Here is a 72,089-nt window from a genome sequence, read left to right on the forward strand (position 1 = left end):
GCTCCGCCGGACCGAGCTTCTTCGAAAAGAAAGCGCAGGGGCGGAGCTTCGGTGGCATGCCCGAGCCCTTTGATAGCACAGCTCCAACCCCAGCCTCGGACGCGTCCACCTCCACTATGAACGCCAAAGAGGGGTCCGGATGAGCCAGCACGGGAGCGTCGGTAAAAAGCGCATTCAGACGACTAAAAGCTCTGTCTGCCTCTGCTGACCACCGTAAACGCGCCGGCCCGCCCTTCAGCGGTGAGGCAATGGGAGCCGATATATCATTGATATACACCACCACACCTGCCCGTGCAGGTCCCTGAGAATCTTGTCTACGAAGGATTGAAAGAGGGCTGGAGCATTCTTCAACCCATACGGCATGACGAGGTACTCATAATGGCCAGATGTGGTACTAAACACGGTTTTCCACTCATCTCCCTCCCGGATACACATCAAATTATACGTGCTCCTGAGGTCCAGTTTTGTGAAAACGCATGCTCTGTGAAATGATCCTACCACCCTAGCGATGAGAGGGAGCGGGTAACTAAACCCCACTCTCATGGAATTTAGACCACTATAATCAATGCACGGACGCAGACCTCCCTCCTTCTTTTTCACAAAAAAAGAAACTCGAGGAGACGGGTGACATGGAGGGCCGAATGTAACCCTGTCCCAGAGATTCAGTCTCCATAGCCACTGTCTCCTCCTGTGACAACGTGTACACGTGACTCCTGGGAAGTGCTGTGTTTACCTGGAGATTTATCGCGCAATCCCCTCGTCGATGAGGTGGTAATTGGGTCACCTTCTTAAAGAAGGCGATAGCCAAATTGACATATTCTGAGGGAATGCGCACAGTGGAAACCTGGTCTGGACTCTCCACCGTCGTGGCACTGATGGAAACTCCTCTACACCTACCTGAACACTCCTCTGACCACCCCTGGAGAGCCCCCTGTTTCCATGAAATCCTAGTAGGAAGGAAGAGACTAATCCGCTCCCCATGATCCCCCTGCGTTACCATGTCCAGTGGAACCGTGGCCTCCCTGACCAGCCCTGACCCTAACGGTCGGCTATCTAGGGAGTGCACTGGGAAGGGTTGATCTATCGGCACCAGCGGAATCCCTAACCTAAGAGCGAGTCCGCGATCCATAAAGATCCCAGCTGCGCCTGAATTGACTAGTGCCTTATGCTGGAGAGAGGGAGAAAACTCAGGGAAAGAGATAGGTAAAAACATGTGACCAACAGGGAGCTCTGAGTGAGTCTGGTGCTGACTCACCTGGGGTGACAGGGAAGTGCCCTGCCTGCCCTCTCGACTCGCAGACGAGCTCCTCCAGCACCGGTCGGCAGTGTGTCCTCTCCGACCACAGCTGGTGCAGGAGGAGCCTCCTCCTCCGGTTCCCCTCGATACGGCCCCCCCTAACTTCATAGGTATTGGAGCGGGAGGGCCAGGAGGTGGGATTAACAGGGCCCGTTCTGGACGCCCACGGGCAGCTTGTCCAGTCGGATCGACATGTCTATGAGCTCGTCGAGGGAGAGCGTAGCGTCCCGACAAGCTAGCTCCCTGCGAACGTCCTCCCGGAGGCTACACCGGTAGCGGTCCATCAGGGCTCTGTCGTTCCACCCCTCTCCAGCGACCAAGGTCCGAAACTCCAGCGCAAAGTCCTGTGCGCTCCTCGTCTCCTGCCTAAAGTGGAACAGCTGTTCACCCGTTGCTCAGCTCTCTGGTGGGTGGGTGAACTCTGGGTAGTGGTCCCTTGCGGAGTCTGGACTATTCCACACCACGTTGGCCCACTCCAGGGCTCTGTCAGACAGGAGACGAGGATGCTCATGCTCTCCTCACCAGAGGGAGTCGGGCGAACTGTAGCCAGGTATAGCTCAAGCTGGAGCAAGAATCCCTTGCGCCCAGACGCCGCTCCATCGTACTCCCTTGGGGGCGCGAGACGAAGAGCGCTGGACCGGACACCGCCGGAGGAGTAGGTTGAGCAGACGGAGGAGGAGCTGGAGGCGAGGTAGGGAGACCACTCCTCTCCCATCGGTCCATTCTCTCCATCATCTGGTCCATCGCTGACCCGATTCTATGGAGGATGGCCGTGTGATGGAGGACACGCTCCTCCATAGATGGGAGAGGGGGTGCAGCTGCTCCTACTGACTCCATGCTAATGGTGCGGGCTTCTGTCACGCTGTCACCGTGCTAAGAGTGGTGGGTGCGGAGTCAGGCGCCGAGAGCAGAGGTTTAGAGAAAACCGTATTTATTCTGGTAAGACAGGTCACGCCTAAAATAACAGGCGAAATAATGACCGACCACACAGGACACCAAACAGTCCGAAAAAATAACAAACACAACCATCCACAAACAGAACAGAGAAACAAGCCCGCACAAAAGCAGGCGGGCATAGAAGGCTTAAATAGCCCTGAACCAAACCCCAAACGAGAAACAGGTGAAACCAATACAGAGAAACAGGTGAAACCAATACAGCTAGTAGGCCGGTGACAATGACCGGAGCGCCGCCTGAACAGGAAGAGGAGCCGGGAAGTGTGACAAGACATGGCAAGGATTGTAATAAAAAAAATATGTAGAAAAGCAATAAAATAAGATTGTTAAAGAAATAAACTACAACTACACTAAAACATTCTAGATGGGGAATGTTGGAAAATAATTAGTTTTAGACTTTCAATTCATAGTATTTCGTAAATTGATAAGACAGCATTAGAAGAAAGGATAATTAGCAAAATAATACATCTTAAAATATAAGGAACTGGAGCACAAAATTATTCAATCAACATGGTAAAACACAGAGGACATAGAAGGCACAGTATGTGGGTGTGTGCGCATGTATTGTGATGGAAGGTGGGGTGTGTGTTTTTGTGTTTGGAAAAGTATGGAGTTAAGTGAGTGAAAAAGGATACAGGTTGCAAATCCAGGAGCTCATGTGTGTTTGTGAGAAGGGGTTATGAGAGAAAGCTTTCAATTTTGTGCAGATATGGGAAATACAGTTTTAAATAAATTATTAATATGTATTTATTTACTGTCCTATCATGATAGAATTGTCCCCAACCCTATACCCACCTGAGAGATCCATACACTAAAGAGAAGTCCTTATCTGTTTTATAGGCTTACTGTAAGTAGCCTATACACAGCCAAATCAGAAAGGTGAATGTGGTCAGAGACCTACTAAAGCAGCACCGCTCCCTCAAGATTCTGAGCCTGCCTGGCAGGGTTGGTCCTACAAAGCCAAAGCCTCTTGATGGGAGAGCATAATATACAAGGAAATTATCAAAGCTGCTAATGAGAATCTTGACGACCTTGTACCCAGCTGGTGGGGATTCTGGTGGGATGCCCTCACCCTGGCAGTGGCAGTGCTGGCAACACTAGCAGCAGTAACCCACGGGGAAGGGGTCACACTCGGACATTCAGAGAGGGGGAATATTATTGTGGCCCTGGTTGCACAAAATCATCAAAGGTCTGACTGCACAGAGATGCTTGGGAATAGGATCACAATGTGTGGGTGTTTCAGGGGAAGGAAGTACACTTATGTTGGAGTCATTATAACTTGTTTTTCAACCACTCCACAACTTTATTGTTAACAAACTATAGTTTTGGCAAGTCGGTTAGGACATCTACTTTGTGCATGACACAAGTAATTTTTCCAACAATTGTTACAGACAGATTATTTAACTTATAAGTCACTGCATCACAATTTCAGTGGGTCAGAAGTTTACATACACTAATAAAAAGAGGAGGAAGGGAAGCGCTACTAAGGTACACAATAGTACATTTTGGTAGATAGAAGGTGCTCTTTGGTAAAAGGGGTAAATTGGTCATCAAAAGGAAAGGAGGACCAAGGCACTCTTCATATAATTAATTTAAATGCCTTTATTAGTATGGCATGTTCAATAGAAACAAAGTTTTTTTTTAAACCGACGCGTTTCGGCTGCATGGCCTTCGTCAGGGAGTACAAAAAAATACATATATATATATAATGTCCTCTTTTGAACAGCTTTTCCAATTAGCCCTAATTGGAAGAGGGAGTGGTTACAAAATTGATTGGACACACCTAGTAAGCAATACTATACATATTAAAGGGTGAAATACTGTAGCTAAGTTATCATAAAAATACAACTCCAAGCTAGAAGTATCAGAAGACTAAAAGGTAGTTCTAACCTTAAATATGACTGGGAGAAGTATCAAAAATAAGAAAGTAATATATTCCACAGTACACTAGAACACAGCAAAACATGAACAACAACAGTCTAACCATAGCTGAGGGCAATTGAGCAACATGTCCACTGGATGACAGCAAATGGACCCATCACAACCCTACAGGAAGGGTGAGAAATCCATATCTTCATTTAAACCAGGGTATTTAGTGGCCTGTAATTTGTAAATCCATATCTTCATTTAAACCAGGGTATTTAGTGGCCTGTAGTTTGTAAGTCCATATCTTCATTTAAACCAGGGTATTTAGTGGCCTGTAGTTTGTTAATCCCAAAACTTTCCCTTTGGTTTAACTGTTAAAGACGGCCCCCTTTTCTAATAGAGGCCTGAATATGATCAATACCCATAGCTTGTAGGGAGGCAGGGTTGCCATGGTGTAGGGACTTGTAGTGCCTTGCCATGGGGTAGTCTTCATTGCCTACCTGTATGGCGTACTTGTGTTCCGCTAAGCGGTCTTGAAGGTGTCTCTTTGTCCGTCCAATGTAGAACACCTTTCACTGTGGACATTCCAATCTATAGATGCCATGAGTGGTTTTACAATTAATTAAATGCTTGACGTAATACTCTATTTTGGAAGCTGTGTCAACAAAATACTACTTCTGTGCAATATCTTTGCAATAATCAGGGAGTCAGGGTAGCCTAGTGGTTAGAGCATTGGACTAGTAACTGGAAGGTTGCAAGTTCAAATCCCTGAGCTGTCGTTCTGCACCTGAACAGGCAGTTAACCCTAGGCCATCATTGAACCTAGGCCATCATTGAAAATAAGAATTTGTTCTTAACTGACTTGCCTAGTTAAAAATATATATATATTACTGCAATGGTTACATTTAAAGGAGCCCTTGGGTTTTTGTCCCCACCATATAATCCATCAAAGAAATGGTTATTTGAAGGATCCAAAATGAAGTTGTTTACCCAAGTACAAACCAGCATAGGAAGGGTTGTAGCTCCCATGGCACACCCTTTGACCTGTTTAAAAATACAGTCCTGAAAGATAAAGATGTTATGATTAAGAATCCATTCAGTCAGTGAGACAATGAATTCTGTAGGAGGCATCTCAGTCTCAGGCTGGGTAGTCAAGACATGGCACATAGCTGCCAAACCTTGTTCATGCTCAGTGGTGGTGTGTATAGACTCCACACCCATGAGGACTAAAAAGGAAGCTGTACTTATATTGTTCTATTCCTTAATTTTGTTCTTGTATCTTGAAGATAGGCTGGGAGTGATGTCAGAAATAAAGTAATCAATGTACTTAGAGATGGCAGACCAGTCATTAGTGGTAATGAAAGTCATTAGTGGTAATGAAAGTCTGACAGAACCCATCTCTAAGTACATTGATTACTTTATTAAGCCTTTTCTGACGCACACACCCTTGTGGGGCCCCAGTGTTGAGGATCAGCGAAGTGGAGATGTTGTTTCCTACATTCGCCACCTAGAGGCGGCCCGTCAGGAAGTCCAGGACCCAATCGCACAGGGCAGGGTTGAGACCCAGGGCCTCAAGTTTAATGATGAGCTTTGAGGGTTCTATGGTGTTGAAAGCTGAGCTGTAGTCAATGAACAGCATTCTTACATAGGTTTTCCTCTTGTCCAGATGGGACAGGGCAGTGTGCAGTGTGATGGCGATTGCATCATCTGTGGACCTATTGGGGCAGTATGCAAATTTCAGTGGGTCTAGGGTGACAGGTAAGGTGGAGGTGATATGATCCTTGACTAGTCTCTTAAAGCACTTCATGATGACAGAAGTGAGTGCTACCGGTCGATAGTCATTCAGTTCAGTTACTTTTGCCTTCTTTGGTACAGGAACAATGGTGGCCATCTTGAAGCATGTGGGGACATCAGGCTGGGATAGGGAGAGATTGAATATGTCTGTAAATACACGAGCCGGCTGGTCTGCGCATGCTCTGATGACGCGGCTAGGAATGTCATCTGGGCCGGCAGCCTTGCAAGGGTTAACTCGTTTAAAAATGTTCTACTCATTTTGGCCACGGAGAAGGAGAGGGAGGGCCCATCAAGCGCTATGATGAAACTGGCTCTCATGAGGACCGCCACAGGAAAGGAAGACCCAGAGTTACCTCTGCTGCAGAGGATACATTCATTACAGTTACCAGCCTCAGAGTAACAGACACATCTGTAACAGACACATCTCAACATCAACTGTTCAGAGGAGACTGTGTGAATCAGGCCTTCATGGTCGAATTGCTGCAAAGAAGCCACTACTAAAGGACACTAATAATAAGAAGAGACTTGCTTGGGCCAAGAAACACAAGTAATGGACATTCGACCGGAAATCTGTCTTTTAAATGTTTGGTTCCAACCGCTGTCTCTTTGTGAGACGCAGAGTAGGTGAACGGATGATCTCTGGAACGTATGACGTGTGGTTCCCACCGTGAAGCATGGAGGAGGAGGTGTGATGGTGAGAGGGTGCTTTGCTGGTGACACTGTTGGTGATTTATTTAGAATTCAATGTACACTTAACCAGCATGGCTACCACAGCGTTTTGCAGCAATACATCCAATCTGGTTTGCGCTTAGTGGGACTATCATTTGTTTTTCAACAGGACAATGACCCAACACACCTCCAGGCTGTCTAAGGGCTATTTGACCAAAAGGGGGAGTGATAGTAAAAATAGTAAAAAATAAAGAAACAACCTTGAATGAAAAGGTATGTATAAACTTTTGACTGGTACTCTAAATATTTTATTTTTTATTATTTATTGCCTGTTTTGCATGTTATGTTGGCATTAATACGTGTCACATATAATTTTGCAAACAATGTAAAAAAAAAAGGTACAAAAATAATTGATTTGATAAAGCCGCATACAAACTTGGTCTCTTTTTCGCTTTCTTGAGTAATGCAGCTCCAAAATGCAGGTGTTTCAGCCTAGCTCAGGACTATCTGTGGTGTTGGGGCAGCCATCGTAAAATGTTGAGCATAGGGGTTGGTAATGTTCTCTAGTTGCGCCGTGATTGCCTCAGTGTTCTGCCACTCATGGGGACACTATGTTACCGCAAAATCTACAGGAGGAGCTTGAAAAATTCAAGAAGGCTCAAGGTTATTGGCCACAGAACAAAATATATTAAATCAGGTTGTATCTACAGTAGCTTTGATTGGACTGGTCATGTCAACATCATAAGATTCAAAATCTTAGCTAGCAAGATAGCAGTCATCATCATTAATAAAGTCGACAATCTACTAGCAAATCTACTGGCATTAAATAGTATCCACAAAAATCAGTCTCAACGTCAACAGTGAAGAGGAGAATCCAGGATGCTGGCCTTCTAGGCAGAGATCCTCTTTCCAGTGTCTGTGTTCTTTTCCCATCTTAATATTTTATTTTTATTGGCCAGTCTGAGATATGGCTTTGTCTTTGCAACTCTGCCTAGAAGGTCAGCTTCCCGGAGTCGCCTCTTCAGTGTTGACGTTGAAACTGGTGTTTTGTGTGTACTATTTAATGTAGTTGCCAGTTGAGGACTTGTGAGGTTTCTCAAACTAGACACTCTAATGTACTTGTCCTCTTGCTCAGTTGTGCACTGGGGCCTCCCACTTCTCTTTCTATTCTGGTTAGAGCCAGTTTGCGCTGTTCTGTGAAGGGAGTAGTACACAGCGTTGTACGAGATCTTTAGCTTCTTGGCAATTTCTTGCATGGAATAGCCTTCATTTCTCAGAACAACAATAGACTAAAGTTCTTCATTTTGAGCCTGGAATCGAACCCAAAAATGCTGATGCTCCAGACACTCAACTAGTCAAAAGAAGGCCAGTTTTAATGCTTATTTAATCAGAACAACAGTTTTCAGCTGTGCTAACATAATTGTGAATGGGTTTTCTAATGATCGATTAGGCTTTTAAAATTATAAACTTGGATTAGCTAACACACAACGTGCCATTGGAACACAGGAGTAATGGTTTCTGATAATGGGCCTCTGTACGCCTATGTAGCTATTCCATTAAAAATCAGCCATTTCCAGCTACAATATTGATTTACAACATTAACAACGTCTGCAATATATTTCTGATCAATTTGATGTTATTTTAATGGACACATTTTTTAAATTTTCTTTCAAAAACCAGGACATTTCTAAGTGACCCCAAACTTTTGAATGGTAGTGTATATTGACTACGTCTGTCCTAGCTCACTCATTAATATCTTAAGCGAAATTACGGATTGCCTCTTATCTGCTCGTCGTCCCTTTATGCTATAGTTTGTACATCTCATTTGTCAGTTGAAACCACATTGGTTAAGGCAAGTCAGCCATATCATCTATGTTTTTTTAAAGGCAGTAAATGAGTGAATTAACTGTTTTGCTGCTAGACAAGGCTCTGCTGAAAGCCAGGTGTAGCAGTATTAAGGTGTAGGGACTGCAGTAGGCCCTAATCTTTTGTGGGCACCGTTTGTCACCATTATAGTGCAATTTAATGTAATGTTTAGTGTTGTGTTGTGAAGTGGCTTTGCTGGCATGCATCCCCAAATAATGTGTGGAGTTTGTCCCACCAAGATTTACATGCTAAAATCGCCACTGCACACACATACACACACATAAGCACACAGGGAACTACAGTGAAAGAAAAGTACAAAGTCTTGGAGATAATCAGAAGTGTGAGGAGGGGGTCTGGAGGGGGGATAACTCCATGGCTGGGAGGGATTGCATGAGATTGTCCTATAATTAGTGTATAATCCGGAAACATTGTTGAGTCATCATCACCCAAGTCTACAAGTCTTGCACCCTAGTGATAACACTGCACTATCATAAAGTTGGCCCTAAACATACTCTATTCTCCCCAATCAGCAGAATGTTCAGAGTATGATGCCATATTGTCTCTGAGTGGATCTCACTGGATCATCTCAGTGAGTGAATGGGTTGGATTTGGAGTCACTGCTTTAGAACAAAAGGTGCAAGTCTTTCTCCATGTTAAACATACACTGGAAACACATAGTGACATTTTGGTCAACCATAACCTTTATTGGAATTATAATTGTTGGAATTGGAAAGGGATCTGTGTATTCTGTATTGTACGGTAGAGGTCTAATCAAAAAGTCAAGTTCAATCTCGAACCAATTGCCTGCTCATTTATGCAATGATACATTTATCAGTCCCATGGGATGGCAGGCCTCTAAGCACTGATCCTAACACACAATTCAGTGAGGTTTAGTTGGCTTTGGCGGATACAGAGACAAATTGACCTTCACGTTGGATTGAGCTAAATCTTTTCCCCAGTGATCTGGGTGGGTGTGTTCTATGTACAGACAGTGCATGGGGCCACAGAGGACCTCAGTACTTCTCCGTGGAGCTCAGAGACAGAAACAATATGTAGTTTTGTTTAGCCATCCAGAGAAGCAGTCAATACTCAGCCTCCTTCCACTGCATCTCAGTAATGGTTAATTAATTCCTTACAGAGTTCGAAGAAGACCTAAACTACCGTTCAAACATTTTAGAACACTTACTCATTCAAGGGTTTTTGTTTATTTTTACTATTTTCTACATTGTAGAATAATAGTGAAGACATCAAAACTATGAAATAACACATGGAATCATGCATTAACCAAAAAAGTGTTAAACAAATATACTTTATATTTGAGATTCTTCAAATAGACAACCTTTGTATTGTTGACAGCTTTGCACACTCTTGGCATTAGTTATACTTCTTGTTTGTTTCACAATAAAAATATTTTGCATCTTCAAAGTGTTGTTGTTGTGTAAATCAAATTATACAATTTTAATTCCAGGTCGTAAAGCAACAAAATAGGAAATACTTTCGCAAGACACTGTATATAGGGCAGCAGCCTCTAAGGTGCAGGGTTGAGTAACCGGGTAGTTGCCGGCTAGTGATGGCTATTTAACAGTCTGATGGCCTTGAGATATAAGCTGTTTTTCAGTCTCTCGGTTCCAGCTTTGATATACCTGTACTGACCTCGACTTCTGGATGATAGTGGGATGAACAGGCTGTGGCTCGGGTGGTTAATGTCCTTGATGATCTTTTTGGCCTTCCTGTGACATCGAGTGCTGTAGATGTCTTGGAGGGCAGCCAGTGTGCCCCCCGTGATGGGTTGGCTGTCTCATCATTGTTGATAATCAGACCTATTACTGTTGTGTCATCTGCAAACTTGATGATTTTAGTTGGAGGCGTGTGTGGCAACGCAGTCATGGGTGAACAAGTACAGGAGGGGGCTGAGCAAGCACCAGGGCAGTATGCAGTGCGATGGCAATTGCGTCATCTGTGGATCTATTGGTACGGTAAGAAAATGAAAGTGGGTCTAGGGTGTCAGGTAAGGTAGAGGTGATATGATCCTTAACTAGCCTCTCAAGCACTTCATGATGACAGAAGTGAGTGCTATGGGGCGATAGTCATTTAGTTCAGTTACCTTTGCTTTCTTGGATACAGGGATAATGGTGGACATCTTGAAGCAAGTGGGACAGCAGACTGGGATATGAAGAGATTGAAAATGTCCATAAACACTCCAGCAAGCTTATCTGTGCATGCTCTGAGTACGCGGATAGGGATTTCGTCTGGGGCGGCAGCCTTGCGAGGGTTAACACGCTTAAATGTCTTACTCATGTCGGCCACGGAGAATGAGAGCCCACAGTCCTTAGGAGCGGGCCGCGTCAGTGACACTGTGTTATCCTCAAAGTGGGTGAAGATGGTGTTTAGCTTGCCTGGGAGCAAGACGTCGTTGTCCACAAAGTGGCTGGTTTTCCCTTTGTAATCTGTGATTGTCTGTAGACCCTGCCACATATTGTACATCTTGTGTCTGAGTCGTTGAATTGTGACTCCACTTTGTCTATGTACTGATATGTTGCTTGTTTGATTGCCTTAAGGAGGGAATAACTACACTGTTTGTATTCAACCATATTCCCAGTCACCTTGCTATGGTTAAATGCAGTTTGCACTTTCAGTTTTGCGCGGATGCTGCCATCTATCCATGGTTTCTGGTGTGGGTAGTTTTTAAATAGTCACCGTGAGACAACATTCCCTATACACTTATTGATGAACTCAATCACCGTGTCCGTGTAAACGTCAATGTTATTCTCAGATCTCCCAGTCTGCGTGATCAAAACAATCTTGAAGCATGGATTCTGACTGGTCAGACCAGCGTTGAATGGCACGGGTACTTCCTGTTTGAGTTTCTGTCTATAGTAAGGGAGGAGCAAAATGGAGTTGTGATCTGATTTGCCGAAGGGAGGGCGGGGGAGGGGATTTGTAGGCATCTCGAAAAGGCAAGTAGCAGTGGTCTAGTGTTTTTTCTAAGCAAGTACTAGAGTCAATGTGTTGATACAACTTTGGTAGCGTTTTCCTTAAATTTGTTTTGTTCAAATCCCAAGCTACAATAAATGCGGCCTTAGGATATGTGGTTTCCAGTTTGCATAAAATCCAGTGTCGTTCCTTGTGGGCCATCGTGGTATCAGCTTGAGGGGGAATATACACGGCTGTGACTATAACCGAAGAGAATTCTCTTGGGAGATAATACGGTCGGCATTTGATTGTGAGCTATTCTAGGTTGGGTGAACAAAAGAACTTGAGTTTCTGTATGTTATTGCACCATGAGTAGTTAATCATGAAACATACACCCCTGCATTTCTTCTTCCCGGATAGTTATTTATTCCTGTCTGATGAGAACCCAGCTGGCTGTATGGATGGGAACAGTATATGCCGAGAGAGCCATGATTTTGTGAAACAGAGTATGTTACAGTCCCTGATGTCTCTCTGGAAGGAGATCCTCTCCCTGAGCTCGTCTACTTTATTGTCCAGAGACTGAACATTAATAAGTAATATACTTGGAAACGGTGGATGGTGTGCCCGCCTCCTGAGTCAGACTAGATGTCCACTCAGAATACCTCTTCTCCCCCGGTGGCGTCTCGGAGTTCAATTGCCCTGGGTGGTACGAACAAATTATTCAATTCGGGAAATTCGTATTCCTGGTCGTAATGCTGGTGAGTTACCGCCACTCTGATATCCAAAGTTATTTCCAGCTGTATGTAATAACACAAAAACCATTCTGGGCTAATAGAGGAAACAGCAGCGGGTCCTGTTGGGCCTGTGTGTGTGGGGCTACAGATGTACTTCCTTTTCTCATTTAGCCTGCCCTAGTTACTGCCATGCCTGAAGGCTTCAGGGTAATGAGAGCCAATGATGCTGTCATAACTCTCCTGTGACGATCTGAAGGATCAGGTTACAGTGGGTCCACTCTACAGCCGTGCTCTCTCTCATAGAGGGGGAGAGCGGGAAGTCGGCTGTTTTATGGTCAGTCATAAAATACGCTGCCCCTATGCTCTGTAGTGTTCACGATTGGAATGTACATCAAAAGTTTGGACATCAAAAGTTTGAATAATTAAACAATATTTATATTTTTGAGAATGTGGGAGTGGTCCGTGAACACTTAAGGACCGTCATGACAAGTGTGTTTCATTTGGTGATCTCATGAAGGACAGGAAACACATAACTGTATCTCTTAATGTGTACATTTCCCAGCTGTGAGGTTCACATCTACAGTGGGGCAAAAAGGTATTTAGTCAGCCACCAATTGTGCAAGTTCTCCCACTTAAAAAGATATGAGAGGCCTGTAATTTTCATCATAGGTACACTTCAACTATGACAGACAAAATGAGAAAAAAAATCCAGAAAATCACATTGTAGGATTTTTAATTTATTTATTTGCAAATTATGGTGGAAAATAAGTATTTGGTCAATAACAAAAGTTTATCTCAATATTTTGTTATATACCCTTTGTTGGCAATGACAGAGGTCAAACGTTTTCTGTAAGTCTTCACAAGGTGTTCACACACTGTTGCTGGTATTTTGGCCCATTCCTCCATGCAGATCTCCCCAACTCCCTCCAAAGATCTGGAGACTGGCTAGGCCACTCCAGGACCTTGAAATGCTTCTTACGAAGCCACTCCTTCGTTGCCCGGGCGGTGTGTTTGGGATCATTGTCATGCTGAAAGACCCAGCCACGTTTCATCTTCAATGCCCTTGCTGATGGAAGGAGGTTTTCACTCAAAATCTCACGATACATGGATCAGTCGTCCTGGTCCCTTTGCAGAAAAACAGCCCCAAAGCATGATGTTTCCACCCCCATGTTTCACAGTAGGTATGGTGTTCTTTGGATGCAACTCAGCATTCTTTGTCCTCCAAACACGACGAGTTGAGTTTTTACCAAAAAGTTATATTTTGGTTTCATCTGACCATATGGCATTCTCCCTGTCTTCTTCTGGATCATCCAAATGCTCTCTAGCAAACTTCAGACGGGCCTGGACATGTACTGGCTTAAGCAGGATTTGAGTCCCTGGCGGCGTAGTGTATTACTGATGGTAGGCTTTGTTACTTTGGTCCCAGCTCTCTGCAGGTCATTCACTAGGTCCCCCCGTGTAGTTCTGGGATTTTTGCTCACCGTTCTTGTGATCATTTTGACCCCACAGGGTGAGATCTTGCGTGGAGCCCCAGATCGAGGGAGTGGTCTTGTGTGTGTTCCATTTCCTAATAATTGCTCCCACAGTTGATTTCTTCAAACCAAGCTGCTTACCTATTGCAGATTCAGTCTTCTCAGCCTGGTGCAGGTCTACAATTTTGTTTCTGGTGTCCTTTGACAGCTCTTTGGTCTTGGCCATAGTGGAGTTTGGAGTGTGACTGTTTGAGCTTGTGGACAGGTGTCTTTTATACTGATAACAAGTTCCAACAGGTGCCATTAACGAGTGGAGGACATAGAAGCCTCTTAAAGAAGAAGTTACAGGTCTGTGAGAGCCAGAAATCTTGCTTGTTTGTAGGTGACCAAATACTTATTTTCCACCATAATTTGCAAATAAATTCATTAAAAATCCTACAATGTGATTTTCTGGATTTTTTTCTCTCATTTTGTCTGTCATAGTTGAAGTGTACCTATGATGAAAATTACAGGCCTCTCTCATCTTTTTAAGTGGGAGAACTTGCACAATTGGTGGCTGACTAAATACTTTTTTTGCCCCACGGTAAATATTGTGAAACGCATGTGATTAAACATGAAACTATTTGTGAAAATATGTAATGTGATGTTAACTTTCTAAATGAGAAAATATGGGTTTTCATATAAAGTTAACCAAATCAATGGCCACGCCCACTTGAGCATAGACATTATGTCGGTGTCATGGACCGCCCTTTTCTCAGAAGTGTATAAAACCCACTCCTGACGAAATGTACATGAGACCAGAAAATATGAAGCTGATGCTACACGTTGAAATGGTTAAGAACTACAACTCTATAGGCCACGGAGACCATAGAGCTGTATTTTTGGCTACAAGGCTGGAAATGGTTAAACTCTGAGACTATCGATCACTACAGAATAAGAGTAAATCCTAGACGTATAATTACTAGTCTGCAGCTGGAAATGACGTAAGTCTAGTACAAGAATACTGACAACCGCGGAAGCATCTATTCTATGCAACTGTCACGAACGTCGTCACGGACCAAGCTGCAGCGTGGTGAGCGTTTTGAATGTCGCCAACAAAAACAAGCTGACTAGGGCTATACAGGCCACAAACACAGACAACGACCCAAAACTTAGGTGGAAAAACAGGCTGCCTAAGTATGATTCCCAATCAGAGACAACGATAGACAGCTGTCCCTGATTGAGAACCATACCCGGCCAAAACATAGAAACAGAAAACATAGAAATAAAGAAACTAGAATGCCCACCCTAGTCACACCATGGCCTAACCAAAATAGAGAATAATTGATGACAAGTTTGGAGGGTACTGTGGTGTTAAATGCTAAGCTGAGGTCGATGAACAGCATTCTCACATAGGTATTTCTCTTGTCCAGATGGGTTAGGGCAGTGTGCAGTGTGGTTGAGATTGCATCGTCTGTGGACCTATTTGGGCGGTAAGCAAATTGGAGTGGGTCTAGGGTGTCAGGTAGGGTGGAGGTGATATGGTCCTTGACTGGTCTCTCAAAGCACTTCATGATGACGGAGGTGAGTGCTACGGGGCGGTAGTCGTTTAGCTCAGTTACCTTAGCTTTCTTGGGAACAGGAACAATGATGGCCCTCTTGAAGCATGTGGGAACAGCAGACTGGGATAGGGATCGATTGAATATGTCCGTAAACACACCAGCCAGCTGGTCTGCACATGCTCCGAGGCCGCGCCCGGGGATGCCGTCTGGGCCTGCAGCCTTGCGAGGGTAAACACATTTAAATGTTTTACTCACCTCAGCTGCAGTGAAGGAGAGTCCGCATGTTTTGGTTGCGGGCCGTGTCAGTGACACTGTATTGTCCTCAAAGCAGGCAAAAAAGTTATTTAGTCTGCCTGGGAGCAAGGCATCCTGGTCCGTGACTGGGCTGGTTTTCTTTTTGTAATCCGCGATTGACTGTAGACCCTGCCACATACCTCTTGTGTCTGAGCCGTTGAATTGTGATTCTACTTTGTCTCTATACTGACGCTTAGCTTGTTTGATTGCCTTGCGGAGGGAATAGCTACACTGTTTTGTATTCGGTCATGTTTCCGGTCACCTTGCCCTGATTAAAAGCAGTGGTTCGCGCTTTCAGTTTCACGCGAATGCTGCCATCAATCCACGGTTTCTGGTTTGGGAATGTTTTAATCGTTGCTGTGGGTATAACATCGTCAATGCACGTTCTATAGAACTCGCTCACCGAATCAGCGTATTCGTCAATGTTGTTGTCTGACGCAATACGAAACATATCCCAGTCCACGTGATGGAAGCAGTCTTGGAGCGTGGAATCAGATTGGTCGGACCAGCGTTGAACAGACCTCAGCGTGGGAGCTTCTTGTTTTAGCTTCTGTCTGTAGGCAGGGAGCAACAAAATGGAGTCGTGGTCAGCTTTTCCAAAAGGAGGGCGGGGGAGGGCCTTATATGCATCGCGGAAGTTAGAATAGCAATGATCCAAGGTTTTACCAGCCCTGGTTGCGCAATCGATATGCTGATACAATTTAGGGAGTCTTGTTTTCAGATTAGCCTTGTTAAAAACCCAGCTACAATGAATGCAGCCTCAGGATATATGGATTCCAGTTTGCAAAGAGTCAAATAAAGTTTGTTCAGAGCCATCAATGTGTCTGCTTGGGAGGAATATATACGGCTGTGATTATAATCGAAGAGAATTCCCTTGGTAGATAATGCGGTCGACATTTGATTGTGAGGAATTCTAAATCAGGTGAACAGAAGGACTTGAGTTCCTGTATGTTGTTGTGACCACACCACGTCTCGTTAACCATAAAGCATACGCCCCCCCTCTTCTTACCAGAAAGATGTTTGTTTCTGTCGGCGCGATGCGTGGAGAAACCAGCTGGCTGCACCGACTCCGATAGCGTCTCTCTCGAGTGAGCCATGTTTCCGTGAAGCAAAGAACGTTACAGTCCCTGATGTCCCTCTGGAATGCTACCCTTGCTCGGATTTCATCAACCTTGTTGTCAAGAGACTGGACATTGGCGAGCAGTATGCTAGGGAGTGGCGCGCGATGTGCCCGTCTCCGGAGCTTGACCAGAAGACCGCTTTGTTTGCCTCTTTTACGACGTCGTTGTTTGGGGTCGCAGGCTGGGATCCATTCCGTTGTCCTGGGTGAAAGGCAGAACACAGGATTCGCTCTGGGAAAGTCATATTCTTGGTCGTACTGATGGTGAGTTGACGCTGCTCTTATATTCATTAGTTCTTCTCGACTGTATGTAATGAAACCTAAGATGACCTGGGGTACCAATGTAATGAATAACACGTAAAAAAACAAAAAACTGCATAGTTTCCTAGGAACACGAAGCGAGGCGGCCATCTCTGTCGGCGCCGGTGCAGGTAGTTCTGTCACGAACGTCGTCAGGGAAATGACCGGACCTAGGTGCAGCGTCGTGAGTGTACATTTCTTTTTCTTTTGAATGTCGCCAACAAAAACAAGAAACAAAAAAAAAATGACCGTGAAGCTGACTAGGGCTATACCGGCCACTAACACAGATAACTACCCACAACTAAGGTGGAAAAACAGGCTGCCTAAGTATGATTCCCAATCAGAGACAACGATAGACAGCTGTCCCTGATTGAGAACCATACCCGGCCAAAACAGAAACAGAAAACATAGAAATAAAGAAACTAGAATGCCCACCCTAGTCACACCCTGGCCTAACCAAAATAGAGAATAAAAGCCTCTCTATGACCAGGGCGTGACAGCAACGACCATCTTTAGACCTGACGTATCCATTACAACAGACACTATCTAGAGCCGCGGAGAAAGCTACAACCACAAAGGACATTGTGACTTCTGTGGAAGTTAACCAGAGACTCTCTGATGAACTGACTCTCAAGCAGATGGACCGGCAATTCCAACAGAGAAGACAACAACGGCATATGGGCGTAAATATATACATTGCAATTATTCTCGAATGAGCAGCTGTTCATGTGCAAAGAATTAGCATTTCAATGAATACAATTCTCAGTTGTGTCATTTAGTCTTTCCCGCTCTTTCTCAGGCCCCACCCCTTTCCTTTGTTGACCAAACTGTCATATTGGCTTCATCCGCTGGGGACTTTTCCTTTGTGTCATGTAGTAACACAAATATCTACGGTTTGTTTGTTATATATTTCTGTGCTTTAGTTAGCTAGTAAATAAATAATTAATCCGATATGCATATCGCAGATTCATCATTTAGGCTAGCGTTCGTGCAGATATCCAAGGGTTTGCAACGTTCAGTAATGAGAACTGATGAGGTAATAATACTTCATTAATAAGCGACTGTTTTGATAAGATATGAAAATATCTGAAGAGTCGATTCGGGAAATAGAAACTCTAAATATTTTCCCGTGGTGCCCCGACTTCCTAGTTAATTCAATTTGACATGATTCGGTTAATCACGTAATAATAATTACACATTGAGAATGGACTTGATAAACGACACAACAATGCTCTTAGAAGTCTGTTCCCATGCAGCAGTATGGAGTAGCCTGAGTATTAGAGAGGAAAGATTCACTACATGACCAAAAGTATGCGGACACCTGCTCGTCGAACTTCTCATTCCAAAATCCTGGGCATTAATATGGAGTTGGTCTCCCCTTTGCTGCTATAATAGCCTCCACTCTTCTGGGAAGGCTTTCCGCTAGATGTTGAAACATTGCTGCAGGGACTTGCTTCCATTCAGCCACAAAAACATTAGTGAGGTTGTGCACTGATGTCGGGTGATTAGGCCTGGCTCGCAGTCGGCGTTACAATTCATCCCAAAGGTATTCGATGGGGTTGAGGTCAGGGCTATGTGCAGGCCAGTCAAGTTCTTCCACAACCGATTTCGACAAACCATTTCTGTAGGGACCTCGCTTTGTGCATGGGGGCATTGTCATGTTGAAACAGGAAAGGGGCTTCCCCAAACTGTTGTCACAAAGTTGGAAGCACAGAATCGTCTAGAATGTCATTGTATGCTGTAGCGTTAAGATCTCTTTTCACTGGAACTAAGGGGTATAACCCGAACCATGAAAAACAGCCCCAGACCATTATTCCTCCTCCACCAAACTTTACAGTTGTCACTATGCATTGGGGCAGGTACCGTTCTCCTGGCATCCGCCAAACCCAGTTTGGCGAGCTTTATACCACTCCAGCCGATGCTTGGCATCGCACATGGTGATCTCAGGCTTGTGTAATGCTGCTCAGCCGTGGAAACCCATTTTATGAAGCTCCCGACGAACAGTTGTTGTGCTGACTTTGCTTCCAGAGGCAGTTTTGAACTCGGTAGTGAGTGTTGCAACCGAGGACAGACAATTTTTACGCGCTACGTGCTTCAGCACAAGAAGCCGTTGTTATCAGACATTTCCACTTCACAGTAACATCACTTACAGTTGACCTGCTCTAGCAGGGCAGAAACTTGGCGACCTGATTTGTTGGAAAGGTGGCATCCTTTGACAGTGCCACGTTTAACGTCACTGAGCTCTTCAGTAAGGCCATTCTACTGGAAATGTTTGTCTATGGAGATTCATGGCCGTGTGCTCGATTTTATTCATCTGTCAGCAACGGGTGTGGCTGAAATAGCAGAATCCACTAATTTGAATGGGTGTCCACGTATTAAACTGCAGCATTGAGGACAACAGATTGGATATTTACTGTGGTTGTAGGGGTGGAAACTTTCAAATGTGTGTGGGGTGTTTTAGAATGTGTGTGTGTGTTTGGGGTGGGGGGTCTAGGACATTCAAACAGTGGGAACAAGAGCTAGATGTTGCATCCAGGCAACTTTTATAGTGTCTCTGCAATACAAATCCCATGAATCAATCCCACAGCTCTGTGCACTGCAAATAAATAAATAATGACATCTCTAAAAGGTTTCCACAGGGACAGATACGCCATTCTCCCTTCCTCCAGGAAATACATGTAATTGCCTGTGTAATCCTGATGATGGTGGATAGGCCCATAACTGCAGTGTTGCACTTGATAATTGCTGCCACTGCACAAGTGGTCGTTAATGCAACATTGGCTGCCATCTTTCCCTCTCTCTCTCTTAGTGGTGGTGGAGTGAAAGTAATTATGGTGAATATTTATCCGAGAGCTCCTGCTCCTCTCTCTGTTTCTGTGAGAGAAGGCAGGCAAGGCAACCAAACCGACTGCGAACGCCGCACATTAGAAGAGTAGCAGACGTATTGTTGTGGGCTTTAACAAAAAGGAGAACAACGCCAGATCAGGTTCTGCTTCGTCTCTTCTCTCTCAAGAGCGCTGGGATTCTTTTAATGCCTCTCCTGGAAGACATACAGTACCAGTCAAAGGTTTGGACACACCTGCTCATTCAAGGATTTTTCTTTATTTTTTACTATTTTCTGCATTGCAGAATAATTGTGAAGACATCAAAACTATGAAATAACACATACGGAATCATGTAGTAACCAAAAAAGTGTTATAGAAATCAAAATATATTTTCAATTTTAGATTCTTCAATGTCGCCACCCCTTTGCCTTGATACCAGCTTTTCATTTTCTCAACCAGCTTCATGAGGTAGTCACCTGGAATGCTTTTCCAACAGTTTTGAAGGAGTTCCCAAATATGCTGAGCACTTGTTGGCTGCTTTTCCTTCACTCTGCGGTCCAACTCATCCCAAACCATCTCAATTGTGTTGAGGTCGGGTGATTGTGGAGGCCAGGTCATCTGATGCAGCACTCCATCACTCTCCTTCTTGGTCAAATAGCCCTTACACAGCCTGGAGGTTTGTTTTTGGTCATTGTTCTGTTGAAAAACAAATGATAGTACCACTAACCGCAAACCAGATGGGATGGCATATCGCTGCAGAATGCTGTGGTAGCCATGCTGGTTAAGTGTGCCTTGAATTCTAAATAAATCACCAACAGTGTCACCAGCAAAGCACCTCCACACCATATCACCTCCTCCTCCATGCTTCATGGTGGGAACCACAAATGCGGAGATCATCCGTTCACCTACTCTGCGTCTCACAAAGACACAAACCAAAAATTTCAAATTTGGACTCATCAGACCAAAGGACAGATTTCCACCGATCTAATGTCAATTGCTTATGTTTCTTAGCCCAAGCAAGTCTCTTCTTATTGTTGGTGTCCTTTGGTAGTGGTTTCTTTGCATCAATTCAACCATGAAGGCCTGATTCACCCAGTCTCCTCTGAACAGTTGATGATGAGATGTGTCTGTTATATGAACTCTGTGAGGTGCAATATGATGTGCAGTTAATTGCCCATTTCTCTGAGGCTGGTAACTCCAATGAACTTATCCTCTGCAGCAGAGGTAACTCTGGATATTCCTTTCCTGCGGCAGTCCTCTTGAGCCAGTTTCATCATAGCGCTTGATAGTTTTTGCGACTGCATTTGAAGAAACTTTCAAATTTCTTGAAATGTTCCGGATTGACTGACCTTCATGACTTAAAGTAATGATGGACTGTCATTTCTCTTTGCTTATTTGAGCTGTTCTTGCCATAATATGGACTTGGTCTTTTACCAAATTGAAATGCATTCCAGGCGACTACCTGATTATGCTGGTTGAGGGAATGCCAAGAGTGTTCAACGCTGGCAACAATGCAAAGGGTGGCTACTTTGAAGAATCTCAAATATAAAATATATTTTGATTTGTTCAACACTTTTTTGGTTACTATTTGATTTCTTGCGCTATTTCAAAGTTTTGATAACGTCAATTTTATTCTACAATGTAGAAAATAAAAAATAAAGAAAACCCTGGTGTAGTTGTCTAAACTTTTGACTGGTACTGTATGTTTAAAAGCATAGAAGTTTGAGATTCATGTTGACCAGACAGGCAGGCTGTTGCAACTGCATATTCTGATTCTCCCCCTCCACTGGCTGGCAAATTAACTATTGAGGGGGATAAGGTGGGGAAAATGACAAGAATTTAGACAGAATATTTCACGCTATTGTAGACTGGTGTTGCCAACTGTAGGCTACTTTTTTTTTACCTTTATTTAACCAGGCAAGTCAGTTAAGAACAAATTCTTATTTTCAATGATGGCCTAGGAACAGTGGGTTAACTGCCTGTTCAGGGGCAGAACGACAGATTTGTACCTTGTCAGCTCAGGCGTTTGAACTTACAACCTTCCGGTTACTAGTCCAACGCTCTAACCACTAGGCTACCCTGCCACCCCTTTGCTGGGTCTGATATCTCCTTTTCAGCACAGGACCAGCTAGTTGCTGGAACTGTCCTGAAAATAGAGCCAGCAAAGCAGACTGCAGTTGGCAATAGTAGTCTACGATCGTGAATGCATTTCCGGGTACAGCTTGGCTCGGGTCAGCTTGGCTTAGAAGTGTGAAAAGGGTATTGAAATAGCATACTACTACCAGATAGTATAAGATGAGCTCATTGGAATTATCCATTAGTTGCAAGAATTTAGATGCTGATGACAATGGCCTACACCTGTCTATGAAAACAATGTGGTACAGTACTCTATGAAACAATGTCAATAAAGAGCTTTTATAGATTGACCACAGGGTGGCACACAAACAATATGATATGGCATGGCACTCAGTAGACTCAGCTCAACTTCAGTAGGCCTAGAGCTGATATTATACATTAATACTATTAGGCACCCAAAATCCCCATTACACATCCACATAGAATTGCCTTCCCAGATGTATTTCTTCAGTTGTGTAAACTATTTATTGGAGAATGTAAAATAATTCACTGTACAAAAGCACAGAGGGTGTATTCATGCTGTGCTAACACGTCCTGGTCACCTGTGTACTTATATGTACAAACGTGACCAGTGACCACACCCCATGTGAGAGTGCCCCTAGTTTACAAATGCCGAAGTTAAAACAGCCCTAGACAGACAATATATTCACAACACTTGATTAAATGAGCACATAAGCCATCGACATAAGCAGACGGAAATGGCCTCTACAACATGCACAGTAGGGGACTCTCTTTTCATGCCGAGACCGGAGGCAGATGGTTGGAGTCTTACAATGTTTATTACTCCAAAGGGGTTGGCAAGAGAATGGTTTTGTACAGTCAAAATTCAAAACCAGATCAAAGTCCATGGGTACAGAGTGGCAGACAGGCTCGTGGTCAAGGCAGGCAGAATCGTCAGGCAGGCAGAATCATCAGGCAGGCGGGTACAAAGTCCAGAAACAGGCAAGGGTCAAAACCGGGAGGACTAGAAAAAGGAGAATGAGAAAAAATGCAGGTTGACTTGGAAACATACAAGACAAACTGGCACAGAGAGACAGAAAACACCTGGAGGGGGTGAAGACAATAACAAGGACAGGTGAAACTGATCAGGGTGTGAGACAGTACCCCCCCTCCCTCTAGGTACGCCACCTGGCGTCCTACCTAGGCACATACCTGGTTGACCAGGGTGTCGGCGGTGGAAGTCAGTGGTGAGGGCTGGATCCAGGATGTCTCTTGCGGGAACCCAGCACCTCTCCCCCGGGCTGTAATCCTCCCAGTCAACCAGGTACTGGAAACCCCTGCACCGTGGTCGAACACCCAAGAGACGTTTTACTGTGTACGAGGAACCGGTGGTGGCTGCAGGAGGCCAGTGGGGGCTTGCCGTGGAGTCTTGTTTTGAGCACACACAGTGCATGTGGTGACGAAGGCAGAGATGTCAGGGAACATTGTGGGCCACCAGAAACATTGTCGAAGGAAGTCTAGTGTACGACGGGACCCTGCATGACAGGTCAGCCTGGAGGAATGAGCCCATTCCAGGACCGGACTGGATTAGGTATAAACAGCCGGTTAGCCGGGCCCCCTTCAGGTCCAGGCTGGGAGCATTGTGCCTCGTGGACGAGGTTCTCAATACCCCAATCCACAGCGGCAGCAAGGCATGAGGTAGGGAGAATGGTTTCAGAGGTCAAGGGTGTGGCAGAGGAACTGTATAAGCGGGAGAGGGCGTGAGACTTCACATTCTTTGACCCTGGGCAGCAGGAGATGGTGAAGTTAAATCTGGGCCTGCCTGGAGTTGAGGTCGCTTGGCTGTAAATAGATATTCAAGGTTTTTATGGTCGGTCCAGACCAGGAATGGCTGTTCTGCTCCTTCCAGCCAGTGCCTCCTCTCTTCCAACGCCATCTTCACCGCCAGGAGTTCTCGGTTGCCATCATCGTAGTTCCTTTCAGCAGGAATGAGACTATGGGACAGGAAGGCACAGGGATGAAGCTTCTGGTCCTGGGCAGATCGCTGGGACAGCCCCCACTCCAACATCCAAAGCATCAACTTCCACAACAAATTGATGTGAGGGGTCTGGATGGGTGCTGTTGTGAACCGATGCTTCAGGTCCACAAAGGCTTTGTCGACAGCTGGAGACCATTTGAACGATGCCTTGGGAGAGGTGAGTGCCGAGAGGGGGACCGCCAGGGGGCTGTAATCCCGAATGAAACAGCGGTAGAAGTTTGCAAACCCAAGAAATCGTTGCAACTGCACCCTGGACGTTGGTTGAGGCCAATCAACCACTGCTTTCACCTTTCCAGGATCAATCTGAACATTGCCCTCAGCAATGACTTATCCCAGAAAGGTGATAGTAGAGAGGTGGACCTCACACTTCTCGGCTTTCACATACAGTTGGTTCTCCAGGAGGCGCTGAAGGACCTGTCTGACATAAAGGACATGTTCTTTGCAGATCGGGAAAAAAACAGGATGTCGTCAAGGTACACAAACAGGTTTAGCATGTCCAGAAGCACATCATTGACCAAAGCCTGGAAAACAGCAGGGGCATTGGTGATACCAAAGGGCATGACCTGGTACTCATAATGTCCACTGGCTGTGTTGAAGGCTGTCTTCCACTCATCCCCCTCGCGTATCCAAACCAGGTGGTAGGCATTTCGAAGGTCCAACTTGGAAAATATGGCCCCCTGGAGCGGTTCAAACGCCGAGGAGAGGTAGTGGGGGTAACAATTCTTGACAGTAATGTCATTAAGTACCCGGTAGTCAATGTACGGATGCAGGGTCTTGTACTTCTTCTCCACAAAGAAAAACCCTGTGCCGGCAGGAGATGCAGATGGACGGACGGCCCCAGCGACCAGAGACTCCTCTATAGCTTTGGTCTCTGGTCCGGACAGAGAATACAATCGACCCGAGGTGGTTTAGTGCCTGGGAGAATATCAATGGCACAATCATAAGGATGGTGCGGGGGAAGGGAAGTAGCACGTGCCTTACTGAACACTTCCAGGAGGTCATGATATTCTGTGGGGATAGCAGAGACATCCACAGTCTGGTTAACATCCAGAGGAAAACAACTTGAGAAAGGCTGTGCTGCTTGAAGGCAGTGGGAATGGCGAAATGGGCTCCAACCCAGGATGGAGCTTGTGGTCCAATCAATCATCGGATTGTGTTTTTGAAGCCAGGAAAATCCCAAAACCACTGGAACATGGGGAGAGTTAATGAGGAGGAACTGTATTGTCTCACTGTGGAAACCCGTAATTGAGCGGGCACAGTACTATGGGTGACTATCCCTATAGAGCGGCCGTCCAGTGCCCTAGCATCCATGGGCACAGAGAGAGGTTGAGTGGGAATACCAAGCACCGAAGCAACCATAAGATTTTCATCAGCCCCAGAGTCTCTCTCAGAGAGAGAGCGCACAAGAGCAAAAAGGGGTGTGCGGGTGATGGGAATTAGGGAACTCCCAGTCTGACTCACCATAGTACTGGTACCCACTAGAGACAAGGGTTTCCTAATAGGGCAGGTAGCTATAAAATGTCCTGCCCCTCCACAGTACAGACAACAGTTATTATTCATCCTCCGTAAGCGCTCCCAAACTGATAGCCTAGTTCTTCCCAACTACATAGGCTCAGGAGATTCCAACTCACCCGTTGTAGATTCACGAGAGAGCTCGGGTGGCTTTGACTCCTCTCAGAAGAGCTGACTTCAGAAACTTCCGGATTCCATAGGTGAATGCGCCATATCGGGTGCATGAGTGTGCCTGAGACCATAACTCCTCTGACTCTTGCGTTCCCTTAGGCGTCCATCAATTCTCATGGTTAAGGCGATAAGTAAGTTGAGGTCCCCCGGCAGTTCCTGAGCAGCTAGCTCATCCTTAACCTCCTCAGATAATCTGTGCAGAAAAGTATCAAAAAGAGACTCCGGATTTCAAGTCAGTCTCAGCAGCCAACGTGCGAAAGCCCACCACGTAGTCTGCCACACTAAGGGAGTTTTGACGTAAGTCAAGCAGTTGGCTGGCTGCCTTTCTCCTGGATACCGGAGACTCAAACTTCTCACCTCTGCCATGAATTCCTCCAGATTGCAGATTGTTGTTCCCAAACTGCTGTAGCCCAGAAGAGCACCCTTCCCGACATTAGCATAATTATATACGAATATCGCTCTGTAGGTGGTAAGCAGGGATCACAGGGAGTCGGGATAGGCTGTACCAACTCACCACAGATAGGGACATGTATGCTCTCGTTGGCTGGCCCTCACTTCATATTTGTCGCCAAGCCCACTGGCTACAGGTCCTCTATAAGTCTTTTCTTGGTAAAGCCCCGCCTTATCTCAGCTCACTGGTCACCATAGCAGCACCCACCCGTAGCACACGCTCCAGCAGGTATATTTCACTGGTCATCTTCAAAGCCAACTCCTCCGTTGACCGCCTTTCCTTTCAGTTCTCTGCTGCCAATGACTGGAACGAATTGCAAAAATCACTGGAGCTGGAGTCTTTTCTAAGCATCAGCTGTCAGAGCAGCTTACCGATCATTGCACCTGTACACACACAGCCTATCTGTAAATAGCCCACCCAACTACCTCATCCCTATATTGTTTTGTTTTTTTGCTCCTTTGCACCCCAGGATCTCTACTTGCACACTTATCTTCTGCACATCTATCACTCCAGTGTTTAATTGCTAAATTGTAATTATTTCACCACTATGGCCTATTTATTGCCTTACCTCATTAATCTTACTACATTTGTACACACAGTAAATAGATTTTTCTATTGCGTTATTGACTGTACGTTTGTTTATCCCTTGTGTAACTCTGTGTTGTTTGTGTCGCACTGTTCTGCTTTATCTTGGCTAGGTCGCAGTTGTAAATGAGAACTTGTTCTCAACTGGCCTACCTGGTTAAATAAAGGTGAAATAAAAATAATTTAAAAAAAAGTTATCTTATGAAGATTATTACATTTCTTATCCGGCAGGGGGCAACATTTCTTATCTGTGCATCTATCTTGACGTGTTCTCCAAAACACAAAACACAAATTATATTAAATTAATTGAGTAAGTCCTGAAGGTATTGCTTTGCATATAGAATTACATTCTTTATACTGTATTGTGAAGTTATATGTTTCTAATAACTTTCTGTAAGAGAGTATATTTCCTTCTTTATCAATTGAAACTGCTACTACCTAGTGGCTACTACTACACTGCATGCGAAGGGAGAGAGAGCAATGAAGTGGGCAGGGCATGTCGTGTTGACAAACGTTAGCTTCTAGCTAGCCTACGTCACCGTCTTGATTTGGGGCGGGGGCTTGCAGGAGATTTAATAGGAAAGTGGCAAAGACGCTGTGAATGTTTACTGTTTTTAATCGAATTGAGAGACATTTAACCACACAACCAATATATATATATATATATTACAATACAGTAGGGTTTCACGTATATTTGAGAGATTATATCACCAGACGAAGATGGGTAGCTGCCTTACAGTTGGACCAAATGAAGCCGTGGTTGTCTCTGGTAGGTGTCCCCCCTTCCTGCCATGCTACTGTAGCTAGGAAGCTAACGTAGATAGCTTTCTATCATACAAGCTTAATTGTTAATATACGGTTATTTTAACCTATTCGTTTACCAACGGTTCAGTGAATGTATAGTGCTTCTACGCCTGCATTGCTTGCTGTTTGTAGTTTTAGGCTGGGTTTCTGTACAGCACTTTGACATCCGCTGATGTAAGAAGGGCTTTATAAATAAATGTGATTGATTGATTGTATAACGTAAACTCGTACATCGCCTTGGTCCGTACAATTGCCCTTATTTTAGCGCCCCAAAAACGTAATAATTATAGATCAACTGTAATGTCAATACCATTGTAAAGCACAATTTATCCCCTTTCCAACAGAATCAATTACATTACCTAAACGCTGCCCGTTTCTGCATAATTCAAGCAGGCAATGAACCCCGTCTGGTCTTTTTAAAAATGGCTTTTTAAAAGCTAAACTAATGCAGAAGGAGAGATGTGTGTGTAACAGTATAACTTTAGACCGTACCCTCGCCCGAAACAGGGTCCCTCTACACACATCAACAACAGTCAACCCACGAAGCATCGTTACCCATCGCTCCACAAAAGCATAGCAAGTTTCACATCCGTTACATGTGGGAAAATAGTTGTTTTTTTCACTCGATCTGTCCAACTTTTCACCTCAAATGTAAATAAAACACTATAAAGAGTTTATATAATGTGTCATTACATACCTATTTGAAGGTTTGTGTCGAATTCGAATCAGGTTTTTAAGTGATCTTAGAAGTAAACAGCGGCTTTGAGAATGATGATCGCATGCAATGATGAAGCAAAAAATGACGAGGTATCCCCCTTACCCCCGCCACTGTCCATTTCTTGTTTCTAAGAAGTGCTACACCTGGTGGAGAGAGATTGTAAGACAGAAATAGTTGCTTTATGCGTGCTGTACGATACGACATGACACGTCACGATGTAACGGATGGTCCGTTACATTACCATGTCGATCAACGCTTGAATAGAAACAGTTCACACCCCAGATTTTGATGTCAACACAGTCGCTACAGTCCCATTCCTTTTCTTTGTAGCCTCCTTTGAATGTTGCGGTTGCGCACATTTGTACAGAATGGGGTGAGTTTACGTTAACTAGTTAATGAAACGGTCATTGCATTGATTTTGCTCGACGGATATTTTTTATTTTTTTATTTCACCTTTATTTAACCAGGTAGGCAAGTTGAGAACAAGTTCTCATTTACAATTGTGACATGGCCAAGATAAAGCAAAGCAGTTCGACACATACAACGACACAGAGTTATAAATGGAGTAAAACAAACATGCAGTCAATAATACAGTATAAACAAGTCTATATACGATGTGAGCAAATGAGGTGAGATAAGGGAGGTAAAGGCAAAAAAGGCCATGGTGGCAAAGTAAATACAATATAGCAAGTAAAACACTGGAATGGTAGATTTGCAATGGAAGAATGTGCAAAGTAGAAATAAAAATAATGGGGTGCAAAGGAGCAAAATTAATAACTTAAATACAGTAGGGAAAGAGGTAGTTGTTTGGGCTAAATTATAGGTGGGCTATGTACAGGTGCAGTAATCTGTGAGCTGCTCTGCAGTTGGTGCTTAAAGCTAGTGAGGGAGATAAGTGTTTCCAGTTTCAGTGCTTTTTGTAGTTCGTTCCAGTCATTGGCAGCAGAGAACTGGAAGGAGAGGCGGCCAAAGAAAGAATTGGTTTTGGGGGTGACTAGAGAAATATACCTGCTGGAGCGCGTGCTACAGGTGGGAGATGCTATGGTGACCAGCGAGCTGAGATAAGGGGGGACTTTACCTAGCAGGGTCTTGTAGATGACATGGAGCCAGTGGGTTTTGCGACGAGTATGAAGCCAGGGCCAGCCAACGAGAGCGTACAGGTTGCAATGGTGGGTAGTATATGGGGCTTTGGTGACAAAACGGATTGCACTGTGATAGACTGCATCCAATTTGTTGAGTAGGGTATTGGAGGCTATTTTGTAAATGACATCGCCAAAGTCGAGGATTGGTAGGATGGACAGTTTTACAAGGGTATGTTTGGCAGCATGAGTGAAGGATGCTTTGTTGCGAAATAGGAAGCCAATTCTAGATTTAACTTTGGATTGGAGATGTTTGATATGGGTCTGGAAGGAGAGTTTACAGTCTCACCAGACACCTAAGTATTTGTAGTTGTCCACTCTAAGTCAGAGTCGTCCAGAGTAGTGATGTTGGACAGGCGGGTAGGTGCAGGTAGCGATCGGTTGAAGAGCATGCATTTAGTTTTACTTGTATTTAAGAGCAATTGGAGGCCACGGAAGGAGAGTTGTATGGCATTGAAGCTTGCCTGGAGGGTTGTTAACACAGTGTCCAAAGAAGGGCCAGAAGTATACAGAATGGTGTCGTCTGCGTAGAGGTGGATCAGAGACTCACCAGCAGCAAGAGCGACCTCATTGGTGTATACAGAGAAGAGAGTCGGTCCAAGAATTGAACCCTGTGGCACCCCCATAGAGACTGCCAGAGGTCCGGACAGCAGACCCTCCGATTTGACACACTGAACTCTATCAGAGAAGTAGTTGGTGAACCAGGCGAGGCAATCATTTGAGAAACCAAGGCTGTCGAGTCTGCCGATGAGGATGTGGTGATTGACAGAGTCAAAAGCCTTGGCCAGATCAATGAATACGGCTGCACAGTAATGTTTCTTATCGATGGCGGTTAAGATATCGTTTAGGACCTTGAGCATGGCTGAGGTGCACCCATGACCAGCTCTGAAACCAGATTGCATAGCAGAGAAGATATGGTAAGATTCGAAATGGTCGGTAATCTGTTTGTTGACTTGGCTTTCGAAGACCTTAGAAAGGCATGGTAGGATAGATATAGGTCTGTAGCAGTTTGGGTCAAGAGTATCCCCCCCTTTGAAGAGGGGGATGACCGCAGCTGCTTTCCAATCTTTGGGAATCTCAGACGACACGAAAGAGAGGTTGAACAGGCTAGTAATAGGGGTGGCAACAATTTCGGCAGATCATTTTAGAAAGACAGGGTCCAGATTGTCTAGCCCGGCTGATTTGTAGGGGTCCAGATTTTGCAGCTCTTTCAGAACATCAGCTGAACGGATTTGGGAGAAGGAGAAATGGGGAAGGCTTGGGCGAGTTGCTGTGGGGGGTGCAGTGCTGTTGACCGGGGTAGGAGTAGCCAGGTGGAAAGCATGGGCAGCCGTAGAAAAATGCTTATTGAAATTCTCAATTATGGTAAACAACATAACAAGTCATATCGCTTCACTAACGTAGTTCGCTAGGTTGTTACTAGTCCTTGATCATGTCTCTCAGTTCTATTACATTACACATAAGAGTCATTGGAGGAAGGTGTCTTCTGTGGGGAGTTTTGTTGAAAGCAACTCTGTCTGAACATTAACACACTTTGATTGTGGTAGGATTTTAGAAGCATAAGGACTTGATCTTTCATATCAAAGAAACTATTTTCAAAAAAGAAAATGTTGAGTTGATACACCTTTTTTATAGGGTTATTGTTCCCACACAGTCATATTGTTAAAACACGTGTTTACTGTTTGCGGAAGACAGAGAGACAACCTGTACTAATTAACTCACTCGCGTGCTCCGAACACCTGTGTGGAACCGAAGAAGGTCGCCAGAAACATATTGTCATTGAAAAATATTGTCGGCTGCAACTATGATAAAGCCGGTTAAAACAGTGTACATTAAGTGTGTATTTTGCATTTGTGAAATGTAGATGTGATATGAAAGTAAAGGTATTTGTTTCTAGAACTGGATCGCATTTGTGAATCGATAGATTGATTATTTGATTAATTTAGCTGCCAGGGCCAGTCTACCTGTGAAGATAGCAGTGGTGTAAAGTACTGAGGGAAAAATACATTAAAGTACTACTTAAGTCGTTTTGGGGGGTATCTGTACATTACTATTTATATTTTTGACAACTTTTACTTCACTACATTCCTAAAGAAAATATTGTACTTTTTACTCCATACATTTTCCCTGACAACCAAAAGTACATTTTGAATGCTTAGCAGGATATTTCTTGAACTGCATTGCTGGTTGAGGGCTTGTAAGTAAGCATTTCACGATAAGGTCTACACCTGTTTTATTCAGAGCATGCGACAAATACAATCTGTCTCAACATCCCCTTGGTTTGGAGCATCATAATCTCCGGTGTAATCCTATGAGGGACAAAAATATTTCAGGTCAAAACTATAGTTTTGAATGAGCTAAGTCATACCAACACCTCCATGTTTTGATTGTTTGAGTTACTACATCCTTAGCTATGTACACTGTAATATGATCCTCACTTAGCTACCAAGTGCAAGGCCAATGGATTTCTAAGCTTGCAGGGAAATTATACACAAGGCTATGTAATCATGTAGCCTACCCTTATAGAAGTCTATAAGTAGCTTATACCTACATGTTTTACATTTGGCCCTGTAGTAACCTAGCTATTGCATGGCACCAAGACAAAGGAATTGTTGTGGTAACAACTAAAAAGGGTGTCAACTGAGCATCTGTAATGAGTGCTGATGAATGATAGTCATTTCCCTGATGGAAATCTTGTGCCACTGACTCACGCCTTGTCTGTTTCATTTCTCAGGTGCCTGTTGTGGCTCAGATGAGAAGACCTACATGGTGGGGGGCTGGGCCTGGGCCTGGTGGCTCATCACTGACATTCAAAGGTGAGACCGTCGGTGACGATGCCATGTTATGCTATAGAATTGTCTTCATCAGTCTATCAGCAATCATGGGTTGTTTTGCAAATGGTCTGGAGGAGGCTTGTTTTATTTATTCAATGGATAAATAAGACCAAATGTTTCCATACAAATACTAAATTGGATAAAAGGGCTGCCTGAGGTTTAGAAACCCACAATCATTTATGGACACAGCTCCAACAGGTTTTTCAGCTATCGTAGATTTCCACAATGATAGCCTATAATTCAGTAAACGCACCAATCATCTGCGGACTAAGAATCAGCCAGGAGGTGTGTGCGTGGAAGACTATTATTTTATTCTTTGCCACTTTCCTGACTGACCTACATTGTGTTAATGAATTCTGGATGTTTCAAATGGAAACATGGCAAAGGACACTTGGCCCCACCTTAAACTACAGTACACATTCACTATTCTGCCTTTTTTCCCGTGTGTCACTTGGCCCCATTCTTACCCTTTTTCACAGTAGGTTAAGTGCTGTCCTCTGTTTATTAACTGACTGTAAGGCATTCTCCCCTGGGTTTGCATGAAAGCATGCAATGTTTTGTTTAGGGTTTCTTCAGGGTATTTTTGCTCAATAGCCAGTAACTAGTCGTTTGGGGCGTGTCAAGGAAGTGGTGGCAATAGAAGTAGTAAATCTCCAGGAACAATAAACATTCCACTACAGAAATATTCCATCACTGAAATGTTGCCATTGTGAAACTCCTCATGTGACTTCCCAATGATATTTATTCAATGATGAAATAAGATAACAATATTTCAGCTGAGCCTCCAAATTATTCCATTACTCCTGCTCCTGATGTGTTGTCAGTGACATTGTCACATAATACTGATGCAGAGTGTTTTTCTCCTCTCCCTCTGTTATTGTACTGTTAAAGGGACAATCTGCAGTTGCTGTATCCATTTTTGGTTAATGATATGTAACCATTGATTCTTGAATTATTTAACTTATAAAGGCTGCATGAGTTTAGTTCAACTGTCGTACTCCATCAGAACGCAAAATATAAGCTTGTTTTACTATGTTTGTAAACAAAGCAAATGTAAACAAACACTGTATACTATAGCCTCACAAGATGGTTAAAACTATCATTTTGAAATCATGGATGGTCACTCCTTGTATCCATAGCTCTGTCTATGTATTTGAGTGGTTGCATTTCTACAGCCACATCCCTTAGCTTTTTCCCGAAACAGTGGGGAGAGAACATGTCGTTATTGTTTCAACTGCAGGTTGCCCCTTTAAGGTCTGCATTAACTAAAATACTTTTTTTCCCTGATATAGGATTACACTGGAGATTATGACACTCCAACCCAAGTGTGAGGATGTTGAGACTGCAGAGGGGGTCGCCATCACTGTCACTGGGGTGGCACAGGTAAAAAAATATATATTTCGTCAGTTGTATGAAACCGACACCATTGAATTGGAAGATGTCTTACCTATTTATAATTTTAATTGTTATTGATTTTAATATCTTTTAATTACAAACTGCAGCTGTAGCGAGCTCTTTGTGTTAACTAACTTACAGCCGTAGATCAAGTTTTTAAATCACAGTGATTCATATTTGCGTATGCAACCAGGCCACAGTCTGTCTTTCCGAATCTCTCCTTCATCTCTTCTCCAGATCAAAGTGATGACAGATCATGATCTTTTGGCAATTGCTTGCGAGCAGTTTTTGGGCAAATCCGTCCCTGAAATCAAAGGAGTGGTTTTGCAAACCTTGGAGGGACATTTACGCTCAATTCTAGGTGAGGAGAATCTCTCCAAAGGAAAATATATATTTTTTAATATTATGGTCTTCTGTTGATTTCAGTTGGTTGTTGTCAGCTTTGTTCTCTGTTAGCTGATGTAAATCAGTGGCTAAACCTCAGCGTCACACATACACATGGGTTTTGCTGATGGGTAGTTTTTCAACAACAAAGAATTGCAGATGGGTAGCTTTTCAAACAGTTTGTTCAAGCTTTGTACTAAATATAGCCTGTCTAAATTAAAATAATTTAGAAAAAAGTAGAAATGACAGTCAATGTAATGAGAGCCTGAATGTGTGAAAGGGAAACTTCTAAATCCACAAAACTGAAATCTGAGAATATAGACTGCACTATTGAAAAGTAAACGTTATATGTTCTGTATTATGAGATTTTCATGTTTTACTTTATGATGATGATGGCTTTAGAGATCAATGTGTTTTTATCAATGCATTTTGTCTTTGTAAATACCCATGAATTTTGGGGATTATTTGACTACCATGTGGGATAGCCTTAATTAAGTGAAGTAGGTCTATATCAAGTGTGGTAGAGACTGACAGGCTCTTCTGCTCTTCCCTCTCCCCAGGTACACTGACGGTGGAGCAAATCTACCAGGATAGGGACAAGTTTGCCCAGCTGGTGAGGGAGGTGGCAGCACCTGACGTTGGCAGGATGGGCATTGAGATCCTCAGCTTCACTATCAAGGTGAGTCAATTGGTGGTGCCATGAAGTGTGGATGGTAAATGCAGTTAAACACACGTTTTTATTTTAATGTTTTTGTTTTATTGGTGTGTTTTATCCTATGGCATTTAATGGATGATGTAAACCTGTTGATTAGGAGGCGACTCCACTTAACTAGTCTTCACCGTTGTTGATTAGGATTGAGTAATGGATTATTAGTAGTTCTAATAGCTGTGAGTTAGCCTAGACTGTCACAGTCCCCGTCAATGAGATCCACTTTTTATTATCAGCTTGTCGTGTCTCTAGTATGGTTAAAGAGATTACATGCTATTTTCAAATCAATTCCCTATGTATAATTATTATTACGTGATTAAACTAATCATGTAAACTTAATTAACTAGGAAGTTGGAGCACCACTGAAGCATTAGTTTATATAGAGCGGCTATCTCCCGAATCCACTCTTAAAGATCTGAAGATCTTTTATATCAATAGCAATCAATCATTAATTATTCTTTACATTATATCAGTCTCATCTGAACGTCGTAAAATTCTTGGTTATCGTCACGAACACTAGCATAAATTATGAATCAGCGATATACAAATTGGCATTAATTATTTACTAACTAATCGAATCACAGAAATACATAACAAACAATTGATATTGTTTACTAACAATGATAGGAAAGTCCCTAGTGGGTAAAGCCGATATGACAGTTTGGTAGACAAAAGGGAAGGGTGAGACTGAGAGCAGGAAAGACAAAATAGATGAATTACACAGTATATATTTATATTAATTGAAATGCTAATCCTTGCACATGAACGGCTGCTCATTCGAGAATAATTGCAAGAATATATTTACGCCCGTATGTCGTTGTTGTCTTCTCTGTTGGAATCCGGTCCGTCTGCTGGAGAGTTCATCAGAGTCTCTGGTTGCGTTTCCCTGAAGATTAAAGTATTTTGTGTTTGTTAGAATGGATACTAAAGAGTACCATTCGGGAATGTTCTCATAGAATAGATGTTTCGGCGGTTGTTGGTATTCTTGTTCTAGGTTTACATCATTTTTAGCTGCGGACTAGTAATTATACATCTAAGATTTGCTCTTATTCTGTAGGGATCGATAGTCTCAGAGTTTAACCATTCCCAGCCATGTAGCCAATGTAGCCAATGCTCCATGTGGTATAGTCCTGTCCTTTGGTAGAGTTGTAGTTTAAACCACTTCACATCTCTAAGACATGTTTTGGTCTTAGAGATTCAGCCATTTGCAACCTTCGCTCACGCAACCTTAACTCCTTCAGCCATTTGCAACCTTAGCTCACGCAACCTTAGCTCACGCTGGGGTTTGCTTAGTCTGATGTGAATTTCATCAGGAGTTGGTTTTATACGGAACAGTAGAAAAGGGCGGTCCATGGCGCGTAATGTGATGTCTAGGCTCATGGGGGTGTGGCTACTGACTAGTTCATCTTTAGATGTTAACCTGGCAGCTGGGAAATGTACACTTTAAGAGATACCGTTATGTGTGTTTCCTGTTCTTCATGAGATCATCAAATGAAACACACTCGTCATAACTGTCCTTTTAAGTGTCCACAGAATATTCTCAAAAGTAGCAATATGGTTTAATTCTCTCATTTTGGGGATTAGGAGTTTGGCCAAGTCTCTGTTCTGGGAGACCCTCTCCCTCAATACTGTATGGTAGTTTTTACCCAGTATTTACGACCGGAGGTGATAAAAATGGGTTAGGAGAGACTGTGAGAGAGGGTAGAAACCATAATCTACACCCAGAAAGGGCCACGTCATGACAAGCTCTTTACTGCAAGTGCGACAGTCAATTAGATGTTATTACATGTTGATGTTGGACATTTTATTTACATTTTTGTTCCCTCAAGTATCTCTGGTAGTGTATGGTAATCTGAGCTACTGTGTGTGTGTGTGTGTTGTAGGATGTCTATGATAAAGTGGACTACCTGAGCTCACTGGGGAAGACTCAGACAGCAGCAGTTCAGAGGGATGCAGACATTGGTGTGGCAGAGGCAGAAAGGGATGCTGGGATAAGAGTAAGATTCAATTCAATAAATGTAATAATTCCAGAGGGGCAATTATTTCTAGGGTTATGTTTGTCTGTATTAATGTACATACATTTCTTTTGAAAGGTTTGTAAGCTCATTTTATTAATTTCCCCTTTTCCTCTCCTCATACGCTTCCACTCCGTTTCTCTCTCCTCATCCTTTTGCCCTCTCTCTCTCTCATGTACATTCAAATCTCTCTCTCTCTCTCTCTCATATTGTCTCTCTCTCTCTCTTTCTCTCTCTCATTGTCTCTTTCTCTCTCTCTCTTTGTCTCTCTCTCTCTCATTGTCTCTTTCTCTCTCTCATTGTCTCTTTCTCTCTCTCTCATTCTCTTTCTCTCTCTCACCAGGAAGCAGAGTGCAAGAAGGAGATGATGGATGTCAAGTTCCTGGCCGACACAAAGATGGCAGACTCCAAACGAGAACTTGAACTGCAGAAGGCTGCTTTCAACCAAGAAGTCAACACCAAGGTCTGCATGAACTCCATACTCCACTTTAGGCATTAGTAATTTAGTAAATGCAACATTTTACGTGATCAGAGAGCCCAGAATTAACATTAAATATAGCCCTAAGCAGCCAAACGCTCCCTCCAGCCGACCTCAACATTAAAAACTCCTCTATCAACATAGACGGCCATGTCATGATCCTGTCTCTGTCTGTGTGCTTCAATATGGACGTCTTGGTCATGTCTCTCTCTGTCCCTGTGTCTCCAGAAAGCGGAAGCCCAGCTGGCCTATGAGCTGCAGGCAGCTAAAGAACAGCAGAAGATCAGGCTGGAGGAGATGGAGATTGAGGTGGTTCAGAGGAAGAAGCAGATCACCATTGAGGAGAAGGAGATTTTCCGCACAGAGAAGGAGCTCATCGCCATGGTGAAGAGGCCTGCAGAGGCAGAGGCATACAAGATGCAACAGCTGGCTGAGGGACAGAAGTGGGAACAGCTTTTATATCATAACAGAGCATATCCACAGTACCGTTGTACGCTTACTTAGCTGTAACATACAAACCGTCGTTCACTAGTGATTCCACTCAACTTTATGTGCATTGTCTTCTATCACAAAAACATTTTCTACACATGTAGATTGGTAGCACTTCATTTAACTGTGAAAAAAAGCTTGTTTTTTAACAAGTGAGCAGTTAAAATGGTAATTGCACAATAATAGCATATTAATTAAATTGTTTATTTTGGAAACTAGCGGATACTTTTTTGTCTCTTTTGGAAAACAATCTAGTTTCCCAGTTGTTCTGATACAAGTGTGTTGTGTCTTTCAGGATGAAGAAGGTTCTGACGGCCCAGGCAGAGGCAGAGAAGATCCGGAGAATAGGCGAGGCAGAGGCTGGCTCCATTGAGGCTATAGGGAAGGCTGAGGCTGAGAAGATGAGACTGAAGGCTGAGGCCTACCTGCAGTATGGAGAGGCAGCCAAGACTGCTCTTGTCCTGGAGGCCCTGCCCAAGGTAACAGACTATGGAATTAATTGATTGTTTTAAATGCAGTGTATTCATGCGTGCATTCGAATGGTTTAGATTTGATCAAATTAAATCACTACTGCCTTGACGAGACCTTCATACAGATGTATTTATATTGAGGTAGTAATGTGTAGATGTACAGTAGACACACTCATTAACATGCCCCCAGATAAACCTAGTAACATTGATACTAATAAAGCAGTAATAAACAGTTATAATCTAGTAACCGTAATAATGTCGGTGTTTGACTTTTTATTTCTGACTGGACAAAGTACAGTAGTATCAGTCATCAGCCAGTAGTTATCTACAGTATCTTTGTCAGCCAGTGTTAAGAGGTGGTAGCCTGCATGTATAAGTGTCAGATTACACCATCTTAAAGTGACTCAGAAGTCAGATGATTTGTTGATGTAATATGCCATTATATACCATAAATGTCTCTTGTGATGTGAGCACAATAAAAACATCTCAATGTTCCCGAATCTTCCTAGATTGCAGCCAAGGTGGCGGCGCCGCTGGCCAGGACCAATGAGATAGTAATCCTGAGCGGGGAGGGAAACCATGTGACGGGGGAAGTGAACCGCCTCCTGGCTGAACTTCCTGTGTCTGTCAACGCCCTCACAGGAATTGACCTATCAAAGGTAATTAGGGGTTGGACAGGAAGTGGAACTTCACTTAGCGTCAGTATAGTATTGTTCACTAGACATGCATGGTGAAAATGGTAGGTCAAACAGATTAGTGAGTCCATAGAAATATAATTACACCTATCATAGAACGTTGACTTGTATAGAGTGGTAATGTCTGTTCTAATAATTCTAATTCTATGAATTGGCCAATATGTCCTACAGAATCCTATTGGTGCTGCTGGATTGTTCTAACCTCCATGCAGTTTTTCAGAAATAGTGAAATGAAACGTTAGCATACAATATCTCTTTCTACCCTAAATTGATTTTTTTTGTTCCCTATTCAACAGATCCCACTACTGCAGAGGATGACTGATGCTCAGGCCTGAAAACAATCTTTCCCTTCTACTCTCTGTTTTATGCACTCTCATAGACTGCCTTCAATACCCTTGAAATTATTATTTATTTATTAAATATGAACAAGTGGATTTTTTTAAACCTCTGGTGCCTTAATTTCTACAGGACCAGAATATCTGCATGTACCGCTGCTCCTTTATATACTCTATTTATCTTTTGAGTTCACTACTTTTTGAATCATGAAGCTTTATACAATAAGTAGATCGCATGACATTGTTATCATTTAGCATGAACTGAGCCTTTTTGATTTTACTCATAAACCTCTCTAGTCTCTACCTTACCATATCATGTCAGTGAACAGCTGTCAAAAAGAGCAACCTCTATGATTTTCTTTCAAAGTTGTAACTCACCGTGCCTATTATATACTTCATTATTACTCAGTAATTATCTCTTCTTGCTCTCATGTGACTATTTTATAGATTATGGAAGTTACTGTACTCTAATGTATATAACTTTTAATTTAACTGATTTAATTTGTGTCCTTTATGATGAGTTATGGGTTTTCACAATCAGGTGACAAGTTGTATCAAGTGCTACATGAAACAAGGTGCTCACTGCTTATTATCCTCAAATAATTTATTTACGTTTCTACTTAGTCAAAATTCTGGCTAACTGGGAATTCTTCCCACTCTTTAAGAAATCATGTGTTTTCATTTAGTTTTATGTTGTAAACATTGTTTAGTACATTATTCCAAACACACTTTCATTTATAGCAACATGAATGGCTTTTTATACTCATCCCAGAAACCTGATTGGCAGTCCTTTTGTTTCTTTGGCTATGATGCATCTTTCTGAATTAGCGTGAAGTAAGTTGAAGTACTGAATTGACTTGAAGTAAGTTTGAGGGAGAGATTAAGTACTTTGTGGGATTCTAATGATGTAGTGTAATTTATTGAGAAGTCTTTGTCCTGGTGAAAGTTCAGTATGTGAAATATTGAAGGGTTTTTGAGTCCAAGAAGTAAAATGGTGTAACTCATAGCCAAATGCTAGTCATTGATCCTTATCATTTTTATTATACAGGAATAGGTATTTAAAACAAATATGAGCTGTGATCTGTTTTTAAGAAGTAATTTTGTTCATTCTGTTGATTTCTTAATTTCATGTTTCAATTGATTAGTGTGACTTGATTATAACATTGACAGACACTTGTTGCAGTTTTATATAGTAATATAAGTACATTTTAAGCCATGTAAGACAGCTCTTCAGGTTCTGTCCACGATGTAATCTTTGTTAAAGATAACTCTGTATATCATACACTTGTCAGAGAAAGATATCACTCCCGTTTAGACAATGCTGTTCAATGTATTTAGTCATTTATCTTTCCTTTAATCATCTATAATTGTGAAAATGGGTATATGTACTGTTACACTATTGTCATTCAACATGACCTCCATGTTTATGATCTGTTTGTTGAGCTCATTCCAAGACTGAATCACAATCTCTGATTTATATTGACTTTTTGTTGTATTGTGGTTAGTCATCGTAAAGGTAAAAGACTAACTTTCTGCTTGTTGTTTAGTATCACTATTTACGTTGTAATCTTAACCGAGGTGGAGAGTAGCCCTTTGTACAAGGACAGGGAAACGGCAGATCTTGGTCATTTTTATATATATATGTATATGTGTGTGGATGCCATCATCACTGATTTGGAGACTTGCACTATTCAACATGAGATCATGGAAATGGGAAATCAAGATGGGAATACTCCCAGCTATCATGTAAGTGGACAGATTGCAAAAAAGCACTGAGCAAATTATAAAGAATATCATCGCTCAAATGATGTTTGGATTGGAAAAATGTTTCCTTGTCCTTTCCCCCTCCCAGACATATCATAATGTTCGTTTTAATTAGTCAAATGAAAACGACTTGTGAAGGACTGTTACTGTAATGTTTCTTTTTGTCTGCCCTCAAGTTGATTTGACTATTTCATTGCAGCCATTGTAATCTAAGTAATTTTGCCAATACTGTGAAAAGGTTTCAGTTGTGTAACAGCTGTAATTTGGAATTTTGAGTTACATTGTGGCTTCATGACCAAATGCATTGTTCTGGCTAAGCTTTTATTTTTTTGACAATCCACTGAAGATACTTTTTTACTTTTTGGATACTTTTTGTGAAAATAATTATCACTTTACTGTTGTGTCAAATATGCACTCCATCTTTTTGAGTCAATGTAGATGTTTTTATTTTTCAACAGGACTAGATATTTGTGAATGTTACACAATATTACCATATTTCAGTCTTCATCTGTCATGCTAATAAAATTACAACAAATAGTTGTGCTCTTTTTCTAATAATTCAGTATCTTCCATCGATGTGGACAGCTGCAACATTCATGGCATGTAAATCCCGATTTTTATTTAACTAGGTAAATCAGTTAAGAAATTCCGATTTACAATGACGGCCTTCCGGGGAACAGTTGGTTAACTGCCTTGTTCAGGGGCAGAACGACAGATTTTGACCTTGTCATCTCGGGGTTTCAATACAGCAATTTTTCGGTTACGGACCCAAACGCTTTTCGTTTACCGCCCCAGTTAGTCTTGCGATACTTTATTAATTTGAGCCAAAGCCTGTCACTCATTCAATCAATCCTTATCATAATTCGTTTTTAATGCATCTGGAAGAATCTCAGGACTTTCATCTCATCGGGAATCTCAAGGAATATTCGTCAGGCATTGAGTATGCACACCTAAAATATGCGTATTAAAGGTCCTAAAACCTACAGAGTGCCCACTGCGCATGTGTTCTCAAAGTTGCTGTTACAGAAAGCAAATACCAGAAATAAGGCATCGGTGAGCTAACAACATAACCAAAATATCTATGTTCGATCATCTCGCTAAAATGACGTTTTCGCAAATGCCTTTCTCTTGACTTCGCGGGGAGTAAGTATTTAGCGTATTATTTGTTTTTGGTGTTTCCTTTAGCAAAAGTGTTACTTCAGTAGCCATCAGTAGCTGGCTAACGTCAGCTAGTTAGCCTAGCTGATCGCTAGCAGCACAAAGAAGTGTTCAATGCTTTGTGGTGCTATGACTCGAGGTATTTCACACTAGCTTGTTAGCATTCATCATTGGCTTGATTCTTTATTAACCGTTTAACTTAGGCTACAGTTACACGAGAATGTAGCTAGTTAAGTAACGTTACAGATTTTGAACTACAATTCCAGGGTTATATTATACATTTGAAAAAATATATACTTTTTGGCACGCAAGTATTGTCAGTACAGTAGCTAAGTAGCTAGCTAGTGTTCATTTACATTTTGAATGGTCTATTGATTACTAGACAATGCTGCTCAAAGATGACACCAGCTAGATAATATTTAAGAATTCTTTGTTCATAACTAGCGAGCTAGTTATATGCATGTCCTGGTCTTCTAGATCAGAGAAGCCTTACCTAGGCTACAACCACGTTGAATGACTAGAGTTATTGATATTTACGCAATGATGCAGTAACATTTCTGGTAGACCCAGTCATCTGACTGAATATATTTATTGTAACTAGTAGCTACATGTCCATAATTTTCAAGAACTGGTCAGCTGGATACACTAACCAGCTACAGTGTAAGACGTATCATGCTTGAGTCATTGGGACTTCTGAATTCTGTCACATTTAGCTTCGTTACAGAACTGAAAATGGTTCTGGGTGACAAGGCACCATTACATACATAACACAAAGCTGTTCTGCATTGCTTAGTATTGTAAACTATTGACACACATACCTAAATGGTACCCTATTCCCTATATAGTGTACTTCTTTTGACCAGAGCCCTATAGAGTGGTGAGGAGTTTATTGTGTCCGGAAGGAAATTCACCATTTTCTGTATTCAGGGTTCACTCAAACATCCTTTTGAGTTTCGTTCTACTGTTGACAGTTACAGCTGATTTTGAGATTGTATATCGACTTGCTCCTTAAATGTAAGTCATCTGACTTATTCTTTTCAGTCTAAATTGTTTAATCAAACTTTTCGCAGCTGGTTCCTTATATCAGGGCATAAAAACGACTATCTGTTTCCTGAATTAGCCTACTGTGCATGTGCGCCCAGCTGGTACACATGCACACTACTGTTGGCCCAAGCTCGTTTTCCCTGGCTAAGCTAGCTGGCTAACTGAATGCTAGTTTTCAAATACTGCACCCTCAATTGTGATTCTAACAACACAGCCAGATATGTACAGTACCGTATCCTTTTTTTCAACTGACCATTGTAGTTGTTGATTAAATCAGACTTTATTAATATAATGAGCTATCCAGAAACGTCATGAGGTAATTGGCACAGGAAAATATCAGCTCTACAGATCACAATGACTATAATGAATGGCTAAATTACTTCCGGACACTAATGGTCTTTGGAGTGCCTCTTCCTCGTCACCACCCTATGGGCCTTGGTCAAAGTAGTACACTATATAGGGAATTGGGTGTAATTTGGGATGCACACACAGAGATTGGTGAAGGCAGCTGGAGGCTCTCTAGCCGGTAGCCATCATGCAGTCTGTCCTGCTGTGCCCTGAGAAAGGAGAAAAGGTGTCTTCATCTTAAGCCCGCTGCTATCTCTGTCTAGCTGCAGGCAGTGTGTTTGCTGTAGTAGCTGGGGTGCAAATGCCGGCTGACTACTGACTGCCATTTTAGAACGGTCACATAATGTACAGTAAATAAATAGCCTCATAGCGGAGTCATTTTACATGGTCAATGTGATGTTTGACTGCTGATGTGTGTGTTTCTCTCAGCATGGTGAGGAGAGCGTTTCCCATGTTGCATTAGTGGAAGTGTGACATGCTGGCCTGTCTGCCAGCATCATCAGGTGAACCTACCCCCCGATTTCTCTCCCACACGCAGATGAACACTGGACTTCAGCAATGTAAGTGTTTTTATTTGATATAATTGAGTACTATAATATCAAAGAAATCAGTTTCCTCTTCATATTTCTACTTAATGAGTTGTATATCTGTTCGTCATTAGTTGAATGAATTAACTTTGGTTAGGCTAAAATTTCGTGTTCCCTCCCTCTATCCTTGTTCCCATCCTAGGGGATACTACACAGAAGATGAAATCTGCCAACTATCCAACCCCAGCAGAATTGGATGCCTTTGCTAAGAAAGTCGCCAACAATCCTCTGACCATAAAGATCTTCCCCAACAGTGTCAAAGTACCACAGAGGAAGCACATCCGCCGCACTGTGAACGGGTTGGACACATCCAGCTCCAGCCAGCGCCAGAGTTCTTACCCGTCTCAAGTCAGCAGCACCAGAGCGGGCCTCCTGGCCGTCCTCCGCACTTCGCCTGGCAAAGGCGTCCTCACAGACACGGACAGCAGCCAAGCCCATCTGCTTCCCAAACCATCCATGAACCTCCACAGCGGGCCATACGTTGCTCAGAGCACTTTAAACCTCCCCCAGCCTGTCCCCCACCTCCAGGGCATGTCTCAAACCCAGCCCCGGGCATTGGCACAGAAACAGGGCCATCCACAGCATGCTCTGCAGCACAACCTGCCTCACCCCATGACTTCACAACCACCGAATATGCCTCAAACTTTACAGCAACAGAACATGGCCCACCCTCAAACTTTACAGCTGCAACAAAGCTTGTCCCAGCTGCAAACGGTACAGCAGAATCTGGCGCACCCGCATAATGTCCAGCGGCAGCAGAGTTTGCCTCACACGCAGACTTTACTACAGCAGCAGCAGCAAAATCAGACTCTGCCACAAAACTTACAACAGCAGCAGCAACAACAGCAGCATATTCTTCATCCTCCGACTCTGCAGCACCAGACTCTTCCCCACCAACAAGCTTTACTACAGCAGGCTCGGGCTCAAGGTCTCCGGCACCTGCCTGAGGTAGCCCAGGCCCAGCCTCCACCTAGTCTGCAACTTTCCCAGGGCCTGCAGCACCCCCACTGCCTGCCCCTGTCACAGCCTCTCCCCCGGGGCCTGCGACACCTGTCTGATGTGGCCCAGGCCCAGCCACCCAGTCTGCAACATTCCCAGGGCCTCCCCCCATCTCAGCCTCTCCCCCAGGCCTCCAGTGCTGGCCCTGGCTCCCCCTCTGCTTCCAATGCCCTGCAACCCCAGCCAGGCCCCCCCTATGGCCCCAGGAAGCTGCCAGATGCAGACGCCCCACCAAACGTAACCGTATCTACCTCCACCATCCCACTGTCCATGGCGGCCGGCCTGCACCACAACCGGCCGGGCACCGACCTGAGCAGCATTGTGCACCAGATCAACCAGTTCTGCCAGGCTCGGGCTGGACTAGGCGCCACCTCGGTGTGCGAGGGCCAGATCGCCAACCCCAGTCCCATCAGCCGTAACCTCCTCATCAATGCCAGTTCCAGGGTCAACACACCCCACAACTTTGGCCTCCTTCCCTCGTGCCTGCTGGGCCACACAGAGAAAGCCCCTGGAGGGTCCCAGGGCCCTGCTGGTGCTAATGGCCTACAGCCCAACATGGCTGTCATGAACCGGATGCCACCTACTTTCCACACTGACACGAAGAAGCAGTTACAGCAGCAGCAGTTACAGCAGCAGCAGTTACAGCAGCAGCAGTTACAGCAGCAGCAGTTACAGCAGCAGCAGTTACAGCAGCAGCAGTTACAGCAGCAGCAATTACAGCAGGCTCACCAGCATCAACATCAGTTACAGCAGCTCCAACAGGTTCACCAGCAGCAGCAACAACATCAGTTACAGCAGCAACATCAGCTCCAACAGCAGCAAATCCAACAGCAGCGCTCCTGGAACCAGCACCAGCTGGCTCACATGCAGCATCTGCCTGATGGAGCCCAACCCTGTAAGAACCCCAGGAGGGAAGCCCCCTCTGGGTCTGGCTTCCCTGCCAAGACCCACAATTACCCCCAAAAGCTGCTGGCCCCGCAGCCACAATCTTTCCCCATTAAACACCCATCAGACAAGACAACCCCCTCGCCCCCCGTCACCGGCCCAGCGGGCGGCACCATGCCAAGCTACACCAACGGGCGCTACTTGCAGATTCCATGGGACAGCGTCCTACAAGCAGCCAAAAGTGACGGTCTAGGCCCACAGGATTTGCCCATGGCCTTCCAGGGGGGCCCGGAAGGGGCCTCCATAGACTGCAGCACACCAGGATCACAGTACCGATCTGGAGCCAGACCCGGGGTCCCAGACCTGGGTCAGACCAAGCTGATGCAGCAGAATGTGTCTGATTACCTGTCTGGGGATTTCCAGGCGTTCCAGCAGAACCCAGGCGCCATGGGGAAGATGCACAGGCCCCCCATGGGTAGAGCTCCAGCCCAGAGCCCAGAGCTAGGTAACAGTAGAAATATCCATGCTCACCACCCAGGCTATAGATAGATATCGATATCTCTTCACCTCACCAGTTGTGTGTTATGTTTGGTGAATGATTCAAGGTTACAATCAGGTGTAAACGTGTAGATATCTTGCAAGTGATCAATTGAATGTTCTCCCTAGTCGGTTGCTCCTGCTCTCAATGTTCAATCGCTGACTTATCTGTTTTTTAAAAATGCGTCCTCAGCCCTTTAAAATGGTATCTGTTAAACCTTAGTGCCAGGTGAAAGGTTTTATATTGTTATTCCGGTGATGAGGAATACTTACTCATACCACAACATGGACATCTGCTGATTGTAGTATTTTCTGGGTTACGCTGTTGTGATCTAGGACTAGTTAGAGAACATAGTAGGGCTACTTCCTTTCCACATAATAAGTGCCAGTTATGCCCAGGTTGTCATGGAACCAACCACTCCCTTTTACAGTGGCTGAAAACCCCATTTTCTTTCCTCTCCTATGTTTACATTTACAATTATGCATCTATAAAAAATCCATATAGACATGATGGAGGATACATGCTTTTTAATGCCCCAATGGGACTCATTTGCTGAAGGGGTATTTGTGTATGCTAATATGAATCAGGTCAATGTCTAAGAGTATATTCTTACTTCAATCTCTCCCGATATACAGTAAGGTAATGCTACAGCCATTGTGTCCTGTCCTCTTGTGTATGGTAAGGCCTTAAGACAGAGTGCTTTTGAAGTCATTTTTAATTGTTTATTTTATCCCTACCGTGTGCTGTTACTTTAATTGTCTCTACTTGAATTTCACCGGTGACGTTTTCAGTATGAAGACATGGAGAATCAAGATGTTATGCTAAACATTTACAGAAGGAACAAAAGCTCACTTCTGGAAAAATATTAAATGTCTTAGAATAATGTGAACCTTGTAGAATCAATCCCCTGATCTTGAAAGGGATTGTCTGTGTGCGCAAAGACCAAATTGATCACTTGCAAGTACAACTGAACATACCAGAGGGTTAATGTTATTTGCTACTTTGTTTCACCATTATACACTACTGTAAACAATTCCTTGTGGATCTTTGCCTGTCTGTGGGGGTTTTGGTAAGCTGAGGGGTATCCTACGAAGCAGGTTTGAAGAGTTAGAGAGGTAACTTTGGTCAACTGAGTTCAACTCGGGATAACCTGTCATACGAAAGTGGCTCACCTTTTTAGCCAGGTAAATCTGGCAACAAATCCTTCAGAACTAACCTGCTCTGGGGAAGGCTAACTCATGGCTAACTCCACTTACACTGAATGAAATGACTGAGCCACGAGTGGAGGACCAACAGAGTTAGATTTCCACCCTCTTGCAAAGAGGGTGTCATGATCCCTTTCATTTGAGGAAGATTAGTGATTTTAAATATTTAATACATTTTTGTTTGTCTTAAAGAGTAATGTTAAAATATATCACATGACATATTTGGTCATGACAATGGATGTTATACTTCACACCCAGTAACACTTTTAATAACTTAATAAAATGTTATCGATAGGAGTGGGGGGGAAAGGTCCTTGGTGTGCTTAATCAATGAACAACCACAAGTTGGCATCAACGATAAGTAATAAAGATGGTGCTTCTAAAAGCCCATTTCATTCCATAGTCTGTGGTATTTGAAAGATTTTATTTTTGATTTCACCACAAATGAAAATATGGCACTGACTCGCCCATGGCTTGATGTTTCAGCCATGTGCGACATACATGTGCAGTTACTACCCTGCGGCTGAGCAATATCCACTGTCGTAGTACGGATAAGAGCTGGATTGTGATGCTAACAGAATCTGGCTGGCTTTAGAAAACCCTGAGTAGATCTAGCTTGCTTCGTAGGATACGTCTGTCCTTCACTTGCTAGCCTAACCCTGATTGTATATTGTCTCTGTACTACCTAGAAAGAAGAACTGAGGTCCAGTTCTTTTAAATGCAGGTTACCTCATGCTAGTAGATGGGTCTAGCCATAGAAATAGATTTACTTCTGTTATTCTAGTAATTGTATTTCTATGGGTCTAGCATGCTGCATTATTCCTCAGTTTAGCTTGGGTAACGGCTTGCTCTTCTGATGGCCCCACATTCCTCCTCCCTGATAACTCTTGAAAAAAAGCCTTAAAATGTTATTAGTTACCCTCGACACCTTAAATGTTGTATGACTTACTACATACACCATGCTGGATTTCCTCAAACTGCATGGTGTCGAATCCTATATCAAATAGTTATGATACTAGCAATTGTTTCTGCATATGTTTTTATTTAAGGACACTTAAATTGCTAAGTAAAAATCCTCCTTTTAATGGATGAAAAGTATGAATAATATTTAGCAGAGTTTTATAGGTGTGTGTGGCACTGGGCTGTAACTATGGTCTTCAGACTACGTTTCTTTAGTTGTTTCTTTGTGACAAATAGCCTTCAGTAATTTAGATCTTAGCTAATTTATTTCCTTGATCACTGCATTCTGAAGGCATAGGTTTTTCCTCATAGGTGCCATAGGCAAAGCATATCATCAGACACAAAACAATGCAAACCGACGTCTCACAATTAGCTGCATTCAGTAAGAGATGGAAAGGTCATAAGTAATTTTATGTCGCCTCAAAGGTGCTACACACGTGATTTTGCATTGTCATTTCATAAAATGGCCATAATATATCTGCAGTAATAGTGGAATGATATCGTTTCATAGTATTACATACCTGCCCAATTAGCTGTGATATTCGTCTCCCGCCAGAGCAACATGTTGTTGAAATGGGAAAGCTGTTTTGACTTTGGCTGTGTTATTTAGTGGAAATCGGGTCAAGCGGCCAATGTAAAAATCGCTCCTTAATTTCCTGGTTGCTAAAATTCCACACGGTTCCCTCAATTTCAGTTGTATGTGAGAAAACAAGCACTGTATAGTGAAGGGAATCATTGTACCATCTAAATCTCAGTGAAATATATTTTCAATAGCAACAAATATATCGTTTTTACAGCTGTTACGAAGCTGGTGGACCAAAACCGAAACTAAGTCTCCTCCATGTTGATGGGGGAGGGTAGATTTTGTTTTGGAAGTAGCCTGTTGCAATTCACCAAGCTTCCTGATAGAACTTGTCCCCTCTGTAGCACCTTCTAATCTTATGGATTGAGCTTTCTTCCCTGAGGGCGGTAGCTAGATTCTGTTGTTTGGCTCTTACTACTGTTGTGTGCCTGGCCCTTGAAGCTGCTAATGAATTCAAGTCTGAATACACAATAGTGTGTGTGTGTGTGTGTGTGTGTATAGTAATGATGTATGGGTTGTACTAGTGGAATAAAGGTTACTATTTATACTGTGTTGTCATGGATTTTAGAAATGTGAGATGGTAAATCTTTGCAGTGGAAATGGACCAACTGTTGCTATAGTGAACCAAGCAATGTACCTGTTGTTCCATTTTAGCTGATTTGACCTGTTTATAATGTTGTACAGCTCGAGAAAATCAGGTTTACAGTTACTATTTCATATGAAGTACCTCCACTGGACTTAATATGGAATGTGTGTCCGCGAGAGAGAGAAAGGGTGTGAAGCATAGCCTAGGTGCTTGTGCACACTACACAGTGGTGCACTTCTATCCATTGTTGGGGGCCCAAGCTTCTAACTGTAACTACTGATACTAGCCAGAAGTCTGTTCTCATGTGCCACAATGTTTCCAGACACTGCTAGGAGTCTGAATGATTGCTACTGAACCACTGACCAAAGTCACCAAGCTTTCCCCACCACCATGGCCCAAAGCCTAGATACAGGCTGTGTACAAAATGGCACTCTATTCGCTCTATAGTGTATGACTTGACCTTGGGTACTATGTAGAAAATAGGGGGCCATTTTGGACACAAACATTCTTTAGGCAGGTTGGATTGAATTAAGTTTAATGACTCATGCTATTTTAAGGTGGTGACAAAAGTTGTCTACTGCCCTCTAGACAGTTGTAAGAACAGCATGTGGGACTGTGATGACTAAATTATTCTTGTGAGAGTTTCTGCTCCACATAAGTGGAAATGTGACATGAATGGCAGTGGTTGGGGAAGCTCATGTTTCTCTACTTTGTAGAATTGTGTTATTCCAGTTTGCCTATCCTTCAGAAACTATGCCTGGCAGAAACATTCTCCCCTAACCAAAATAAAGTTTGCATTTGCAAAACCGATTCTGTTTATTTTATTTGTAACAGCAAGGCTTGAGGTGATACGTATTGAATTTTCAAAGGATATACAAACAATGAGTCATTCTAAACATGTGCATTCAGAAAGTACTCAGACCTTGTCTTTTTCCACATTTTGTTACGTTACAGCCTTGTTCTAAAATGTATTACTTGTACCCCACCCCCAATCTACACACAATATCCCATAATGACAAAGTAAAAACAAACTGATATCACATTTACATAAGTATTCAGATGCTTTACTCAGTGCTTTGTTGAAGCACCTTTGGCAGTAATTACAGCTTCAAGTCTTTTTGGGTGTGATGCTACAAGCTTGGCACACCTGTATTTAGGGAGTTTCTCCCATTCTTCTCTGCAGATCCTCTCAAGCTCTGTCCGGTTGGATGGGGAGCATCACTGCACAGCTATTTTCAGGTCTCTCCAGAGATGTTAGATTGCCACTCCTGCATTGTCTTGGCTGTGTGCATAGGGATGTTGGCCTGTTGGAATGTGAACCATCGCCCCATTCTGAGGTCCTGAGCAGGATTTCATCAAGGATCTCGGTCTGTCCTGTTGCTTCGTTCATTTTTCCCTCGATCCTGATTAGTCTCCCAGGCCCTGCCGCTGAAAAGCATCCCGACAGCATGATGCTGCCAACACCATGCTTCACCATAGGGATGGTGCCAGGTTTCCTCCAGACTTGAGGCTTGGCATTCAGGCCAATGAGTTCAAAACTTGGTTTCATCAGACAAGAGAATCTTGTTTCTCATGATCTGAGGGTCTTTAAGTGCCTTTTTGGCAAACTGTCGTGACTTTTTCGGAGGAGTGGCTTCCGTCTGGCCACTCTACCATTAAGACCTGATTGCTGGAGTGCGGCAGAGATGGTTGTCCTTCTGGAAGGTTCTTCCATCTCCACAGAGGAACTTTGGCGCTCTGTCAAAGTGACCATCTGGTTTTTGGTAACCTCCCCCGATTGTTCATTTTGACAAGGCGGTCAGCCATTATGGTAGAGTGGCCAGACGCAAGCCACTCCTCAGTAAAAGGAACTGACACCCCTCTTGGAGTTTACCAAAATGCACCTAAAGGACTCTGACCATGAGAAACAAGATTCTCTGGTCTAATGAAACCAAGATAGAACTCTTTGGCTTGAATACCAAGTGTCACGTCTGGAGGAAACCTGGCACCATCCCTATGGTGAAGCGTGGTGTTAGCATCATGCTGTGGGGATGTTTTTCAGCGGCATAGACTGGGAGACTAGTCAGGATCAAAGCAAACATGAACGGGGCAAAGTACAGAGAGATCCTTGATGAAAACCTGCTTCAGAACACTCAGGACCTCAGACTGTGGCGAAGGTTCACCTTCCAACAGGACAACGACCTGCTGCACACAGCTGAGACAATGTAGGAGTGGCTTCGAGAAAAGTCTGAATGTTCTTGAGTGGCCCAGCCAGAGCCCAGACTTGAACCCGATCTAACATCTCTGGAGAGGCCTGAAAATAGCTGTGCAGCAACGCTCCCTATCCAACCTGACAGCGCTTGAGAGGATCTGCAGAGAAGAATGGGAGAAACTCGCCAAATACAGGTTTGCCAAGCTTGTAGTGTCATACCGAAGAATACTCAAGACTGTAATCGCTGCCAAAAGTGCGTCAAAAAGTGCTGAGTAAAGAGTATTTAAAAAAAAATATTTAACCTTTATTTAACTAGACAAGTCAGTTAGGAACAAATTCTTATTTACAATGATGGCCAAACCTGGATGACGCTGGGCCAACTGTTTTCACCTTTAACCTGGTAGGCCAGTTGAGAACACGTTCTCATTTACAACTGCGACCTGGCCAAGATAAAGCAAAGCAGTGCGACACAAACAACAGTTACACATGGAATAGACAAATATACAGTCAATAACACAATAGAAAAAGTCTATATTCAGTGTGTGCAAATGGCATGAGGAGGTAAGGCAATAATTAGGCCATAGTAGCGAAGTAATTACAATTTAGCAATTTATGCTAGCCGTGCGGGCAGTGATCGGTTGAAAAGCATGCATTTAGTTTTACTAGTGTTTAAGAGCAGTTGGAGGCCACGGAAGGAGTGTTGTATTGCATTGAAGCTTGTTTGGAGGTTTGTTAACACAGTGTCCAAAGAAGGACCAGATGTATACAGAATGGTGTCGTCTGCATAGAGGTGGATCAGGGAATCACCTGCAGCAAGAGCGACATTGTTGATATATACGGAGAAAAGAGTCGTCCTGAGAATTGAACCCTGTGGTACCCCCATAGAGACTGCCAGAGGTCCGGACAACAGGCCCTCCAATTTGACACACTGAACTCTATCTGAGAAGTAGTTGGTGAACCAGGCAAGGCAGTCATTTGAAAAACCAAGGCTGTTGAGTCTGCCGATAAGAATACGGTGATTGACAGAGTCGAAAGCCTTGGCCAGGTTGATGAAGACGGCTGCACAGTACTGTTTTTTATCGATGGCGGTTATGATATCGTTTAGTACCTTGAGCTTGGCTGAGGTGCACCTGTGACCAGCTCGGAAACCGGATTGCACAGCTGAGAAGGTATGGTGAGATTTGAAATGGTCAGTAATCTGTTTAACTTGGCTTTCAAATAATTTAGAAAGGCAGGGCAGGATGGATATAGGTCTGTAACGGTTTGGGTCTAGATTGTCACCCCCTTTGAACTGTGCGCCGCCCCCCTATGGGACCCCAATCGCTGCCGGTTGTGATACTGCCTGGAATTGAACCAGGGTCTGTAATAATGCCTCTAGCACTGAGATGCAGTGCCTTAGACCGTTGTGCCACTTGAGAGCCCGGGTCTGAATATTATGTAATGTGATATTTTTTTTATTTTTAATAAAATGTGGAAAAAGTCAAGGAGTATGAATACTTTTCCAATGCACTGTACATAACCAGATGCCGAATTCTCGCGAGGCTAGCCTTCATCCTACTATAGGAATGTACTCAAGGGACCGGTTTCCCGGACAAAGGTTAAGTCTAGTGCTAGAGTAGAAAATCATGCTCAATGGAGAATCTCCATTGAAAGTCTCCATTGACCTTAAATTCTGTCTAGGAAACCATGCGGTTTTCATCTCCGGCCGACAGTCCCGTCTTCTGCACCTCTCCTGAGTGCAGTTTCTCTTTCAGACACATGGGCAGGTACCTCTCTGGGTCCAGGATAGTATGTGGTCTCTCTGGACACACACACAATCCAAACTTCTAAACAATTCACATGCTTACACACAAACACATACAGTTGCAAGAAAAAGTTTGTGAACCCATTGGAATGACCTGGATTTCTGCACTGATTACTCACAAAATATTGTCAGATCTTCATCTAAATCACAATAATAGACACACAATCTAACTAAACTAATAACACACAAACAGTTGTATTTTTCACATTTTTATTGAAGACATTGAGTAATCATTCACAGTGCAGGCTGGAAAAAGTAGGTGAACCCTTGAATTTAGTAACTTGTAGATCCTCCTTTAGCAGCAACAACCTCTGCCAAATGTTTCCTGTAGCTGCTTATAAGACTTGAACAATGTTGAGGAGGAATTTTTAACCATTCCTCCCTACAAATCTGTTTCAGTTCATCAATATTTCTGGGTTGTCTTGATTGCACAGCCCTCTTCAGATCATGCCACAGCATTTCAATTGGATAAAGGTCAGGACTCTGACTTGGCCATTCCAAAACACGAATCTTCTTCATTTTCAGTCATTCTTTAGTTGATTTACTTGTGTGCTTCGGGTCATTGTCTTGTTGCATCACCCAACCTCTCTCAAGTTTGAGGTCATGGACTGCTGCCCTGACATTCTCCTGTAAAATGTCTTGATACACTTTGAATTCCTTGTTCCCACAATGAATGCAAGGTGTCCAGGCCGTGAGGCAGCAAAGCATCCCCAAACCATGATGCTCACTCCACCATGCTTCACAGTTGGGATGCATTTTCTTCCTCCACACATAGCGTTGTGCATTTTTCCCAAAATGTTCAACTTTTTTCTCATCTGTCCGCAGTACATTTTCCCAGAGGCATTGTGGAACATCCAGGTGGTCTTGGGAAAACTTGAGACGTGCCGCAATGTTTTTTTTTAGACAGCAGTGGTTTCCTTCGTGGTGTCCTTCCATGAACACCATTGTTGTTCAGTGTTTTTCTGATAGTGGACACATGAACACAGACTTTCGTGGTTTGTAGAGTTTTCTGGAGGTATTTTGCTGTTACCCTTGGGTTCTTTCTTACCTCTTTCAGGATTGCCCTTTGTGCTCTTGGAGTGATCTTCACAGGACGCCCACTCCTAGGGAGAGGAGCAACAGTCCTGAATCTTCTCCATTTGTAGACAATGTGTCTTACCGTGGATTGATGGACACCAAGGTCTTTAGCAATGCTTTTGTAACCTTTTCCAGCTTCGTGCATCTCTATAATGCATCTTCTAAGGTCCTGTGAAAGTTGTTGGGATCGAGGCATGGTTCACACTAACCAATCTTTCTGGAGAAGAACAGATTTGTCAGTAATCTGGCTTTGTGTGCCTTTATTTAAAGGACAGAGCACCTGTGACACCTACACCTCCAATCTCATCTCCTTAATTGAAACAACTGACTCCAAATAGCTTTGGGAGAAGTCGTTAACACAGAGGTTCACTTACTTTTTACAGCCTGCACTGTGAATGATTACTCAATGTCTTCAATAAAAAAACATAAAATGAGCACAGTGCTCTTTACTCCACAGCCATAAAAAAAATGTAATAAAAGTCTCACTATCAAAATAGAAGTCACACAATACAGGTCCCATGTACACACCTCTTTGTACTGGATCTGCTCTGTGAACTCCAGGTCTCCCATGCCAGTGGTGAACTTGAACAGTGCCAGGGTGGTAAACTGGAGGTTGTTGAAGGGTGGTTTCTTGTAGTGTTTTCTTGAACCACCTACATGGAAAAGGTTAGAAATGTTGCTGTGGGGAAACAATATGATAAATGCTTGCATACAATTCCATAAACAATGATGAAGTGGATATACCTGCAGAAAATACAACAGTAAAGTGCAAGATGTTGCCTAAGATCATCTGAGAAGATGAGAGCGAGAGAAAGCGTTCACTTAGAATCTACTAATGAATTGTTAATGGATCCTTTTCAAAGCTTAAACTCTGGCCTAAACTCTTACATTTTGCATCATGACGTTGTACTTCCCATGAGTTTGGAGCCTCTGGAGTAGTAGAGTAGGCTGATCCGGGCAAGGGCAGGGGCCCCACATACTCCCTACACCCACACAATACTACACACACCATGAGGAGCGCTCCCTGTAGGAAACTATAGGAGAACAGAGAACATCAATTGGCATCTTCTTCTCCTATAGTTTCCTACAGGGAGGTTTTGCATTCAAAATAGTTTGTCCCATTTACATTACATTTTAATAATTTAAAATGATTGCTGTTATCCAGAGGCATTTACACTTAGTGCATTCATTTTGTAATCCTTAGAAGTCACGCATTCTCGCCCCTCTCCAGAAGAAGTAGACTGCTCTTATGACACTGATGAACTCGCCAACAAAACACAGGTAGTCAAGTGGTGTATACTCAACAGGAAATATAGGCTTGCAAATCAGATAGATCAAATGTCAGGCTCTGTTATATTTGGGATTTGGTGAAACCATTGAAGTCTTTGATAAATATAGTATTTGGCAAAGACAATGCATAAGGAAATTGTGTATCTGTCAGAAAATAAATGTTATATAATTCTTTGGGGGGGTAAGGTGTATATTAGGTGAATACATATTTGGGGAAGTTTTGGTCAGTAAGAGACTCAATTGTCCTTCCTTTCTGTAGGAGCCCACTGGTGAAGATGCCCAGGTATACCACGTAAGTCAGGAAGTTCGTCAAGAATATCTTTTTCATAAAAATATATATTTTTTACCTTTATCTTACTGGCAAACTTGTACCACTTCTCCTCGAGAAGTCTGTGAAGAGGATCAGCATGTCAAGATGATTCTAGTGCAAGCAGGGTAGGACATTTAAAGAAAGTCACTCTGAGAACACACCTATACTATACTGTATATGGGTCGTTCCACGAAATGAGTGTTTTTTTTATATTTTAAGTAGAAATTGTGAACCAATATTGAATTTTAAAAGCCTGTCATTAAATCAAGTGCCATTTAATATAGACCACATGGAGAATCCAATACATCTGTTTTTTATATGAATAAAGGCTTGCTAAAGTGCCAAAATTCAGCGTTTTGACACCTTCCGCCGTCAACTGTGTCACTTCTAGGAAGATTTTAACACACTCAATCCCAAAATGTATCCAAGTTTCACCATTACTGAAAAGCCTTAGTTATTCTTTTGCTTTGACAAAGTAATTTCTGAAGACTATTATTTAAATAATACGTTATATTTAACCGTGTTGTTGTTATGTTGCTACCATGCTGTGTTGTCATGTGTTGCTGCCTTGCTCTGTTGTTGTCTTAGGTCTCTCTTTATGTAGTGTTGTGTTGTCTCTCTTGTTGTGCTGTGTGTTTTGTCCTATATTTATATTGTATTTATTTTGTATTTTTAATACCAGGCCCCCATCCCCAAAGGAGGCCTTTTGGTAGGCTGCCATTATAAATAATAATTTGTTCTTAACTGACTTGCCTAGTTAAATAAAGGTTAATTAAATTAAAATAATGTGATTAGTGATTTATTCATATTGGTCCCTCATTTTAAGGTCAACCCTGTTACGTGACCCCAACAGTCATTTTAATATGGTGAAACTATTATTTGTAAAATAATTTTTTCAAAAGAAACATTGAACATCAAATAGTCAAATCATAAAGTTAAAGCAGGTGAGCGAGTTCTACTCTTTTTGGCAATTTGCTGGTGTTTTGTGGTGGAAAACTGAGCGGGGTCGAGGAAAACACATCAACCCTGTTACCCATAGATAGACAGACTAGAATTGTTTTAACAATGTCATTTTTTTGGTGAAGCTTGTATTCAATTCCCAGTCCCGTTTGCACACAACAAGCTTCCACTCTCCCATCACAAGGGGATTTATGTCTGATTTACGAAGAAATCTTCAACCCTGTTACTTTATTTGGCAATTAATAGGCACTTACTATAGTATATTTTTTTATTTAATGTCTTCAGATGTGAAAACATGTTTTTTATGAAGTTGAACATTTGCTCTTTATGTTAAAATTAGGTGAAATCAAACATTTTTGTTTTACCATGTTACACTTCTCAAAAGGCACTGAATTGGTGGAACGAATCATATAATCATTGAATATAACTTAAAAATCAAATATTTACATGTCAAAATTATTTCACTAGAGTATTAGAGCAAGTTGATCCAGACGAGGGCCAGAGAAAAAAACGGTGGTCCCATGTTGGCTGAACATCTGCTTCTTTCTGTACCAGCAACTCCACGTTTTTTAAGTCTTCTTCTTCTTCGGTGGGGTTTATTGGCGGTAGGCATCCAACATTATGGTGCATTACCGCCACCTACTGTACTCGAGTGTGGACCAGACACAGGGAGAAACTAAATCCTACCTAACAGCCCCGTTGCTCTTAAGAAATCTAAAATATTCCAGACTATATCTAATGAGGTTCTACTCAATATACCCCTGTATCCCCTTGTCCCTCATACTAGATCTCAGCCTCTCTCTTTCCCTCTGATACTGCCCACACTGTAGCAACACATGACGTCCTCCGCTCCTCGACTTTCCTCTGTACTTGAAATAAATGCCTGCCCCGTAGTATCTCTATTCTACTTCTTCTGCCATCTCTGCACCATCACTGTCAATATCAGGCTTTTGGCTTCTGCCTTGCTCATTGAAACTACAACATCAACATCCCCACTACCAAGTGTTTGTTTAGCCATGACATCAACTGCCTCATTCTCCACCGACCCCACATGGGCTGGTACCCAAGTAAATCTTACCTATATACCCATCTCTCTATGCCATGGGTTTGTAGTACATCATAAAGCAAGTCTTGTCTGCTATGTGAGCTAAAGGACTGCAGACTCATCAGCACTGCACATGAATCAGAGCATACTTTCTCCAACCATTGCAAGGCTAACAGTATGGCCATCAGCTCTGCCATATATACAGCCAGATAATCTGTAATACATTTGCAGATTGCCATCCCACGTTCCTGCACTACAATTGCTGACCCAGTACGTTCTGTTCTTGGATCTTTTGAACCATTTGTGCAAATGGCCACAAAATCCTGATACACAGTATCCAGATGTCTATTAAACAAATCAGATGGATCAACACCCTCCCTATCTTTATGTAGTCTTTCCAACACTTCTAGATCAACTAAACTCCACAAAGTCTAAGCTCCTCTCTATGGCCACATACAGGGCTGTCTGACCTGCAGAGCAATGCCAATCAACCAACCAATCAATCAATTAATCAGTGATGGACAATAAATACCTACCGTATTTGTGTAGTTCCAGCATTTGCACTTGGGCATTTACCAAAGACACACTTTGAATTTTGTAGGAGATTGTAGTCTTTTCCCACTGTTGTGTTCAGCAGGTGCACAACTTTCACTGGGGACATTCTGAAATTGCAATTTTGTCCCCTCAGTTTTATCATTGGAATGAGATACAAATCAAGGCAACAGTGTGCTTTAGGACCATGCGGAAGCCACCGAGCGGTTGGGTAGGCTGTTTGGAGTGTTAATCCAACTGGATAAAATAATTATAATAATTCTGTTCCCCTCACTTCTAAAACCAAAGTTGAATACTGTTGCTTTAAGAATGTATCGGGCATGTTGTGCTTGTATTGATGTGTGAGGATTGGAAAAATTTGGGGCGGGGTGGGGCAGAGCCTCTTGGCATTCTCTCAACCAGCTTCATGAGGTAGTCACCTGGAATGCATTTCAATTAACAGGTGTGCCTTCTTAAAAGTTCATTTGTGGAATTTCTTTCACTCTTAATGTTTTTGAGCCAATCAGTTGTGTTGTGACAAGGTAGAGGTGGTATACAGAAGATGGTCTTGGCCTTACCAAATAGGGCTAAGTCCATATTATGGCAAGAACAGATCAAATAGGCAAAGATAAAAGACAGTCCATTGTTACTTCAAGAAATTATTGTCAGTCAATCCGGAACATTTCAAGAACTTTGAACATTTCTTCAAGTGCAGTCGCAAAAACCATTAAGCGCTATGATGAAACTGGCTCTCATGAGGACCGCCACAGGAAATTAAGACCCAGAGATACCTCTGCTGCAGAGTACATGTTCATTAGAGTTACCAGCCTCAGAAATTGCTGCCCAAATAAATGCTTCACAGAGTTCAAGTAACAGACACATCTCAACATCAACTGGCCTTCATAGTTGTATTGCTGCAAAGAAATCACTACTAAAGGACACCAATAAGAGAAGAGACTTGCTTGGGCCAAGAAATATGAGCAATGGACATTAGACCGGTGTAAACCTGTCCTTTGGTCTGATGAGTCCAAATTTGAGATTTTTGGTTCCAACTGTTCCAACGGTCTTTGTGAGACGCGGAGTAGGTGAATGGATCATCTCCACATGTATAGTTCCCACCGTGAAGCATGGAGGAAGAGGTGTGATGGTGTGGGAGTGCTTTGCTGGTGACACTGTCAGTGATTTATTTAGAATTGAAGGCACACTTAACCAGCATGGCTACCACAGCATTCTGCAGGGATACGCCATCCCATCTGGTTTGCACTTAGTGGGACTATCATTTGTTTTCAACAGAACAATGACCCAACACACCTCCAGGCTGTGTAAGGGCTATTTGACCAAGAAGGAGAGTGATGGAGTGCTGCATCAGATGACCTGGCCTTCACAATCACCCGACCTCAACCAAATTGAGATGGTTTGGGATGTGTTGGACTGCAGAGTGAAGGAAAAGCAGCCAACAAGTGCTCAGCATATGTGGGAACTCCTTCCAGCATATGTGGGAACTCCTTCCAGGTGAAGCTGATTGAGAGAATGCCAAGAGTGTGCAAAGCTGTCATCAAGGCAAAAGGTGGCTACTTTGAAGAATCTAAACTAGAAAATATACTTTGATTTGTTTAACACTTTTTTGGTTACTACATGATTCCATATGTGTTAGTTCATAGTTTTGATGTATTCATTATTATTCTACAATGCCGAAAATAGTAAAAATAAATAAAAACCCTTGAATGAGTAAGTGTGTCCAAACTTTGGACTGGTACTGTATATAGTTATATATTTTTTGTTGATGTTGTTGCCTGTTTTGCATGTTATTTTGGCATTAGTACGTGTCACATATCAGTTTGCAAACAATGTTAAAAAAAATATCTTTGAGTTAATAAAGCCATATACCAACATGGTCTCTATTTACTTTCTTAAGGCAGCTCCAAAATGCTGGTGTTTCAGCCTAGCTCAGGGCTTTCTGTGGTGGTGGTGCAGCCAGCGGAAAATACAGAACGTAGGGGTTGGTAATGTTCTCTAGCTGCACCGTGATTGGCTCAGTGTTCTGCCACTCATGGAGATACTACGTCACTGCAAAATGTACAGGGAGAGCTAGAAAGTTCAAGCCCCTTTGGCGCTTCCGTAGATTTGAAGTGCCCATCCATGAAAGCTCAAGGTCATCGGCCAGAGATAAAATGACGTCAAATCACATTATATCTACAGTAGCTTTGATTGGACTGATCATGTCAACATTAAACTTTCAAAATCTTAACCTGCAAGCTCAATAAGCAGTCATCATCATGAATCAAGTCAACAATCTACTGGTAAATCCTTTTCAATCCTTGTCATTTGAAGATAAATTATAGATAAAACGTATCCGTGCTCATCGGCCATTGGACATAAACATTACACAACAAGTTGGAAATTGCAAAATTCAATAATGAGTTGTTTTTGAAGGAATCAGTGGCTAACTGCAAGCGTTGCAAAGCAATCACTAGCCTGCTATTTGGTGGTGTAGGTGTGTGGTCCAAGTTTGGTTAAGGGTCTCTTTTCTAAGCTTAAAATGATAAATATTTGCATGCAACACCATGGGCCAGAAAAGGTTGAATACATTGGGCCATGCTGTCAATCCAGCATGACTTTTGCCGCGTTCAAAACAGGAAATTTGGAAACTGGGAAATCTCTGACTTCAGTGAGTTCAAGAAAACTGGGAACTATGAAAAAAACGAGCTCCGACTAGGAAATTAAGTTTTGAATGGTCATCCAACTCGGAATTTCATGCCGGGAACAGAGGGCCTCTTTCTAGAGCACCGACCTGAAGATCACTGACGTCATGATTCAACTTTGTTTTTCTTTTTCTTTCTGTTCAACACTTTGAGATATCAGCTAATGTACGAAGGACTATATAAATACATTTGATTTGATTTCAGAGTTCCCAATTGTCTTTAAAACACCATGAATCGAGAGAATGCCAGACTTTGATGACAAAGTTTGATGACAAAATTTGCCCACAAGAACTGTTCAAGTGAGCACAGCACAACCAGGTGAGTCTAAAATTGTATTGTATGCTGCTGCATAAATTATGTAATATCCCAGGGAAATATGTATACTGTAGCTAAGTAATACTAAGTGTATGTTGTGTAGTAAGTTAGTAGCCCGTGTGCCTCACCCTAATAATTTGGTCCCTTTTCCCCCTCATAACTTAGCCTACTGTTCTGACTCAGTGGTGCACATGTAGCCTATAGCCTATTTTAAAGAAATGTCACCATTGAATATTGTAAGAACTTTCATTGTCTGCTCATATGCCCCCTTATTTATCCTACGGTTCTGAATTGGTGTACAGTGAGAATACTGTAATAATGGCCCATGTTCTGAATTCTGTCGCTGTACATTTCAAAAGGGCTGAACAAATAGTTATATTGACTACGTCGTCTAAGCTCGCTCATTAATATCTTAATCAAAATGACAGATTGCCTGCTATCCGTTCATCGTTCCCTCACACCATAGTTTGTACATCTCAATTGTCAGTATATATAAGTCACTCATATCAGCTATGATTTTTTTTATGCAGTAAATGAGTCTAAATGAACTGTTTCGCTGCCAGACAAGGCTCCGCTGATAGTTAGGTCTAGCAGTAAGGATTCACTCCGTGGTGCTGAAAGTGAGCTGTTTTTGGGACAGCTTTATGTAGGCCCTAACAGTGTGGGCACTGTTTGTCACCGTTATAGTGTAATTAATGTATTGTTGAGTGTTGTATTGTGTAGTGGCTTTGCTGGCATGCATATTTTTGTTGTTGTTGAGTTTGCCCCTTGCCACTGGATCATGCATTGTTTTCACTTCAGTCAACAAGCTCAACTGCGGGGTGAGTCTTTAGTACTGTTTGTCTTCTTGAGAGAGCTAGTGGGACCATGCAGATTCAGGACCAATCTAAAACAAATTTGAACCTTAAAAGTCCATTGAAAAATTGTGCTCCACTGAAAGAGAAATTGTTGTTAAAGAGCGATCTGACACTGGAGAAATCAATTAAATGTATTTATAAAGCCTCTCTATACATCAGCCGATGTCACAAAGTGCTATGCAGAAACCCAGCCTAAAACCCCAAACAGCAAGCAATGCAGATGTAGAAGCACGGTGACTAGGAAAAACTCCCTAGAAGGCAGGAACCTAGGAAGAAACCTAGAGAGGAACCAGGCTCTGAGGGGTGGCCAGTCCTCTTCTGGCTGTGCCGGGTGACAATTACAACAGTACATGGCCAATATGGTCAAATGTTCATAGATGACCAGCAGGGTCAAATAATAGTAGTCACAGTGGTTGTAGAGGGTGCAACAGGTCAGCACCTCAGGAGTAAATGTCAGTTGGCTTTTCATAGCCGATCATTCAGAGTTAGAGTCGGCAGGTGCGGTAGAGAGAGAGTCGAAAACAGCAGATCCAGGACAAGGTAGCACATCCGGTGAACAGGTCATGGTTCCATAGCCGCAGGCAGAACAGTTGAAAGTAGAGCAGCAAGGAGTCATCAGGCATGGTCCTAGGGCTCAGTTCGAGAGAGAGAGAGAGAGAGAGAGAGAGAGAGAGACACGAACCCGAGGGCGGTGCCAACCCGGACAGGAAGATCACATCAGAGATTCAATCCACTCAAGTGACACACCCCTCCTAGGGACGGCATTGAAGAGCACCAGTAAGCCAATGACTCAGCCCCCGTAATAGGGTTAGAGGCAGAGAATCCCAGTGGAGAGAGGGGAACCAGCCAGGCAGAGACAGCAAGGGTGATTCGTTGCTCCAGTGCCTTTCCGTTCACCTTCACAACCTTGGCCCAGACTACACTCAATCATAGGCCCTACTGAAGATATGAGTCTTCAATAAAGACTTAAAAGATCGAGACGGAGTCTGCGTCTCTGATGTGGATAGGCAGACCCTTCAATAAAAATGGAGCTCTATAAGAAAAAGCCCTGTCTCCAGCTGTTTGCTTAGAAATTCTAGGGACAATAAGGAGGCCTGCGTCTTGTGACCGTAGCATATGTGTAGGTATGTACTGCAGGACCAAATCGGAAAGATACATGGGCTGGCTCCAATCTAATGCTTTTTAGGTGAGCAGTAAAACCTTGAAATCAGCCCTAGCAGGATGCCAGTTTAGAGGCTACTACTGGAGTAATATGATCAAATGTTTTGGTTCTAATCAAGATTCCAGCAGCCGTCTTTAGCACTAACTGAAGTTTATTTAGTGCTTTATCCGGGTAGCCAGAAAGTAGAGCATTGCAGTTGTCTAATCTAGAAGTAACAAAAGCATGAATACATTTTTCCTGCATAATTTTTGGACAGAAAATTTCTGATTTTTGCTATGTTAAGTAGATGGAAAGAAGCTGTCCATGAAACAGTCTTGATATGTTTGTCAAAAGAGAGATCATGGTCCAGAGTAAGGCCGAGGTCCTTCACAGTTTATTTTTGAGAAGACTGTACAACCATCAATATTAATTATCAGATCCAACAGAAGATCTCTTTGTTTCTTGGGACCTAGAACCAGCATCTCTGTTTTGTTCGAGTTAAAAAGTAAAACATTTGCCACCTCCTTATGTCTGAAACACAGGCTTCCAAGGAGGGCAAAAATTGGGGCTTCACCATGTTTCATAGAACTGTACAGCTGTGTATTGTCTGCATAGCAGTGAACGTCAACAATATGTTTCCAAATGACATCACCAAGAGGTAAAATATATAGTGAAAACAATAGAGGTCCTAAAACAGAACCTTGAGGAACACTGGAATTTACAGTTTATTTGTCTGAGGACAAACCATCCACAGAGACAAACTGAGATCTTGCTGACATATAAGATCTAAACCAGGCCAGAACTTGTCCGTGTAGACCAATTTGGGTTCCCAATCTTTCCAAAAGAATGTGGTGATCGATGGTATCAAAAACAGCACGAAGGTCTAGGAGCACGAGGACAGATGCAAATCCTTGGTCTGACGCCATTAAAATGTAATTTACCACCTTCACGAGTGCAGTCTCAGTGCTTTGATGGGGTCTAAAACCATACTGAAGCGTTTCGCATACATTGTTAGTCTTCAGGTCTTACCTAGTGTGCATAGTGTGCATAGACAGATTAAATACTACGGGTTATGTATGCCCGCAGGCTTCTTGCCTAACCACTCCCAAGGTGTGTTCCCCTTCCCCCCTGGGAACAAATGAAACACAGAATAATTTACCAATACTCTAAGTGTGAAATTTCAGTAACCACAAACACTAAATCCTATTGACATACACATACCTCTGAAGGAGCGGCTACAAAATAATATCAAAAAACGTTCACTGACCACCACAACCAACACAGGACATAAAAAGAAGCTCTCCTCTCTGATGAAGAACACTGGCTTTTACCAAGCTGGAGAAGGAGTTGGTACTTGATGAAACAGCTGTATCCCCTGACGAGAGGGAGGGGTCAGAGCTCCAATCAGCAATGGGGCCGACCAAAAGCTGCTTTAGGAATCCAGGAAGCTATTTCCTGAAATAGACACACATACAAACCCACAACAACACAGAAACTGGGGAACGTAACACTGCCTAACAGCTTTTTCTAAAATGTTTGAGAAGAATGAGAGATTTGATATACGCCGAAAGTTTTTTATATTTTCGAGGTCAAGGTTTGGCTTTTTCAAGAGGCTTTATTACTGCCACTTTTAGTGAGTTTGGTACACATCTGGTGGATAGGGAGCCATGTATTATGTTCTACATAGGAGGGCCAAGCACAGGAAGCAACTCTTTCAGTAGTTTAGTTGGAATATGGTCCAGTATGCAGCTTGAAGTTTTAGAGGCCATTACTATTTTCATCAATGTGTCAAGAGATATAGTATTAAAAAACTTGAGTGTCTCCCTTGATCCTATGTCCTGGCAGTGTTGTGCAGACTAAGGACAATTGAGCTTTAGAGAAATACGCAGATTTGAAGAGGAGTCTGTAATTTTCTTTCTAATGATCATGATCTTTTCTTCAAAGAAGTTCATGAATGTATCACTGCTGAAGTGAAAGCCATCCTCTCTTCGGGAATGCTGCTTTTTAGTTAGCTTTGCGACAGTAGCAAAAATTTATTTTAGAGTGTTATTATTCTCCTCAATTAAGTTGGAAAAATAGAATGATCAAGCAGCAGTGAGGGCTCTTCGATATTGCACGGTACTGTCTTTCCAAGCTGATCAGAAGACTTCCAGTTTGGTGTAGCGCCATTTCCGTTCAAATTTTCTGGAAGCTTGCTTCAGGGCTCGGGTATTTAATGTATATGTTACCCTTCCAATAAGCTTATCATATAAACTACAACGCGAAAAGCATGGTTTACTTCACTTTTAATCATGTCAGCACAGGTAACAGCCATTTACAGTCTTTCTTTAGTTTTTCATTCTTACTCTTCCTTAATTCACTTAAACTATATTTCTTTATTTCCCATGGGCTTCACCAGAGTACCTCCTAGTGGCTGGAATACAACTGTATTAAACCCCTTACAACCCTCCCCTGCAATAACTAAATGTTGTCCCAAACTTTTCACTGGCCTCAAAACAAACAGAATATGTAAGTACTGGTCATGAGAACAACGGAGAAAACTGGCCTAACAGCCATATAACTATCTAGACATGTCCCGGCTGCCTTTATGAGCAAAGACGCAACCCCCACTAAACATTATCACACTGCGATTAGTAAAAGTTAACGAGAAAATATATACACATCAGAACATCTCTAGTTGGTATCCTGATAAGAGCTTGGTAGCCCTAAAGTGTTATAGGTTAGAATGTCTCTGGGCCTCCTCTGCCGGGCTGAACGGTGAGGCAAGGTCATGGGTGACCCCAATGAATCAGTGTCCACTTCATCATGAGATGATTGAGTCTCTGGGCCTCCTCTGCCGGGCTGAACGGTGAGGCAAGGTCATGGGTGACCCCAATGAATCAGTGTCCACTTCATCATGAGATGATTGAGTCTCTGGGCCTCCTCTGCCGGGCTGAACGGCGGGGCAAGGTCATGGGTGACCCCAATGAATCAGTGTCCACTTCATCATGAGATGATTGAGTCTCTGGGCCTCCTCTGCCGGGCTGAACGGTGAGGCAAGGTCATGGGTGACCCCAATGAATCAGTGTCCACTTCATCATGAGATGATTGAGTCTCTGGGCCTCCTCTGCCGGGCTGAACGGCGGGGCAAGGTCATGGGTGACCCCAATGAATCAGTGTCCACTTCATCATGAGATGATTGAGTCTCTGAGGCCTCAGCTGTTTCCATATTTACCCCTGACTCAGTGCTCTCCCCATTTTGCTGCTTTTGCTGGGGTGGTTCCCTTCTCCACAGACCTCTATTGGGTGTTTCAACAGGCTCCTCAAATGGTAGGGAATTACATGACATGAGCATATTGCGGTGCAGGCCCTGCCTGTACCCCTCTCGGGTTTGACCTCATAGACCGGGCTGTCATCACCTTTCCTGGTTACCACCACATGTATTTGGTTCTCCCAGTGTGATCTTAGCTTTCCCGGCCCCCCACGTTCTGACATGTTCCTCACCAGTGCACGATCCCCTGAGACCAGAACCGAACTCATTTTCTTCCGATCGTAGAAGTGTTAAGGGATTTTTTATCAATAATGACTAATTATGTATACATTTCAATCAGGACTGACTAATCAGAATACTATTATGTTACTGTATAGATGTATTCATTTTATTTTAATCCTAGTACTGAATATAATGTGTGTAATTATAATCAAGAATTAGAACAGGACTCTCTGTTCCTTGGTAGAAACAAATGAACTTATCGTCAGACTGGCTAGAATGCTTATCAACACAGGAAGACCTTGGCTTGGTCATAAATTATCTAAATTGGTGAGAGACGATGTAGGAAGGCTTGAGAATTAGAGACGGGACAGTTCGAAAACTAATGACGTCATTTTCAATTTATAACCTATGGTAAATTGTATCATGTTCAGTACTCTCGAGAATACACGCTAGTGCTTGATTTTGAGACTGGTCTCCGCCCATTTTATGCAAATACGTTTCTTACAAATCCTTAGAAATGGCTGAGTGTATTAATTTAATTGGGTATTAAACATATAGGAATTTAATTCCTCTATCAAGTAGGCTTTTCCCTTTGCTGTTGATTTCTCCATGCTTCTTCTGGCGATGTCATAGGCTTCCGCCATCTGTTGCTGCCACTTCTTAGCATAATCCTGGTATGATGTCTCCTGTTCCTTTATCTGTAACCCAAAGACAAGGTCAACAGGTAGCAGTGGAGCCCTTCCAAATAGCAGGAAATACGGTGAGAACCCAGTAGCATCACTGGAAGTACAATTATAATCATGAATGACCTTGTTCAGATAATCACCCCAGTTGGCCTTTTTCTCTTCATCTAGTGTGCGCAACTTTGAAAACAGTGTACGGGATCGTGAATACAGCCTCAGGCTCATTACCATAACGCAACGTTAACGATTTCTAAAAATCGCAAATGAAATGAAATAAATATGCCTGCTCTCAAGCAAAAGTATTCTTGTGCTATGTTCAACACTCTTTCTGTTCCTAGATGGGCCATTTCAGTGTGTAAGTACTTGTAAATCAGTGTTCTATACTGACTTGGTACCACAACTTGTGTAATTTTTGCTGTTTTCGTTTGTAATATTCTATCCGCTGAGACATGGAGCCTGTTCCACTCTTGCAGTAACTGTTTGACTTTGTATGACTCTTGTTGACATTCTGTTGGTTTAGACTTAGTCCTTTGACTTTTCAGTTCCAAGATTCTCCATACAATGCATCCTTTAACTGTGCCTGCATCAGATCGTGTGGAGACAGTCGGTCTGTAAATGTCCCCCCCCCACCACCACCACGACAGCTCATCTTGCACCGATGGCCTTAGTGTGACCGTGGAGATACACGTTACACAGTCTTTCCGTTGTGTCGGAACATTATTGAGTGTTGCTTTTACCATTTCAAGTGAGTAATCGCAGCAAAAGGTGGCGCTACAAAGTATTAATTTAAGGGGGCTGAATAATTTTGCACGCCCAATTTTTCAGTTTTTGATTTGTTAAAAAAGTTTGAAATATCCAATAAATGGCGTTCCACTTCATGATTGTGTCCCACTTGTTGTTGATTCTTCACAAAAAAATAGTTTTATATCTTTATGTTTGAAGCCTGAAATGTGGCAAAAGGTCACAAAGTTCAAGGGGGGCGAATACTTTCGCAAGGCACTGTATGTCAAGGGGTTATTGTCACTGTACACTGTCACAGAGAGAGCATAAAATAGGTCATCTCGGAACCGCTCAGTCACTGCCCTCCCAATCGCTCTTCGGAGGCATCAACATGCAAGATAAAAGGGTCCTTGAAATCTGGGTAAGCAAGCACAGGTGGATTAGTCAACACACTCACCACGTGGTCTAATGCTCTCTGGACACCTCTCCCACAAAGCCTTGGTGGTCTGCCTTTCCTTGATCTAAAACTGTAAACCACGAGTTTCCTCCCAAACAATCAAGTATTTCCTATATACGGGGTATGGGATGCCTGTCCAGAACGGTCTTCTTGTTCAATCCCCTGTAATCAACACAAAGTCTTAAACTCCAATCCTTTTTCCGTACGCAGACCAAAGGTGATGCGTATGATGAAGTTGACTTCCTGAAAAAGGTTTTGTTCAGGAGCCCCTGAAGGTGGCTTTTCACCTCAGCATACAAGGGGCGTGGCACACTGTTGTATCTCTTTGCCACTGGTATGTTATCAGTCAATGTTATCTCCATTCTGAGATTTTCAATAAACCCTATGTCCATGTTAAAGCTTGGGAAATCTTTTTGTATCCAAATCCGGTTTTAAACTTCTTCACAACAGTATCTCGGACTTGCCTGGTGTGTTCCTTGTTCTTCATGATGCTCTCTATGTCCATGTCATTTTTGGCGAAAACAGCTGATTCCTCTCTGAGTATCCGTTTGACTAATTCTTGTTGTTCTTGCCTCAAGTGCTGAACCTCTACAGGTTGGTCCCACCACTCTATTTGACTGTTGTCAGGGCCAGGCTCCGTGGGGATCTGTCCTGAACCTGTGCTACAGTAACCTTTTCTGCACTGGGCACAGGAACCAGGTGACACACTACTACTCTCTGTAATGTCCCTATCACTGCTTGTCTTGGTAAAGTAGTGTCATGTTTGGTAGTATTCACTACTGCAATGTCAACTTTTCGAGATGGCCGTTTTGATGTTTTCACGACCTGACTTTGAAGGTCCAGGCCCCAGATCACTCTCACTTCCGGTTCAAATAACACAATTTCATCATTGAAGGGAGCCCCTCTTGTGATACAGGGATGAATCCATTTTGTTTGTCCACCTGGAATGACAACATTACGTCTGCCTGCTGTAAGCAAGCATTCCTCTGTGTACTCTGAGTGCTGTAGCAGATTGAGTAGAGTCTTTGTCTTTCCCTGTCCTAGCTTAAGTGCATTTCTAAGCATCTTTACTGTATACATCAGCTCTGAGGGCTCCTTGTTACTTTTTGTTTGAACTATTTCTTCAATTACATTAAACCCAATGATTGTTTTTTCCAGTATTTCATTTGTGACTAATATCGGAACCCTCAACTGTTTTCCCGCAATGACCTCAGCTTTGGAAGCAAGCAAACAAAAGCAAATGTCCATCCAACCCAGAAAGGGAATTTCAGTGCCATTGGCTGCCCTCAGATCCAGTTTCTCTGTGTTGCCCATGATTTCTGCCAGTAGTCTAATTTGTGTACGTGGCATATTACGTTTTCTCCATTTCTCACATGATGGATTCCTGAGCCCCTGTGTCCCATAGTGCTAAGGTATTTACACCTTCCATATAACACCACACCAATGAGCTGTGCTATATTGCAATGCCCTGTGGTAGCTGGGGTAGTTGTGGTCAGTCTTGCGGGCAGTCTTACATGTAGATGGGTGCTGTTTCCATTGATCCTGTTGGCACACTTTGGATAGGCAGCTTTATAACACAATGAACACAACTTCAACTCTGAGATTTTCTCTACCTTTGCACTGCAGCCACTGCAACACTGGATGGAACTAGATATATTGGAGGCCACTCCCCGTTCCACGGATGTGACCCCCCAGGCTTATCCCGATGGATGTGCGTTGTCCCTGATCCTACTGCCCTTGGTTTTCTGTTGGAGCGATTCCTAACTGACCTGTCACCCTGGCCCTGCACTGACTGTACTAATGAGGCAACCTGACAGTTCAGTTCTTTGATTGCTTCATTGCTCGCATCAATTTTACTCAGGAGAGGATTATACTTATTTTGTTTTCGGAATGTGGTCTGTGAGGGCTCTGCCTGTGCACATTCCTCTCCGCTATCCCCATTATCCTCACTCTGTACTGCGTTCACTCTGTACTGCGTTCACTCGTGTGGGTGTGAACTTACGGGAAATCCAGGCCTTTTGCATGCATTTGCTTTCATTGCCCTGGGCAATTTGCATTTTCTCAAGCAACAGTTCATCACGGGTGTTAATATTCTGGAGATGCACTCTCATCTCTGCCCTGACATTATCATTTGTTAATCCTGTAATCGTGTTAATCCTCTACTCTTGACTAACTCTGTGCCATATTTCAGTCCTGATTGGGCACGAGCTGAGGCTGTTAACACTTTCTGTCTCAGGTCAACGACTCGGACTAGGAAGTCCAAGGCAGACTCTCCCAGCTCTTGTGTTGCTTTAGTCAACTTGTGATACAGTTCAGTAGCATCCTTCTCTGCATAATGTGTCCTCAAGATTTGCCTTAGTGTGTAGAGTGTCATGTCTGTTTTTCCCTCCAGATAACTCTTCATCTTAAGCCCTGGGCTCACAGCTCTGATTACTGCTTCTATGATTTCTAATTCATGGTACCCTTTTCTCCGTCCATTTTCAGTCTGATGTTCTAGGCTGCCAAAGCTGAGTTTATCTTTTTTATTCTGATCTCCGATCTGTCCATTCATTTTAAAGTCTTTATATCTGGACATACTCATTCCATTCTCTCTCTGTGGCGGGTGCCTTTCTGGAGCTGAGACCACTTCTCTGCTGGGCTGAGGAGCCCCTCCCTCTTCTTTTCGTTCTGCCGCGTCTCTCAGCTGGGTTCGCTGTCCACTTGCCTCGTTGGCGCCGACTGGCTGGGACTTGTAGGCAGACTTTTCACAGTATCCTCAGAGTCCGACATTCCTTTGATTTCGCCTTTCAGTTGAAGCGGCCAAGACATTCCCTTATCCTCTGACTCCATTAAATCCTCCTTTTCACAGCAATCTTCCATCAATTTGCGCCGCAAAGCGCGATGGCTCTTTCCTTTTACTTCAGAGTCATCTACATCTCCTATTACATAACGTAC

At 43.0% G+C, this 72,089-nt stretch overlaps 2 protein-coding genes across 3 annotated transcripts; both read left to right on the top strand.

Moving 5' to 3' along the window:
• Window positions 1-27,009: 27,009 nt before the first annotated feature.
• On the top strand, window positions 27,010-41,244 carry LOC135546426 (flotillin-2-like). Its single transcript, XM_064974842.1, has 11 exons — window positions 27,010-27,247; window positions 31,874-31,955; window positions 33,266-33,356; window positions 33,606-33,729; window positions 34,313-34,431; window positions 36,345-36,458; window positions 36,820-36,939; window positions 37,183-37,397; window positions 37,739-37,922; window positions 38,423-38,572; window positions 38,905-41,244. Exons 1-11 carry the CDS (start codon window positions 27,199-27,201, stop codon window positions 38,941-38,943), a joined length of 1,287 nt encoding a protein of 428 aa, XP_064830914.1. The 5' UTR covers window positions 27,010-27,198; the 3' UTR covers window positions 38,944-41,244.
• Window positions 41,245-41,425: 181 nt separating this feature from the next.
• On the top strand, window positions 41,426-50,410 carry LOC135546427 (protein FAM222B-like). 2 transcript variants are annotated; one of them, XM_064974843.1, is made up of 3 exons: window positions 41,426-41,850; window positions 43,687-43,817; window positions 43,987-50,410. In XM_064974843.1, exons 2-3 carry the CDS (start codon window positions 43,733-43,735, stop codon window positions 46,275-46,277), a joined length of 2,376 nt encoding a protein of 791 aa, XP_064830915.1. In that variant the 5' UTR covers window positions 41,426-41,850; window positions 43,687-43,732; the 3' UTR covers window positions 46,278-50,410. The 2 variants fall into 2 exon arrangements, with proteins under 2 accessions (XP_064830915.1, XP_064830916.1); XM_064974844.1 differs by having other exon boundaries at window positions 41,426-41,760.
• Window positions 50,411-72,089: the final 21,679 nt, after the last annotated feature.

This window comes from Oncorhynchus masou, chromosome 9, assembly GCF_036934945.1.
Source record: "Oncorhynchus masou masou isolate Uvic2021 chromosome 9, UVic_Omas_1.1, whole genome shotgun sequence".
Classification (NCBI taxonomy): domain Eukaryota; kingdom Metazoa; phylum Chordata; class Actinopteri; order Salmoniformes; family Salmonidae; genus Oncorhynchus; species Oncorhynchus masou.

Coding starts and splice junctions, on each gene's coding strand:
- LOC135546427 (XM_064974843.1), top strand. CDS start 43,733: ATGCTGGCCTGTCTGCCAGCATCATCAGGTGAACCTACCCCCCGATTT. Junction 43,818..43,986: donor GAACACTGGACTTCAGCAAT/GTAAGTGTTTTT, acceptor TTCCCATCCTAG/GGGATACTACACAGAAGATG.
- LOC135546426 (XM_064974842.1), top strand. CDS start 27,199: ATGGGTAGCTGCCTTACAGTTGGACCAAATGAAGCCGTGGTTGTCTCT. Junction 33,730..34,312: donor ACATTTACGCTCAATTCTAG/GTGAGGAGAATC, acceptor CCCTCTCCCCAG/GTACACTGACGGTGGAGCAA. Junction 36,459..36,819: donor AAAGGGATGCTGGGATAAGA/GTAAGATTCAAT, acceptor CTCTCTCACCAG/GAAGCAGAGTGCAAGAAGGA.